Genomic DNA, 72,089 nt, shown 5'->3' on the forward strand with positions numbered 1-72,089 from the left:
AATCCAAATTGATTCCGTAGTTAAGTTCACCGTCTCGAGGGCTTCGAGAAGCACCCCTTATTTGTGCCAACAGGACTTCGAAATCAAAAGGGCCATTTTATGGTAAGGATGTAAATTATGTTGGTGTTATTTATATGGATATGTATATATATATGCATGTGAGCATAAGAAGTATGCTATTTGATTATTGTTGAAAGATGATTGGAAATGATGTTGGATTATTCTTGTGTATAGTTGGATTATGTTGAATTGTGAAGGGATTTGGTGTGATGATGTGGTATTGAAATGATTGGTATATATATATATACACACATAAACCGATTGTTCAAGTTGGTTTTTGGAATGCTTTGCAAATATTGGTTGTATGGAATTATGGAAGAGAATTGTGGTGTTGGGTTGCTAATACTAGATGCCAAACATTTCATTGTAGATAAGTGATTTGTAAAGGCGGGAAGTTGTGTTGAATTGGTATCCGAATCTACAACGAGGTATGTAAAGCATACTCTAACGATGTTCTTTGGCATGAAAACACCAATGTTCCATCAAGTAAGATTCCGAGGTTGTCCAAAAACATGTATTGTTCTACATTACCAACGAAGTTGTTTCCATTCTATAAAGTATCAAAATGTTTCATTGATATACCGAAAGGCTCCTATTTCATTGTTGTGATATTGATGATTCTGAAACACATTGTTGATGTACCAATGAGTCTTTATTACATCGTTATTGTATAGAAAGTCTATTACTTGGTTCCTATTGATGTATCATTATTCCAAAGGTACTATATTGGCATGAACAATAATGTAATAATCTCAAAAGCTTTTGAACTAAGTTATTGGAAAGATCTCTTATGTGTGTTACTTGATATACATGTGGGTGGTAGCTCAGGGGCTTAAGCCTAGCATGGGTCGATCCCGATATTTGATATGATTACAGTTGATATGTACTGGGGGCAGCCTAATGGTCACAGTACGGTACAGTATTGATTATTGTTAGGTGGTTGGAGGTTCGGGAGGAGGAGGTAATGGCGAATGATAATTATAAAGAATGAAATGAACGAATGTATATCGTTCCACAAATGTGTTTGAATTCAAGAACCCAATTCAGATTAATGATAAGATAATGTACATAATCCTAAAAGTGTTTATGAAGTGTGGTTCACTTCTATTATGATTTATTCACTTGTGTCTGATTTTCTTGATCCCCCATACCACATATGATTATTTACAGCTTTACATACTCAGTACATATTTCGTACTGACGTCCCTCACGGGGGACCTGCATTTCATGCTGCAGGCGCAGGTGCTTCAGCTCATTCACAGCATAAATAGGAGCCATGTCATACAGCTATTGTTGGTGAGCCCCAGTTTGCTTCGGAGCTTTCCGAGTCGGTCCCTTATGTTTTGTTATTGTACAGGAGTCATGTGTGGGCGGGAGTTTGTCCCGACCCTAGTTATGTCATGTATATCCTAGAGGCTTTGTAGACATAAGGAAGGGTAAAGTCATGGAAGTTTATATGGTGATGTTATATTTGTATATGTGGTGGCCCCGACGGCCAAGTATTATATATATTTATATTTGTGCGTGTTGTGCTGATACAGGTAATTAGACCCTTCTATATGCAACGAAGTGCTGTCCAAATTTTTGGTGACATGTAAGTGAAAGTACAGGTATTTGAACGGGTTCTCCCGGGCCTTCTCGGCTTCGGGTGCCAATTCGGCCCTATGGGATTTTGGGGCGTGACATTTCCTCTCTCTATCTGATTCTTTATCTCTCAATTGCTACTCTCTGTCATTCTCCCTTTCTGTTTGTTATATGTGACGCGCGTTATCCAGAAAAGAAAAGTGGAGTGGCTATGTTCCTTTATTTCAGTGAGGTTTATGCATGTGTAGAGGATTCCTATACAGCTTCTGTTAGACTCCTGACTTAAGTTTCATCACCCTATTCTTCTGGCAGGCTCCTGACTTGCAATTTCATCACTTGTTACCTAGTTTTCAATTGCTTCACCTTGTTGCTTGACTTTTCATTTATTCACCCTGTTCTCCAGGAGGGCTCCTAAAATCACATCAAAACTAAAAAGAAAATTATCCCAAACAAAGATTATTATAAAGAGGTTTCATTTACCAGAAAAGTGAAGTTCCAAACACAAGAATTAATTTTTTCCCAGTTTATCATTAAAGGACTTTTGTGAAAGTCACATCATTATAGGAATCAAAGGGAATGACTCGACTAAAAGGTACGTCTTATAGGAATCAAAAGGAATGAATCTACTAAAAGGTACGTCTTATAGGAATCACAAGGAATGACTTGACTAAAAGGTACGTCTTCTAGGGGTCAAGGGGAATGACGACTAAAAGGTACGTCTTCAAGGGGTCAAGTGGAATGACTCGACTAAAAGGTATGTCTTATAGGAATCAAGGGAATGACTCGACTAAAAGGTACGTCTTACTAGGAATCAAGGGATATGACTCGACTAAAAGGTACGTCTTATAGGAATCAAAGGGAATGACTCGACTAAAAGGTATGTCTTCTAGGAATTACAGGGAATGACTCAACTAAAAGGTGCGTATTCTAGGAATCACAGGGAATAACTTGACTAAAAGGTACGTCTTCTAAGGGTCAAGGGGAATGACTCGACTAAAAGGTACGTCTTATAGGAATCCAAGGGAATGACTCAACTAGAAGGTACGTCTCCTACAAGTGAAGGTTTAATTTAAGAAGTGTAACGCCTAGCAAATGAAAACTGGAATCCCTGGACAAGAAAGTGTGTCTCCGAGGGATATAAGATGATGATTTTTTACCATGATTTGATTATCAAACCTATACAACAACATTGCTTCCTGTATTTGTAAAAGAGAGGCATTGCAGCCCTTGATATTTATGCTCTGAAGTCCCTGCTTTGAAGGTAATATGTTTCCTGTTTCATCAAAGAAAACTTGTGAGTATAAAACGCGATGGATGGTTTGCGGCTTTAGCTTTTGCGATGATCTCGCTTGCGCTGGTCACATTTGATCTTGATTCCAACCCTTAGCATATGCCATTGACTTGTTGCTTTATTGACTCAAACTCAGATGATTAAGAGTGACTCTGAAACAAACACAATATCTCTGTTTTGCTATGTTTCTCAGACAATCCCTTTAAACCTTGGTATTTCCCCAAATTTCCCTAAATTTTCTGTTGACAACAACCTTCTGTACCCCTTGTTCTAACTTACAATCTTGTTTCTTTCATGTGTTGGCCATTTGTCTTGCTTTGTACAATTAAATAAGCTGGTAGCCAGTTTTGAAATCTTATCTCACCTTTTTTGACATGGACTAAACTCAAAGACAAGAGAAAAATAATCACAATGATTTTTATTTGGATAACTGACTCAATAAAATAAAAATAAAAAGAAATAAAAGACAATGAATGTCCCCATTTGAAACAAAGAAGTAAAAATTTATCTAAAAATGACAGTCAACTCTAATGATTACGCCATACATTTTGGATTAAGTTGCCTGATCTTTTCATCCAAACTTTCTACCAATTGTTCTTGAGTTAACTGGGCTTGAAACTGAGTTGTTTCCTTAGGTCAATTGCCTTTAAGACCTCATTCGGCTAGTGACACCTTGAAGGGTTTTTGCCAACAAGCCTCTCTCATTTTTTTCAGCTCACCATTGTCTTACGGTGTTCGTGAGGGTTTTTGACTAATGAAACTCTCTTATTTTCATTTCTCTCAACTCGCAGTCGTCTTACAGTGCTTGTGAGGGTTTTTACTGATAAGACTTTCTCATTCTTATCTCTCTCAACTTACCATCATCTTATGGTACCCGTGAGGGTTTTCACTAATAAGACTCTCATTTTTATTTCTCTCTTGATTCCTTATGCTGAGGAGGATAAGTAGTTCCCAAATGCATCATTATATCCCTTGCATGGTTAGCCTTAACATCCTCAAATATTGATCTGAAGGTCTTTCTTTGATTGTAACTTGGCCTTTGGAAAGGATTAGAAAGAAAGGTCGACATGAGGCCCAAACGATACTTGAAGTGGGGTGGGATTTACAACTTTTGGAATCAAATAAAACAATGAGGATCAACTCATGCCCCAGTTTCTTTTGACTGGGCAATACTAAATTTTATTTGGTTAGACAAAGCCCTGATTAAGGCAGCCTACGTATCTCACCCGCAAAAGAGGATAATCAAGTCACGTGTAGTTCTGGCCACTTGTTCCTTTTTTGCTTGATTCTGACTTGTTCTTTTTATCTTTTGACTTTTTTTTCTTTGTAATTTTTCTGACTGTAATTTCCTTGACACTCTTTTCTTCCTTCTTGGACACTTTTTTTTGAAGCTTTCTGACTCTATTCTCTTGCTCGATACTTTTCTTTTGAGCTTTGTTGGCTTTATCTTGATTCCAAAAGAGGGGTATGAAAGAAAATAACACTAAGGCTCAAATGGGGTCAAGGAAGAATGACACAATGTTTGGATAGCAGAATAAAATACCTTCGTCATATCAATCCTTGAAAATACTAGTACCTAGCATGTAATGTGAAAGTGCACAATCAACATCACTTATGACATATTTTGCAACACTAACTTGCCCCGAGCATGTGTGTCACCTCTTTTCTATACTTATCAAACATACAACTCTATATTTGTTGTACATCCTTCCCATTTAATGACTCATGCTTTCGTGTAGTTGATTTTCTTTTTGTTCATGCAGTCACTATTGACCTAATTGAGACATGTCTTTCATTTGATGACCAAGTTATTCTTGTGATTCTCAAAGTAATTACCTTAATTTTTGAAGAAGGCTTCAACTTGTCACCAAATGTCTCAGCACTCCACCTATTCTCAGATGTTTTTCCTAACTTTAGCCCTCTGATTCAATGTTTCATGGTTAAGTTGGATTTTAAGATCTGGCTGAAAATTCTGCTAGCATGTCATATCACTAGAATCAACATAAAATGCACTGTATAAAGAAAATAAAAAAAAGACACATATTTAAACACAAATGGAAAGAGACAATTCATTTGGTTGAAATAAAAGATAGAAGGGTTTGAACATAAACGACAAAGGGACAAAAGAAAATAGATCCCGAACTACATTCCTGAAATAGTTCAGAAAACAGAAAAGAAGATAAAACAAACTACCAGACCTCTTCCTAATATGGAGAGGGGTGACTTCTCAATTGCTCAGCCTAAAGACTTAGCCATTTGTTTGCATATCAGCATGACTAGAACTTCCCTCACTGTCAATGTTCTACACCATAATTGATCCATCTTGAATCATCTTTTCAATTTCTCTTTTCAAATCTCAACAATCTTCAATACTATGACCCTGAGCATTAGAATGATACGCACATCATATATTAGGATCAAAGTTTCTTGAACGCCGATTAAGAGTGCACCTAAGGAGAGGAGTGATCATGCCCCATTGTACCAATCTCTGAAATAAACTGGCATATGACTCTCCAATTGGTGTGAAGCTATCTCTCGACTTCTGCCTCATTTCATCATTTAGATTGGATCGAAAATCAGGATTAGAAGGGTTTTGGTATGTTTGTCGAGTTAGAGGATGGCTCTGAGGAGTTGGTGTGTTCCACTGTGGGTAATATGAGGGTTGAACATATAGCTGTGTGTTATATACTGGATATGGAGGTGGAAGAGCAGAGTATAATGGATTTTGGAAGTGATTATGGGGAGTTTGGGTATGAACTTGGGTTTGTACCTGAGAGTGACGACGACGGGGTCTTCTTGACTGTTCCCGTTGTCCAACTATAATAGCAGATGCATCTTCCTCATTCTTTTTCTCCCCAAAACTTCCCGAACCCTTTTGAATTGCTTGAGTAGTCGCTTTTAATGTTGCAAAAGTCACAATGCGACCAGTCTTAATTCCCTCTTCTATCATATCCCCCATTTTAAGGACCTCAATGAATGGCTTGCCTAATGCAGGTAACAAGTGTTGATAATATATTTCGTCCTACACTTAAATAAATACCTCCACTATCTTACTTTCTTTCATTGGTGGTTTTACCCTAGCAGCTTGTTTATGCCATCTGATCTCATACTCTATGAAACTCTCAATATTCTTCTTTTTTATACTAGTTAGGGATTTTTCATCAGGGATCAACTCCACATTGTACTGAAATTGTTGCACAAATTCATTAGCTAGGTCATCCCAACTAATCTACTTATCAATGTCTTGGTCAACAAACCATTTTGAAGCTAGGTCTGAAAGACTCTCCCCGAAATAAGCCATGAGTATTTCTTTCTTCCCTCCAGCGCCTCTTAATTGGTTACAATATCATCTCAAATATGCCACTAGGTCCCCATGTCCGTCATATTTCTCAAACTTTGGCATTTTAAAGCCGGGAGGAAGGTTGACACCTTGAAACATGCATAAGTCCTTATATGAGACACTTTTGTAACCCCCAAGTCCTTATAAGTTCTTCATATCCAGTTCCAAACTTCTCAATTTTCTGGTCATTTCCCTCTTGTTCTTATGTCATAACAGGTTTCTCAGTATTAGGAGGAAATTCAGGCGGGTGAGTGTCACCATAAAGACCAGTCAACTTAAATGTAGGCTCGAAAGTGTAACGCTGATCACCAGTAATATTCAATACAGGCTCTCTTGTAGAGTAGGGAGGCACAACTTGTGGATGAACATCAAAAGTAGGAGCTTCAGGTGGGAATGGTGCCGCAAAAGCATGAACAACAGGTGGAGCCGAGTATGTGGTAGTCTTGGATTGGGGAGTGAGAAAATGAACATTGGAAGTGGTTGGGTATGTTGCCCCGGAGTCGATCCTGATGCATGTTGTGGCATATCAACAAAAGTGGAAAATTGTGCATGTGACACAAGAGGCAAGATAGAAAGATATTCCAGATTATCAGTAGAAACTGGAGGAGGCGGCAACCCATTAGCCCAAGCTCGATGCATTTATATCATTTGCTACCTTAATTTCGGAATCTCTTCATTATCTCCTAAATTCTCATTTTCTGAACTCCCTATCTGATTAGTGACCACAAACTCGATATCCTTGTTGGCCATAACTTGGTGCAATATGGAGGACCAGCCAAAATGCCACAAACCAACCACCTTAAACTAACTGAACAAGAGATAGTAAATGCGTTAGAATTCAACACTTTTTTTCAAAACCTTTTTTTTCTTTTTAAAAAGGTCACCGAACCCAAGAGGGGCGCCTACGTATCTCACTCCTGAGAGAGGAGAATCAGGTGTGCGTAGTTCGTGAAGTCTTGCCAAAATGGTCAATTAATTTTTTTTCTTTGTTTTTTCTTTTTCTTGAAACTTTAAAAAGAAAAGGAAATAACAAATTGTCAAAAGAATTGATGAATTTTTTATTTTTATTTTTCAAGTTTAAACTCCCTATACAAAATGAAACCTATGATTACCAAAGAAAAATCTTTTTGGGTTTTCGATTTTGAATTTCATATGAAAAATGAAACTTGAACCTATTAAAGGAAAAATCTTTTTCGTAGTTTTCTTTTAAAGATGTATATGAAACACCTACTCTAATAAAGAGTGAAGAAAATCTCTTCTTTTTGGGAATTTTTCAAATAAGATCCTCGAACTAACAATAGGTTGTCGACGTATCTCACTTCCGAGAGAGGAGAATTAGGGATGAGTAGTTCGTCCAGATTGAACAATTAAGGATTAAATGACAAACTAAACCCTGAATTGAGAGACACGACTGTAGACAGACGATGAAAATAAATTTTTTTGGGGGGTTTTAATTAGAAACTAACACCAACAACTATGAAAGAAAACACATTTTTAATATTTTCGTTATATAAAAATGTACAAAGCTCCTATTGAAAGGAAAAAATATTTTTGGAGTTTTCAAATTGTGAATACTTAATAAATAAAAGGAAATTTTTTTTTAATGTTTTTGATTTTTTGGGAAATGAGTGCAGAAAGTAAAAAAAAAATATTTTTATTTTGAATTTTTGAATTGTGGAAAGCAAACGCCATAAAGAGCCCTAAAAACTATCAAATCTTTTTTTTTTTCTCTTTTTTATTTTTTTCAACAATTTCTTGCCTACACACTTTGCTTCTAACTCATGCTTTTGCCCAAATCAGTCTGTCAAATGACCTCGTTACCCTTAAATATGCAACATTTAGAACATAGGGATGATTTAGAGGTGAGTTTCCTACAAAGGACCAAGTGGGTCTCGCTAGGTCTTCAATATGATGCACATAAGCATGACCTAAAGGCTGACCTACGTTGGGGTTCACTAACAAGGCTGTTTGGGGGAATGTATGGTCGATAGTAGCTGTTTTTCTTTCCACCTACTCCATAACAACAATGTCTCTCCCCTAAAATAAGGGTGACTCAACTAAAGGTCGTGTACAACACGTGTACTAAGGACTTGTTGCAGAAAAAATAACTCGGGTTATGCACATAATGTCAGATATAAAGCGGTAATACATAAGATAAAAACTGTAAACAAAGAGCATGTAGACACTCAACAGTGATAATACAATAACACAAAACAACACAAACAAAATGTCTATACACCTATAGTGCCAAACTAAATCGATACAACTCAAAAAATGAGCTCGAATTCTGAAAATTCCCCAGCAGAGTAGTCAGAGCTGTCACACCCCCTTTTTACACCAAAAAAAAAAGATTAATTTTAAGGTTTTGAAAGGTTTTTTATTATTAAAGTGACAAAAGATGAAAATTTGTTTCGAAAAGGACTTTTTATATTCAAAACTCAGAGTCGCCACTTGGCATAGTCCAGTGCGCCAAGTCACCTGTGGAAATCCTTTTCAAAACGGTTTTGACTCTATAACTGATCCGCAAACAGAGATTTCGACTAAGGAATTCTGTTGACCGAGGGAAAGGTGTTAGGCACCCCTCGATCCCGTAGTTTGACCACGTCTCTTGGTGGAGTATATCGGTTAACTTAACACTACAAATGTACAAACCACACAAAAGCACATAAAACAAACAAACAAATCAAAACAAAATTCAAAACCAAAACAATGTCCAATTCGGATTATACAGTCCAAACTAAAATAAAATAAATACAAAGTATAAATCCTATTCTAAACTAGTCCTATACTAAGCTCCACCCGGTGCCTCGGACCTTGACTATGCACCATCTTCGAGTACAATTTTATCGGGGCATTCCCCGAATAAAAATAATACAAATGCTTTGGGGTATTCCCCGGCTAAATGAATACATCTTTTCAATGCGAGAAAATCAAACCATTAACAAAATTTCAAACATTCAACAAAACAATGAGTCTACTTTGCCTACCCGAAACCCATGATTTGCCTACCAATCCTAGGCCTAAAATATGATATTATCGAGGGCAACATAATTGACGTTCAGTTCGATTTAAACAATCAACATTGAATCGACATGATCCAACATTCACCTTTTTAATTTTTAATCTTCGCCCCAATTTCATTTACCACAAATAAATTCAAGTCATTATCAATCAATTAGCCTATTCAAATGACCGATTAATCGACATCCATGACCCGAACAACACCAAATCAAACAAAGCAAGTTCCACACATTATCAATTTGCGAAACAAAGTATTCAAAACTTAAAATTAATTGATAATAAGATAAGAAATGGACCTTAATATCGATTTTGATTAAAATTGCTTCTTCCGACTAAAATCGTAACTAGAGTCTTGAATGAACCTTAGCAGCCAACAATACCAACTCGATATAGGAAACCCAAAAAAAAACAACCACTAATCTCAGAACGAATTCGGATTGAACTCGAACCCGACAAATCAGATTCAGTGTTTAATGTCCTCGCTTCTCTTATTTTTTGATGGATATCATCGGAACGGAGTTCTTTGGGTCGGCCTTGACTATTTTTCGGTGGGTTTTGCCAGAAAAATTCAACTGAGGGTTACGACTATTTGAATTTTGGTTGAGTTTTCTAGTTCCACGGTGGATTCTGAGCTATTGGCACCTTTTCGGCGGACTTGAGCCATTTTTTAGCAACAAAGAAAGTTATCGGAATAGTAGCATGACAGGGCTGTTTGTTTCTTTCCTCTCTCCGGTTCTCTATCTCTCGATCGCTATCTCTCTGTCATTCTCCCTTTCTTTTTGTTATATGTGACCCGCGTTATCCAGAAAAGAAAAATAGAGTGGCTATGTTCCTTTATTTCAGTGAGGTTTATGTGTGTGTAGAGGATTTTCGTGAATTGTGAGGGAATGGGGTGTTGTTATTGTTGAATTGTGAGGTCTGTTGGGAGCTTTAAAAGGATAAAAAAATAGCGATGATGGTGAGAGTCTGTGTGCCTATTTGGGTGCAAATTCTCTTCTTGGAGAAGAATGAAGAACCATGGTATTATCAGTATCTCCCTCCCTTCTCGTGTTCTGTGTATGTATATAAATAGCCAAAAAGAAATCTCCCCTTTCTCTTAGTGGTGGGCCCCTTTTATATTTTTGTTGTTTTGTGAGTTGGTTAAAAAAATAAAATAAAAGGTGATGTGGGGTAAGGTAGTGAGGTAGGGTAGGTAGGGTATGAGGTGGGGTGGTGATATGTCAAAAGTTATTAGAAGTTTGTTATTTTTGTATTTTTGTAGGGAATAATTAAATAGATGAGGGTACACGGTAAGATAAAGTAAAAATGGATAAAAACGATATCGGGGAGGGACAAAATTAGGTGTCTACAGTGATACCTGCTTTTGATGAGTTGTATGTTAACTCTGGAAGATCACGACATAAACCTGCTGACTATACTATCTTTCATCATTATCATGTTAAAGTCTTTTGCAAATAAATTGATTGTCAATTGCAAGAACTTGATGATCGTTTTGATGAGGTGACAACTGAGTTGCTTGTTTGAATCCGGTAGACTCATTTTCAAATTTTGACATCTAGAAGAAAATAAGAATGACTGAATTATATTCTGATGATTTTGATGAATTTAATATGTGTGCACTTAAGAATCAACTTGCAAATTACATTATTGATGTTCATGACATCGATAATAGGTTCTCCAATTTAAATGGGCTTTATGATCTTTCAAAAAGATTGGTTCGGACAAAAAAACCTTCCTATTATCCTCTTATATTTCGTTTGGTGAAATTTGCTTTGCTTCTGCCAGTTGCCACTGCATCTGTTGAAAGAGCCTTTTCAACAATGAAATTTATTAAGAATAAGTTGCAGAGTAGAATGAACGATGACTTTTTGAGCGGTTGCATGGTTCCTTTTATGAAAAAAGATGTGTTTAATAACATTTCAGCTGATGATATTATTTTGTCTTTTCAAGAAATGAAACCTCGTCGAGTGGTATTGTGAATGTGCTTGAGAAGTATTGACAGTGATTTCTTTTTGGTGTTTTAACTTTGCACTCTCGTTCTAGTTGATACATTTTATAGGATATTTTTTATTTACGTAGCACCCTAGTTCTGGTTGACACATTGTAAAGGGTTAACACTTTTTTGCTTTACTTATTAGTTACTTCTATTTAAGTTTAAGTATTTTATATCTATAGACTATATACTATTACATCCCTTGAAATTGTATTTTGTTGGCTATTCACACATTTATATTTTCATTTTTCAAATCTCCTAAGAAAATTCCTGGATCCACCACTGGGGCTAACACATAATATTTCTCAGTTTGTCTCATTTACGTGACATCTTTTCATTTTAATGTCTCAATAAGAATATTGTATTTCCTTATTTGATAACTATTTAATAGCACCATATCCATTTTATCATTGAGTCCCACTTTACACTTTATTATGAAAAACAGCCAACTAAATATAAACACCAAAACTTTAACAAGGGCAATTTGGTAAACAAGACAAAATTTTCCATTATTTCTTAAACTAAATTCCAATCAAATGGTGCCACATAAATTGAGATGGGGGAGAATTTGTTTGCTTTGAATATAACTTTGAACAATTTGTTATCACTGCGTCAGTTGATTTTGTTTTCCAAAACATTAAAATCTATAATCTTGGTTAACATTAAGAACATATCAAGAAAGATTGCAGGATTTCAGTAGATTTTCAGTTCATTGAGCAAATTTTCCAATTTGAAGAAGCCAAGAATGCAGTTAGTCCACTACTGCTTTAATGCTTGTAAATGTACATATTTTGGTCATTGATAGAATATACTGTTAACCAAAAAGCTAATATACTGTTAACCAAAAAGCTAAGATTGTAGTCCTATTCCAAATCCCAAGCATATGCCCAAGTAGTCATTGTCTTGTATCTTTGAAGAATGAATCAGGTTTTTTCAAAGGAGACGACAATGTTGAAACACATACGAACTGTTACACGAAAATCATAACGTTCACGTCAGACTACTGAACTATGAAAGTGTTTACAACAAAATCACCAATGATCAAACACGGATTGATACCTTACACTGCTCGTATTTGTCCCTCACAGCTCCCAAATAGTTTCCTCTTCTACTTAATTGCAAGTCATGTATGACAAGAACACATTCCTTTAAATCTGCTGCTTTATATCCTGAACAACGTTGAAGAGCCAGACCCTGTAACAGAGTTAAGTCAGTGCTCCAACATATCAAGGAACTAAACATAAGTGAACTTCGAATCAAAGTAAGATCCGCACCCAAGGATGTGACTTTGGCTGTAATGTGAACCTTGACAAGAATATCACAGCAGCAGCTACCAAAGAAGGCAAGAATTTAACACAATTGTAATCCAATAAACTTAACTCCGCTAGGTAGTAGCCCAGAAACTCTAACTGCAAAGCAACCACTTAACAGAAACATATTTGAATTGAAAATCATAATGTTCATGTTATATTTGTGTGAACTTACTTTGCAATCTTCTTGAGCAATTTTGGTAAACCGTCTGCAAACCAAAGAAAAAAGAACGGTGGTATCAGTCGAGGAACCTTAACCGTTCTTTAACAAGTGCACGACTAGTAATTAGTGAAACAGTTACATACATAAGAAATGTTTTGGTGGTGGGATTTCCCATTTCAAATTGGAGGCATTTTAGCACATCAGCCTCCATTTTGATCACTTCTTTTGTTGTATATGTATTATCCGTAATGTCACAAAAGTCATCGAAATGCGCAGGGTTAATTTCCTCATACTTCCAAATCATGATCAACAGATTATATTAGATTCACAAGCAAAATTAAACAAAAAGCACATTACCAGGAGGACTAAAACCAGTTCTAGGCTTCGATACTTACGCAGCAATGAACATTGACGAAACACCCAAAAGCTGTAGTTTTTGCCTAGGAATACATTCACTGATAAGAATCTGTCAATGTAGGAAATGGCAAGGTACAATGTTTCCGAAAGGAGCTTGTATTCCTCTGTAACTTCCACCAGCCAGTCTACCAAAATCCCTCTCATATTTGCATTCACATCCTTCTGAACTTTCTCAAGGTAATCAGGCTATGGTCTCCTCTTTTTCTCTATCTGATTCAGAGAAACCAGAGTTAATCAAAACCTTGAATGCCCAGATATCAGTAAAGGGCGGCCTAGTGCACTAAAACTACCATTATTCACAGGTTCCCGAAAGGGTCAAACCACAAGAGTCTATTATAACTTGTTAAAATACTTCACACAAACAGAAACAAAGCTTTAAGATTCTATCTGGAAACCAAAGCACCCAACTAACTTCTTAATTTTTCAGATGCTTTTTATAATGCTATACCAATTTTTATACATTTCTTAATTTTTTATACATAGACGACTTTGCTATAGGTTTTAATCATTCATAACTATTCAGACTTATGTAATAGTTGTAACACTAAAAAAAACAAATGCGCTTAATCACTGAATTTAAAATTATGATTAAGATTTCATCTAGTGCAATCAAACAAGGCCTAAGGTAACACACAAAATACACCGAAAAGAGTAAAAGGACAAACCTCCATTTGACTTAGATAATCATAAATTTCAGAAGCATAAGCACTACACATCTGTGGGTCATCATCATCCAATTTATATCTTTACACTTTCCTCTTAGGAGTAATCTGTTTATATTTGGGATTCATTTGATTGACATCCACATTGGATAAATCTTGAATTTCAGCCAATACAACTCTCTTCTTGTTGGGTTGTTGTAAGTGTTGTACCATTGTTTCTGCTGCTCTTTTCTTGGCCAATCTTGTTACTCTTGCACGATTTTCTTGATTTGCCATTGCTTCTTACTCTCTTGGGGGGGGGGGGGGGGGGGGGGGGGGGGGGGAAGAGTGGGGAGTGAGTTGAGGAAGGGACGGAGAGAAGGGTGTATGTATGAATGTATATATATGGCGCCATTTTCAGAAGAGTATTTTTGAGGAAAATTTGAGTTTGGGCACCTCTATAGGGTGGCGATATGGTTTTTGAGATTTTTAAGATTTGGAAATTTGTTGTTAATGAGGATGGGTTGGTAACTCTTTTGGTTAATTGTCACGACCCGAACCAGGACCTGGCCGTAACGGACATTCCTAACAATAATGGTCCGAGCCCCTTTTTCTTTCTGGCAATAATGCACATCATTCAAACAATGTAAAGAGATGCGTAAGTTTCAACATATGGACACATGGTCAATGTTATAATTGAACTGAATAATCCAAAAATAAAATTACATAAACCTCCAACAGTATCTACCATCAATCTGCGAAATCTCTAATACATCAAAGTCAACATCTTACTTAAAACAAGCCCCCAGTCACACCTATACTACAGTGAAGTAACAATGCTATAAGTATGGCCTTCCGAAGTAAGGGAGGCTCACCAACTACACACTTCTGTCCGACAAATCTACAGCTTAGCAGGGCTCCTGGACTGAGCCTCAGACCTTGAAATATAGGGGGTCAATCCAGATGTACTGGTGCGCAGAGAAATCCAAAAACAAAAGTACATTTTTATTATACAACATAGATAAGAGCCTTTGTAAAACATAGTATCGCAAAAGTCATTCGAAAATACATGGGAAAGGTATTTGAGTTTCAATAACATTTTTATCCTATGTGGTTTAATTTCCCTCAACACGGTTGAGCTAGGTGGTACACCCTACAATTTCACAGTTTTCACCGACTACCATATCTCGGTTGCCGCCAAGATTGGAGTAGTAGTGAGGGGAGGGCACGCAAGATCACAAAGCAGGGTACCGAAGCCCCAATCAAACTAACATGTCGTGGTTGGGTGCAAGATCACAGAGCAGGGCTCCAAACCATAGTCCCGAATTGGGATAACACATGTCATGGTTGGGCGCAAGATCATAAAGTAGGGTTCCAAACCATAGTCCCGAATTGGGATGACATAATATTAGGCACACAAAATCACATAGCATGGTACCAATGTCCCGTGTCGGAAAATCACGGTTTTCAACATAGAGTCTTCTGACTCGTGCTTTTTTCGGATAACCACCTAACTCGCATTAACCCAGTTTCAAAATCTATTATAGAAAAACATACATCTCACTCATAACATTCTTTTCTTGTTCTCTTAATGGTAATTCACAAAGGAGTATCGTCATACCCCTACTTGCAAGTCGTTTACGTCACATCATTCCACAACCCTTCTCATTCAATTTATTTATATGATACCAAAGAACTCAATTCGTTCAACAAATGCATGTTGATTCCCAATACGTAAATTGTCAAGAAATTTCACCATTTATAAAGTAGCACAACATTAACTAAACACAATTTTCATGATAAGAAGGCTTTTAAAACTCATGCTCTCAATAGTTTAACATTAGTATCATACGAGGTATATAAACATCATCACGGGGATTAAAAGATTCACAATACATGTTCATAACACCTTTCAAAATTCAAATACATGTCCACAAATTCAACAATCAAGATTTATAAGAAACAACCCCATGTTCTTTCAATATTCTTGTCCAAACTATATCACAATGCATGCTTTTTGTGTTAAAAATGAAACCCCATTTATAACCACATACATACTTAAGTAATTATTAAAAACATTTTTAAATTCATATCAAAATCATGCCCATGAGATTAGGACAACCCTACATACCTTAATTGCGAAGAATCACGAAGAAATTTTGAAAAGATTTGACCTTTAAACTTGAGTGCTCAACCCTAGTTGTTTTTCTCCTATAGTGTTCTTGAGATATGAACTAGGGATTTTTGAGAGTTAAGACGCTATTAATGGACATAACATCGTTTAAGAATGTTTAGGGATGGAATTTAGGTGAGGGAAAGTGACCAAAATGCCCCTAGACCCATTAGAAACTGATTTAACGTGTGAAACATTTCCATAACACGCTGGCCGACACATCGCACGCTATTGCATCGACTTACTGCCTCACACGAAAAATACCATAACTTTTTGCTCGGTTATCTTATTTAGGCGAAATTGGTATTGTTGTAAAGCTAATTCAATTATCTACAATTTGGTGGATCTTGAACTAAAAAGTTCTACATATATAAAAAGTTATACACGTTCAAAGTAGACCCTTGTAGAATCGAATATCAAACTTTGGATAAATGAAAGATTCTTAGCTCAACTTTGCTCTAAGTGATTTCTATAAACACTTTTCACCTCATAATCACTTCATACACTAGGAGAAAGATCATGACACATGAATTTAAATATAAATCATGGAATTAGAGCTTACACATATAGGAACGACTGTTTGATTTCTAGCTCAAAAATGCAGGGTGTTACATTATCTTCCCCTTGGGATCATTCATCCCCAAATGATGGGTAGGGACTTGTTAAAGTTAATAAAGTGTAGAATAAAGAATGAAACCTCGCATTGAACATTTTTTCCTAACAAAATATGTAAAGGCATCAAACGAGCTTCATGATAACCCCTAGTGAAATGTGAAAGCACGAAACATGGGATAATGAGACTTTACATAGGAATGATCTTGCACATGAGTTCTATGCACCATTATCATCACAACATAAGGCATGGATTTATTTGATGATCACAAGCCTGATTTATATTGGTACTAGTCATGAAATAAGATTTCGCGGAAGATATAGATTGAAGCATTCTCCACCTCTCATGATACAACGAATAGACTTAACTTAAAGGCACTACTCATCTATGCCCTAAAATTAAATAATGTACTTCGTCCTTTCCATCTTAATATTCTCCCATCACATATCTAACCATAAGAATTTGAGTTTTACTGCAATGTGCTTTTATATTGAATCCTAACTAGGAGTAACAAGATGATAACTTAAGCTATAGGACCTTGTACTTTATATCCCATTAAGAATATTACCTCACCTTATCATTATCGTTAAACACCCTCGGGTTTTAATTTAAGGAATACTAACCACATAGTACATGGGTTGTGTTTCCATCAATCACAACATTCAAGCCTATCATTACTAAACCCACTTCATGGACTTCCTCTACTAAGACCAGCAAATTCAATCACATTCCTAAGATTTTCGCCATATATCTCATTCCTAACTATTTCACACAACAAAAGTTTCTCTCCTTATTTCCCCTTTCACCTATAACCTTAGCTCGAGAATTCACACCAAATTTTTTGCCTTCAAGAACATCTACTCCCCTACCTAACACATCACCTCTCTTCCACAACCACCATCATACTGTTATACAGAGAGTCATTAAGGGACCTGAGCATAAATGTCATGAATGGAAAATAGCACTATTAGACCATAATTTATACTTACTTTACTACTCAAGGAGGGACATGAAATAAAGATACAATAAAATAGACACAAAGTGCTCTATATGTCAAGTGCCTGGATCATAAGTAGAGAGTCGTTCGAAAGAGACACAATACAACATGAATTCCTAGGATAGAGCATAGTGAGAAAATATTGGTGCACATATCAAAATAAAACAAGGGAAAGAGACTAAATTACCCTCCTGGACCCAAAAATTAGTAAGCCGAACTGGGAACCAGACGCATTAAACGATGTGCCGTATCGGTCCCTACCAACGCAATTCCTGGTGCACGCATCGACATCGTGTTGGCCCACTATTTTGATAATCAAAACATGCCTCAAACATCATCTGAAAAATCTAAAACTTTTCTGGGACACCCCCTTTACACCTCTGATCATGAATCAACTCCAAAATCTACGTTTTGGGGTCGGGAAGATCAATTTGAAAATTATGGAAGTTAAGAGATCATAAATATGACTAAGTCTTGTAAAAATTATAAAAATTTTCAGGTTGTAAGCTCTCCATACATGCAACTAAGAGTGGTATTGAGTCGAGAATGGTATGGGGTGTTACATTACAACTAAGACAAAGATTGCCGCTTGAAGTGGTTTCTCTTTATTTAAGGAACTGAGATTTTCCATGAGTTTGCATAAACTTTATCACTTTGGCTAAACCCGACATAGGATGAATCGGTGACATATAGAAACATATTTTCTTAGGACCAAGCATGCTGAGAGACATAGATTTTGATAGATCATGAACAACATAACATATGGCTTGAATACATGAAAGACTGGATTACTGAGAGACATAATTGCTTCTAGTTTGAAGGTCAGATCATGACATAACTTACATAGAGAACTCAAACCTTATACATCGGCAAGACTTGAATACACAAGACATTGGTAGATGTCTATTCAAACCGAAGTAGGAGGACCTTGCTTGAACAGGAATTGATTGATCATGATTCTTGCTTGAAACTTGACACCACAAGAAAATTCGAAAACTACTTTAATGTATCATCTCCCCTTTAGAGCAAAGTCACCCTCTTAGACCTGGGGACACAACCCCATATCAAAATCTATAGCCACAACTCTCAACATAAAAGAGACATCACCACATACTTAACTCTAAACTCTCCCTGAAGAACTATACTTTGAAGGCCTTGATTTTCTGTAAATGCTACTTTTACATTTCGCTAGCCTCTATAGCCATCATCCCACAACTCACACTCACTTGGGTATGCATATCCACACTCCTTATCACATAACCACTTGTTCTCTACCACTTAAGATACTCACATTAAACCTCTATTCGCAAAACTTATAACTTAACGAAATTTGCACAACTATACCAAAGGCACATATTGCCTACCTATATTTCCTTAAGTCTAACTTTAATGAAAACTATACAATAACTCACTAGACTTCTCCGTACTACAAAATTCAAAAACACAAGCTGGGTACACATTCCACTTATACCATACAACCTTATCTAACAACATGCTATCTGGGGTTCAACTTATTCTTATATACTCATGCTATTATACACTTAATGACTTACCCAAAATTCATCATTTTAACAATAGTGCTTATGTACATAAATATCACAATTATCCATTTTTTTCACAAGTTTCGAACCTAAGCTATTTCACACCTCACATCAAGCCTACTGATTCATTCCCACAAAACATACATCACTAATTTTAAGCTACTATCCACCACTACCCACATTTCAAGTTCAAGCCTATAGTCTAAATCAATCATGTACCACCAATAAAGCATGCCACATACTTTACTGGTTTATCAAGTTGGGGGAAATTTCACTTAACTACTACCTACAATCACATCCTTTCCATAACCTCACTATTACAACTCAGAATCCATTACATACCTTCTCACATTAAGTCTACTTACCCATGCATACATTGTCACTATCACCAAATCCCATAAACATCAATGAGTCTCTACCCACAACTTGTTGACTAATCTACCCTTCTCCATTCAAACCTATAAATGATTTATACTACCACTATAACTATCTATTCTGAGATCCTTCCCTAATTCAAATAAATAAAAATCATGTCTAATCACGTCCTTCACAGACTACCATACAATCTACAAATATTAATAAAACATTAGTATATCACTATACAATGGTAACCCACTCCTCAATCCATGATTATACAACTAAAACTATTTATTTATGCAAATATCACCCTCACTCTGAGTGCTAAACTTATGACTTTATGTCACCAACTTCTGGACCATTTCACTACCAATAGGTCATGACACTTTGACATATACTTGTACCCGGGTGGAAATATAGTTCCAACACTCTGCTATACATCATTACCTTTATGCAAGATATCTGCAATAAGAATTACAAAAGGGGGCTGAATAAACTTTGTACCTCAAGCTGAAAAGCATGATTTTATAAGAATAAAGGCATGCACTCAAATCAATACACCTTGAAGCACTAATGGACTCCTCTCAAGTCCTTGTACTATCCCATAACTTTATAGATAACTCAATCAAATAGAACCACATAGTTGGGGGAAGCTAAACTCATAGACTTGAGTCGCCTTTTAAATAACTTTCTTATGGATGACTCTATAGCACGAACTAAAGTATGAAAGAACAAGAAACTACTCCTAAATGTCCGGTAGCCTCCTGATTATAAGTGGGGTGCACAACACACACATAAGAAAGACTCTACTAGACACGATTTCGCAGACACCCTAGGACCATGAACCGTGCTCTGATACCAAGTTTCTCACGACCCAAACCAGGCCCTGGCAATGATGAACATCCCAAACCATAATGGTTCGAGCCCCTTTTTCTTTCTGGCAATCTGCACATCATTCAAACAGTGTAAAAAGATGCAAAATTTTTAACATACGGACACATGGTTAATGTTATAATTCAACTAAATAATCCAAAAATAAAATTACATAAACCTCCAATAGTATCTACAATTATTTGGCGAAACCTCTAACACATCAAAGTCAACATCTTACTTAAAACTGGGATAAGGGCCCTAGTCGGACTATACTACAATGAAGTAACAATGCTATAAGAATGGCCTTTTGAAGGAAGGGAGGCTCACCAACTATACACTTCTGTCTGAAAAATCTATGGCTTAGCGGGCCCCTTGGACTGAGCCTCAGGCCTTGAAATATAGGGGGTCAATATAGATGTACTGGTACACAGAGCAATCCAAAAACAAAAGTATATTTTTATTATACAACATAGATGAGAGCCTTTGTAAAACATAGTATCGCAAAAGTCATTCGAAAATACATGGGCAAGGTATTTGAGTTTCAACAACATTTTCACCCTATTTGGTTCAATTTCCCTCAACACGGTTGATCTAGGTGGTACACCCTTTAATTTTACAGTTTTCACCAACTACCATATCTCGGTTGCTACTTAGATTAGAGTACTAGTGAGAGGATGGCACGCAAGATCACAAAGCAGGGTGCCAAAGCCCCAATCAAAATAACATGTCGTGGTTAGCTGCAAGATCACAAAGTTGGGCTCCAAACCATAGTCCCGAATTAGGATAACACATGTCGTGGTTGTGCGTAAGATCACAAAGCAGGGCTCCAAACCATAGTCCTGAATTGGGATGACATAACATTAGGTACACAAAATCACATAGTAGGGTACCAATATCCCATGTTGGCAAATCATGGTTTCCAGAATAGAGTTTTTGACTCATGCTTTCTTCTGGTAACTACATAACTCGCATTAAACCAGTTTCAAAATCTATTATAGAAAAACATGCATTTCACTCGTAACGTTCTTTTCTTGTTCTCCTAAGGGAAATTCATAAAGGAGTATCATCATACCCCAATTTACAAGTCATTTACGTTACATCATTCCACAACTCTTCTTATTCAATTTATTTATATGATACCAAAGAACTTAATTCATTCAACACGTGCATATTGATTCCCAGCACATAAATAGTCAAGAAATTTCACCATTTATAAAGTAGCACAACATTAACTAAACCTAATTTTCATGATAAGAAGGGCTTTTAAAACTCATGCTCTCAATAGTTTAACAGTAGTATCATATGGGGTACATAAACATCATCACAAGGATTAAAAGATTCACAACTCATGTTCATAACACCTTTCAAAATTCAAATCACATGTCCACAAATTCAACAATCAGGATTTATAAGAAACAACCCCATGTTCTTTCAATATTCTTCCCAATACCTGTCACGGAAACATAGTTAATTCTGAATTCAACATAAGTATGGAAACTGTAAATCAATTACATCTAAATATCTTCTGACTCAGTCTGAGAAATATCTACTACATGAAAATTTGATAACTATCTGAAATTGGGACAAGACCCTCAGTAGACCAAAACAATACTAAGTGATGCAATCTGAAAAGATGGGCCGTCTGGAATAGAGAAGGCTCACCAACTGAATACTGCAACTCTGTCTGATAAATCTACTTCCTTTCTGGACCCCTAGACTGAGCCTTAGAATCTGGAGGGAGGACAGGGGGTCAATACAAATGTACTGATACACAAAGCAACCCAAAATAAAGCTGGTATGTAAACAAAATATCGAGAGAGAAATTTGTCAAAATATCATGTATGAAATAGTTCCAAAACACATGGGCACATTTTTTGAAAAATCATAAATCATTTTGGGCAATACAGTTCTGATCTTCGTATTAATCTTGAGTTAGGTGGCACTCCCCTACAATTCTGATATTTCACGGGCGATATGGAATCCGCCATTGACTCGGCGGGGAAGCCCCCAACCCGAGTGTGCCACAAGAGTTGGAGTTTCTAATTCTGATACGTCACACAAAACTAGGACAGCATAATATAATATACCTGGATCGACAAATCACAGTTTTGGGCAATGGATTATTTGAACCCATGCCTTCTTCGGAGAACCATTTTTATCCTGTTCTGAATCATGCATTTTTCTACTTTCAACATCTGAAAAGTATGATTTCGAACATGCATTCTATTCTGTTCTAAATTATCATGGCATAATCTAAATTAGTGTCGTCACGCTAAGACTTGCAAGTCCTATTTCTGAGCCTTAATGCATTATACATAATTCTTTCATTAAAACATAGTTCAGACCACCCAAACATGCAAATAATATAAGAGATTTCATGTTCTGAAAGCATAAGTCAAAACTATGTAAGAACTCTTCAAACATAAGGTGGTCATGTGCTTTTGGAAAAATCGATGCACTCTTTCATTATATGTATTTTTAACATTTTTCAATACAAACAACCCTCTCTTTTGAATTCAAGATTCATAACCAAATCATTCAAAAATCAAGACACTTCGTAACATGCTTTTCAAGATGCATTTAAAAAACAATCCATATCATGTGAAACATGGGAACAATCACATCAAGAGAGGGATTTCATGTGAGTCATACTCTCAATTCGAATACTAACTTAAATCACACGCACACACACACACACACATATATATATACAATTTCAAATCAATGTGGGGAAGGTCAAAAGACCAAAATAATACCGTCAAGATTTCTAAAACATGAATGTATTCATAAATCTGAAAACCCCTTTCTTAAAATCATGATTTCTAGGCCCATGAGATTTTAGGAAAACCTCGCGTACCTTAATTCCAGAAGATAATAGGTAATTTTTGAATCTTACGAATTGGGGATTCCAAATCTTCAATCGCTTTTGAAAATCCACGGTTAAATCTTGATCTATGAGGGTTTTTAGTTTGAAACCCTAATGGAGTTACTTGAGAGATTTTTATGAAAATAATCTTACTTTGGTGTTCTTGGGATTAAATCCCGTGTTAGAGATGACAAGGCATTGGAAAAGTATCATTTTACCCTTAATGAGATGGAGTAAAAATATAACTGGTGCCTGATTTTATGGGCCACCGCGATGTGCCACAATCGCGGGGCTCACTGGAAATTGACAATTAGGAAATTTCTCACTCCTTCATGCGCCACAATTGCGGAGTCTTACTGAAAATTGACAAATGTGAAATGGGATCCTCCGCGATGCGCCACTATCGCGAGATCCTACTGAAATTTGACAATTACTAATTAAATCCTCTCCATGATACGCTAAACACCTGAACGATGATGTTTTGCGACTAGCACATAAAATAGCCATAACTCCCTCACCGGGTGTCCATTTTGGACGAATCTTATATCGACAGAAAGCTTATTGAGTCACCTACGTAATGAAGAGTTAAAATTTAAAGAATCACACAGGGAGTTGAGTATAATTCACTCTATAAGCCCATGCTTAATACATTTAGGGATAAATTTTAGCTTGGAACTTTCGGGGCGTTACAAAATCATATCACAATGCATACTTTTTTTTTGTTAAAAACAAAACCCCATTTATAATCACATACATACTTAAGTATTAAAAACTTATTTAAATTCGTATCAAAATCATGCCCATGAGATTAGGACAACCCTACTTACCTTAGTTGCGAAGAATCATGAAGAAATTTCGAAAAGATTTGACCTTTAAGCTTCAGTGCTCAAACCCTAGTTGTTTTTCTCCAGTTGTGTTCTTGAGAGATGAACTAGGGATATTTGAGAGTTAAAATGCTATTAATGGACATAATATCATTTAAGGATGTTTAGGGACGAAATTTGGGTAAGAAGAAGTGACCAAAATGCCCCTAGATCCATTAGAAACTGATTTTGCGTGTGAAACAGTTCCGTAATGCGCTGGCCAACACGTTGCGTCGCTTTCACATCGGCTTACTGCCTCACATGGAAAATGCGATAACTTTTTGCTCGATTATCAGATTTAGGCGAAATTGGTATCGCTGAAAAGATAATTCAATCATCTATAATTTGGCGATTCTTGAGCTGAAAAATTTTACGTATATAAAAGTTATACAAGTTCAAAGTAGACCCTTGTAGAATCAAATATTAAACTTTGGATGAATGAAGGATTCTTAGCTCAACTTTGCTCTAAGTGATTTCTATGAACACTTTTCACCTCATAATCACTTCTTGCACTAGGAGAAAGATCATGACACATGAATTTAAATATAAATCATGAAATTAGAGCTTACACATGTAGGAACGGTGGTTTGATTTCTAGCTCGAAAATGCGGGGTGTTACATTAATTGGTTTTTTCAGATTGAATTTTGGGTTTCCTACCATTACATTGGGAAATGATCCAGAAATTACATGGAATGAGCCATAGTGTGGATGAATTTGTATTTTTGTCAGCAGAAGAAATTTTTTTGAAGGCTTGCTTTTCTTTCTCTATCATTTTAATTGTTTCTTATTTTAATTTATTTGTTTCAATTTTTTTTCCTCAAACATGATCTATTTTTTTTAATTCATTTGTCTCAACCTTTTTTTTAATCATTTCTCTTTTTTTCTTTGTTACTTTGCTCAAATTTTATTTTTATTTTTTTCTTCTCATTTTTGTTTTTCTCAATCTTTATTTTTTTTCTTTTCACTTTTGTTTTCTATTCTTCTCTTTTTTTTTCTCAATCTTTTTTTCATTTCTCTATTTTTTTTTTCTTTTTTTCTCAACTTTTATTTTATTTTGCTGATAAATAAAAAGTTGGATAATTGACAAAGAGATCTTCTTTCGTTGACATCAAAACAAATTTAAGGGTGCGACTTGTTGTTTGAAAGTCCTTTGGGATAGGTCTCGCCTCTAAAGCAAAAGTTATAGAACACCTCATAAATCAAGACACAATGTGATAGTGTCAAGTCTTACTCGTGGGGCATAACTTATTGTTTGAAAAATCCTTGAGTGAAGTCTTGTCTCTACGGCAGGAGTTATAGAACATCTCATAAATCAAAACACAATCTGGTGGTATCAACACTTGTCCATTGAGCGTAACTTTTTTTTGGTGGTTCTTGGGATTTTCTTAGAGGCAGACTAATAGAACATCTCATAAATCAAGATATAATATGGTAGTGTTAAATTTTGCCATGACGCGTAACTTGTGGGCTAAGCCTTGCCTCTTAGGCAAGAGTTATAAAGTATCTTATAAATCAAAATACGATATGGTGGTGTCAAATCTTTCTCATAGGGCGTGACTTGCTGTTTGAAAGTGTAAGACCCCGTAAAACTTTGATCAATCTATTTTGGACCCTTTTGCATATGTTATGATAATTTTTGACTTGACTCATGATAAAGAAGGTTAATGGAGTGTATTGTATAAGTTTTAAAATTTTTGAAAAGCATTTGGGGTCATTTCAAGACCCCAAACCAATGAGCCTCCACGATAAAGCCATGACAAGCTGCCTAACCTTTGCGATAGAGCCGTGGCGCACTGGCTAGGCTCCGCGATAACGGGGTGCCACGCTGCTGGGCAAAACTTGTTTAGTTTTATTTTTGTCAATTGAAGGCAGGGACTTTTTGGTTCCTTGCCCCATTAAACGACATAAAGCACCCTTTCATTCCCCATAAACATTAGTCATCATATTTTAAACATTGCCCTTCCCCTCTCAAATTTCCTAAGTCAAGAAATTCAAGGTTATCTTAAGAATTCACTACTCGGGCCTCTAAAATCTATATTCTCTCCATATTCTTTCAATTTTCAGGCATGTTGTATACTCTCTATTTTAATTATTATGTTATTACATCAAATTACATAATTTTTACGTGTTCTTGAATGTTGATTCAAACTAGGATTGAGAATTTTTGATTGTTGAACACTTGAATTGTTTTTTCCTTGTATTAATGGTTCATTCATGGTTTAAATAATGGATTGTGAACTGAAATTGGGTCTCATAGTAATGGGGAAATTGACAAATTATTTTTTCATAATGATTATGAAATTCATATGATGTTAACGACATGACCCTCAACCCACATTGTTAATTTCTTCTAAACAAGGATTCTTCATAAATTAACTTATCTTTTGGAATATGGAATGCTATGAATAATAGAAATTATAGCTTTCAAGTCCTTTGAATAGGCTTTGCATGAAGATGATGAACAAAGATTATACCCCATCTCTTTTGAAATATGGAAGACATAATATATAAATATAACCCTAAACTTGACACCAAATTATAACATTGACCTTAAACTTTAATAGTGCACAAATAGGGCCTTTAACTATTCAAAACCTGAACAAATATGACCTCTGATCCTATGTGGCAAAACGCGTATTGTACACGCAAAACTGGGTGCATCAGGCTAAAAATTTGAGCATCCCAACAGTAAAAAATGGGTAAAATGACTATTATGCCCTTATTGATTCCTTTTTATATATTTAAATGACTTTTCACTATTATTTTTTCATTATTTTACACTCAAAGATGACACTATACTAATAATAGATAAAAAAATTATAGTATTAATAAAATGTTATTAAATTAACGTTATTAAAATTTTATTAATAAAATATTATTAAATTAATATTATTAAATTAACGTTATTAAACTAACTTTATTAAATTAATGTTATTAAACTAATGTTATTAAATTAACGTTATTAAAATAGCGTGATTAAATTAAAGTTATTAAATTAACGTTATTAAAAAATTATTAATAAAATGTTATTAAGGACAGTAGTAGTTGTATATTAAATTAACATTATTAAAACGTTATTAATAAAACGTTATTAAGGGCAGTAGTAATAGTATATTAAATTAACATTATTAAAATATTATTAAATTAATGTTATTAATAAAACGTCATTAAGATGAAAATTTTATTACAATATTGTTGTTATTATTATTATTGTTGTTGTTGTTGTTGTTGTTGTTGTTGTTGTTGTTGTTATTATTATTATTGTTGTTGTTGTTGTTGTTGTTGTTATTATTATTATTATTATTATTATTATTATTATTATTAGTCGTAGTAGTTGTATATTGATGGAAGCAATAGTAGTACGTAATATGTAGAAGTATAATAATAATAATAATAATAATAATAATAATAATAATAATAATAATAATAATAATAATAATAATCATAATAATAATAATAATAATAATAATAAGCAAAACGACGCCGTTTTAACTTATAGAAGCAAAACGACGTCATTTTAATTGAAAGACAAAAGTCCCTCCATGTTAGCCCTTTTAATGACGTGGCATCATATGATTGCATTACATATCCACGTAGGCGCAAGTGAGTTACATGCATGGAGGTTGCAAAATCAGATGTCATATTTGTTCAGGTTTTGAATAGTTAAAGGTCCTATTTGTGCACTAGCAAAGTTTAAGGTCAATGTTATAATTTGGTGTCAAGTTTAGGGTCATATTTATATGTTATGCCAATATTGAAAGTACTGAACTTTATGACTGCTTGAGATTTTTATGCAATTTAATGATAATGATGAGCGTGATTTTGAATGATGGGGTTAAGGAGTCAGTAATGCTTTAGGATAATATTTTTTGGCATGATATGAACGGCTTGCAAGTCTTGATATGACGATATCAACATGAATATACCTAACGAACGACTCCATGATGAATATTATGTACAAATTGTTTTAATTAGACTCTAAAGGAAATTATATAGCTCATTGTGAAGGCATAAGTCTTCGTAACAACGTTCAAAACCTATTGTCGGCATAGAGATGTCGTACCTTAATTGGACGATCAGAATGTGTCCTTAACATAAGGATAATACGTATGGTGGCTTTAGTCTTCTTGTGACTCTAGACTAACCTCGATTTGTACAGACGGCCTTGTCGGTTGGGGAGCACGGAACCCATATAGCTCATGGGTAACTAGATGACTCTTATTACCAATGGGTTAGCCGATAACGGTGAAAGCTATAAAGTTCAGGCTTAAATTTTAAATGCTCATATAACTCGTCCCTTACCCTTACCCTGATATCCTATCATATATATATACTTGATATGCATGTGGTTTATAACTGGTTTGGGTAAATGCATATATGTTTTATCCCTTATATTAGGTTGCATACTAGTACTCGTTGTACTAACCATCCCCGGACGCTATATTATTTCATGATATAGGTTCTGAGGGCTTTGCTTGTACCCCTGTGCAACATTAGGATGTTTAATATCCTGGTCGGTCATATGTCAAGTGGTAAACCCTTGACATGACCTAAAATCGAGCCTTGTCATATGGGCATCTCAACCCTAACTAGGACCAGAGATCGCCCCGTTAACTCCACCTAACACACACATTAATCCACAAGAGTCAGATAAACTCCGAACACAAAATAAGATAGAGGAAACAAAAATAAAATTCATAACTTAAGAAAGTCTATCCATTTATTAATATCAACATTCAACATCAAATCTACCCAAGTCCACAATTATCCCCAAGACTTTATAAATACGGAGTCAATAAAATGTCGGGACAAGCCCCCAAAAATGGCCAAAACTGAACCCAAAATAATTCTATGACATAAGCTAAGACGACCATGAAATGTGTGCTTTCCTAAAGATGGAAGCTCACCACTTTGATGTCAACACTTGAATCGCCCGAAAACCTGATCATTGCGCATGAAAAGAAAAAAATGCTTTGATCCTCGTATTACGTGGGGACACAACATCTGGAGATGGTTAGTAGTTGGAGAACTATCATGTAACTCAAGTGTAAGGATAAAATAGTGTTATTATTCAATACCAAGTCAAACCATCATAAGCCACCACATTTATACACATAGATATGTAAATGCATATGGATACATCAAGTGTTAAAAGATAACAAGGCCTTAGCATGCATTTCAAAGCATCCAAACATGAAACATAAAGTGGAGGACTCTAAACTTCCACAGCTTAGGTTATATCGAGAAAGAGGACTTTAACCTCAAGCCATCTTATTAAGAAAGTAGACTCTAACCTTAAGCCTTTTCCTTAGTTAAGTGGACTTTAACCACAAACCATTTCATTACGTATGTGTACTCTAACCACAATCTATTCATCATACAAGTTGACTTTAACCACAAGCCATCACGCCCATTACTAGTCGACATTGGGACTCTAACCCTTTGTCCATGCATTCACATCACACCATTCACATTTGGGGACTTTAACCCATTTAACCATTCTAATCCATCAAGGCCACAATTCAACATCATACATGACCATAAGATCTTCATGAATCTCATATCAAACAATCACATTAATAAGCCAATACATTAGCTTCAAACATCATTCAAGTCAAATTGTGGTCATCAAGACCCTTACAAACCATTTATTTTTCATTAGCATTCTTATACCACTTGTTAGTTCAAACACAATTCAAGTTCATGTTTTGGGACTTTAACTCTTTTGGCGATCAAACCATCAATGTCATAAATTAAATAATTACATGGCTAAAAAGGTATTTACAATACCATTTACCGACCACTCATACTTATTGGGCCATTTCCCTAGTTCGACACATCATTAACATGTGACTAGATGTTTTCCTTAGACATTTTTCACAAACACCTTGTGGTCATGCCTTTACCAAATCCAAAATCAAAGTAGTAATCATCAATCTTAGGTGTACTTATGACCCACTTGTTAAACCACAAACAACAAGTACCCACATGTGCAAATCATCACCAAAATCAAGTATAAACACAAGTCTAAGCAAGAGCAAACATTACTTAACACTAGGCATCAAAACCCTTAACTTTTAATTTAAAAGACATCCTTTACAAGTCATAATTCATGTTTAAAACACATGATATTTGAATTGAAAATAAGGGAAAGGGTAACATGCCTTAATGTAGGACGATTCACAAAAGAACTTAAGCCCTTCTTGCTACTAGATGATCATTCTTCGTAACCCTAGCTTCAATCTTGGTAGTGATGTTTTAGAGAGTGTTTTGGAATGTTTGATCCACCGAATAAGTGTTTTAGGAGGCCACAATACATTATATAGTGAGGGGGATTAAGGGTTTTGGGGTAGGAAATGTCCATAAAGCCCTTGGATTAAAAGCTGAAAAGTGGCTCCCAGGAGGGTACGACTCACTTGACTAAATTGTACCCTAGGGTAAGAGTGGTACCCTCACTTGTACCCTAGGCCTCAATATAGACCCCTAAACTATCCAAGGTATGACTACCCAAGCATGACTCGTATCCAAGGGTACGATTGGTACCAAGCAACCCGTACCTCAGTTAGTGTCTACTAGATCATGACCAACACTTTATACGACTAGGTAGTATACGACCCATACCCTAATATACAACTAGGGAGGGGCTAAACCATATCTTGGAAAGTGTGCTACCAACCTAGACTAGTCTCTATACGAGAAGGAAGGGTACTACTAGTACCGTAGCATATGATTGGGATGCTCAATCTGTACCCAACCCAGAACCTTAAATCTTGGGGTAATTTACTAAGGGTCCAAAGCCTAGGTATTTCAATTCTTCCCACTTGGATCATTTGTCGTTGAATGACGTGTAAGGAAAGCACAAGGCTTTGAAACATACTTGTTAACCAAGCTTTGAAACTATCTGTTAACCAAGTTAGAACATACTTGTCATTTAACACACTATTCTTCCCACTCAAGATTTGAAACTATCTGTTAACCAAGTTAGAACATAAAGAAACACAACAAGGATTAAAAACACGCCACGATCATTTATCAATCGTCCATTCATTCAATTGACTTTGGGACTCCAACCCATTGTCTATCAAAAAACATGCTCAATTAATAATTTAGGGAATTGAACCCATGGTCTATCAATGACCTAAATCAAGTTAATAAGATTAACACATATCTCGAGCATGAGTTTCCGAAATGGAAAACAAATGTGGATACTTGGACTTCATGTCCTTTCCGCCTCCCATGTAGCTTCCTTGGACTTTTGATTCCTCCATAGAACTTTTATCTAAGCCATCTATTTCGTTCACAATAGGTGAATTTGTTGATCCAAGATCCTCACCGGGACCTCCTCATAGGACAAAGAGTCCAAAACACCAACATCCTCCAAGGGAACAACCAATGAAGGGTCACTTATATATTTCCACAACATGGACATGTGGAATACCAGATGAATGGAGCTCAAACTAGAGGGCAACTCCAATTCATAGGCAACATTACCAACCTTCTCCAAAATCAAATAGGGACCAATAAATTAAGAACTCAACTTCCCCTTCTTACCGAAATACATTACTCTTTTCATGGGAGATACCTTCAAGAATACCTTCAAGAAACAAGGCTTGGTGAATCAAATCTGGGCCAAACAACTTACCCTCACCAACCTCATACCACCCTATAGGATATCGATATCTCCTACCATGCAACACCTCAAAAGGAGCTATACCAATGCTTGAGTGGTAACTATTGTTATAAGCAAACTCAATCAAAGGAAAATGGTCATACCAACTACCACCATAATTAATCACACAAGCACGCAACATTTCTTCTAATATTTGGTTGGTCCTCTTTGCTTGTCCATCTGTTTATGGGGGGAAAGTGGTACTAAGGCACACCTTAGTTCCCAAACCTTTCTAAAATGTAACAAACCGTATTTCCCTAGCATAATTTAAGTCCCAATACATGAGTATTCATATATGAAATTTTTGAAATGCTTATTATTTTTCAGTTAAGAGCCTGCCATTACTTAGGAAATTCAATTAGCTTTCCAACAATATAAAATTTGCCCAAATTCGATAATCGGGTAAGATGTTATGGAGATTTTAAGTTTCAATTGTTAAACACCGTCATTTTAACCTTTAGTGTATCGTGGAGCAGGCCAATCTCCCATTTGGAAAATTCTAGTGAGGGTCCATGATCCTGACGCGTCGCGCCACAGGCCAACTTGACATTTGTCAGTGTCAAAGCGAGATACCACCGTGTCACAGTGAACTTCCAGGTCCCAATCAGTGAAGGACCGTGATTTCCCCGCGTCGCGCCACAGACCAGTTTCCCAGTTGTCTGATTCCAGTGACACGGCGCGATAGTGTTGCGCTAGCCTAGAAAATTGAGATTTTCAGTCAGTTGTTCAATTCCAAGGGCTTTTAAGAACTTTTCCCTTGTCCCAGTCATCCCCAAACACGTAATTAAGTCCCTAATAACCTAATTGGGAATTATTCTAATCAATTTTTCCCAAAAGCAAGAACATTCTCTCAAGTAACAAAACCCTAACCTTCAAGAATCAAGGTCAAACCTCAAGAACTCTTCATCAATCCTTCCAAATTCATCATCTTAGGTATGTTAGATGTTCATCCATGGAGTCCTTTCATCCATAAAGTTCGAGCAACCCTTTTTAAACTATAAAATTATGATCTTTTCAAGTTATTTGGTTTTAAAGTATATTTTCATCCATGAATCTCCATGTACTAGTGATTCTATACCATGTTACCATGAAATTATTGTTATTATTCAATTCTCCATGTTTTAATATTATTATTTATTGAACAAAGCTATGATTTAGCTCTATTATGGCGAATTCATGCTATTTCTATATGTTTTTGGACATTCCTATGATTGCTTTGAACCATGAACTATAAATGTTTGATAAAATGCCTACAAGAGTACAACAACAACAACAACAAACCCAGATATTCCCACATAGTGGGGTCTGAGGAGGGTAGAGTGTATGCAATCCATACCACTACCTCTAAAAAAGTAGAAAGATTATTTCCGATAGACCCCCGGCTCAAGATAAAAGGCAATATACAAAAGCTCAAAAGCATAGAACTCGATAAAATAACATAGGTACGACATCCACAAAAATTTTTTACATTTCCAAACAAAGGATACCAAAGTCCACCTTAATACTGCCTACGACTCATCCACACCCTTATCCTTCTATCCTAATGCTTTTCCTCTATATCTTTCTATCCAGGATTATGTCCTCAGTTAGTTGTAACTGCTCCATGTCACATTTAATCACTTCTCTCCAGTATTTCTTTGGCCTACCCCCTACCCCATTTGAAACCTCCCAAGCCCAACCTCTCACACATATGAACTGGGGCATCTGTGCCTCTCCTCATCACATGAACAAACCATCTCAACCTCACTTCTTGCATTTTATCCTCCACTGACACCACTCCCATCTTCTCCCGAATAATTTCATTCCTAACCCTGTCAGCCCTTTTGAATCCACACATCCAACGCAACATCCTCATTTCCGCAACCTTCAACTTTTGAATGGGAAATCTTAACTGGCCAACACTCCAATCCATACAACATAGCAGGCCGGACTGCAACTATATAGAATTTGCCTTTCAGTTTGGGGGCACCTTCCTATTGTATAAAATTTCTGAAGAGATCCTCCATTTCATCCTACCTTCCCTAATATGGTGAGAGAAATCCTCATTTATTTCTCCATTTCCCTAAATCATAGACCCAAGATACTTAAAACTATCCCTCTTGCAAACTGCCTGAGAATCCAACTTTACTACCACCTCCTCCTCTTGCCTCGAGTCACTAAACTTGCACTCCAAGTACTCCGTATTGGTCCTACTCAACCTAAAGCCTTTAGACTCTAGGGTTTGTCTCCAAACCTCCAGCTTATCATTAACCCCTTGTCGTGACTCATCAATTAAAACTATATCATCCGTGAAAAGCATACACCAAGGCACCTCGCCTTGTATATTTCACGTCAACATATCCATCACCAAAGCAAATAAAAATGAACAATTGATTTAATAAAAACCTTTATGCTTTGTCCCTTCAGCTTTAGTATCTTTTCAGTATTATTGTTTTGAGTCCTGGGGGTATTGAATACACAAAAATCCATAGTTGTTTATTTGGTCTAGTCTCAGTACATTACAGAATAGTCCCCAGATTATACTATAAGCATTATCGAATAATCAGATATCAGTCATTAAACTCAGAATAGTCTAGTATCTTAGTGTCTTTAAGTTGAGAGTAGGATTTAGCACTGAACGAGTGTAGGGATGGTGGCTTCCTAGGAAGAGTCATTAGTAGCAGTCCCTATACTCCAGAATTATGTAGCCAACATAGGATATGAGTAGTCACCCATCAGATTAGGCTTGACTATCTCGCAGGAGTCACCCGTTAGTGCAGGCTTGATACCCTTAGTCCTTTGGACATTATATCATTTTAGTGGATCCACACAGCCAGTGTTAGTACCCGTGGCACGGTATTAATACCCTTCTAACTGGGGTTATAGGTTGGACCCTGATTATCTTAGATTGGGGCATGTCGGTTAGATGATACCTCCCACAGTCTCAGATCCAGTTTTAGTTATAGCTCCAGTCAGTCATTCAGTTTTAGTGTTGTTTGACCAAAGCATACAGATACCAGTTATTTCAGTACTTCAGTTTACAGATCTTACTCAGTCCATGTTATATGCTTAGTCATGCATCCTTAGTGCCTATAGGTTTTCATGTATTTTCAGTATTTACAGACTCTAATGCATATACAGTATATTTACGTCCTATACTCAGTACTCCATGCTTTACGTGTATATTCAGATAGTTTATTACTCCTATTCATGAAACCTTGCATGTCAGACTACCTCATTTAGCATACTAGTACACTCAAAGTACTAATCGCATACTTTTCTTTTGTGCTATGATGTCTCATATCATAGGTGTTGATGCTTAGTTCTTGGATCGCACCTATATTCTCAGATTATCAGTAGTACAGTAGTAGTGGTGAGTCCTCATCATCCGAGAATTGATTATATTACTTCATGTCTTTATCTCAGTAATTAGTAGAGTTAGTTGGGGGCCTGTCCTATCAACTCACAATATTCAGTTTAGAGGCTTTTCAGACACTACAGTTAGCTATTCAGACTATTTAGATTTTAGTATTTTTATCAGATTCATAATTCAGTATTTAAGTCATTATTAAAACCTTATGGCATTTTAGTTATTCTTCCACATTCATGATTACATTTTTCAGTGTTCACAATAGGTACTAGCTCATGAGTTAGCTTATGGTCCCTCGAGACCGTAAGTATCGTGTAGCGACTAGGGGGTAGTCTCAGGTCATTTCATGAAATGACTTCCAAAAAAAATATAAAAATGGAGTACCAAGATCCGAGATGATAGAAATCGGAGCACCATACAACTTCACAATCTCAACAAGATACAATTTAGCATAATCCTCCGCCGAATAACTAGTCCTTACCGGTAAGAAATTAGTGGATTTGGTCATTCTATCCACAATAACCCAAATAGAATTGCATTGATTCCAAGATCGGGGAAGAGCGGTGACAAAATCCATATTAATCACTTCCCACCTCCATTAGGGCAACTCTATCTCTTGATACAAACCACTGGGCCTCAAGTGCTCAACTTTCACTCGTTGGCACACCATACACTTAGCCACATGGCTAGCCATATCTTGCTTCATATTATTCCACCAATAAAACTCCCCAAGATCATGATACATCTTCATCGAATCGGGATGAATAGCATACCGAGACCTATGAGCCTCGGCCATAATCCTTTCCCTCAATCTATCGATATCGGGAACACATAGCCTACCTTAGCACCTTAAGATACCATCACCACCAATCACAGTCAATAACCTTGTGTTGACCCATATTACTCTTAATCTTCACCAAGTCGGGATCCAACATTTGCTTTTTCTTTATCTTAACCACAAGAGACAACTATGATACAGGATGCACGAATGCATCACTGTCCTCCGAGTCTGAGAGATGAAATCTAAGACTAGATTATCGATGAATATCCTTCACCAATTCTCGCTTATCCTCATCAACATAAGCCAAGCTCCCTATGGATAACCTACTAAGAGCATTAGCAACAACGTTATCTTTACCTAGATGGTAATAGAGACTCATGTCGTAGTCTTTTAATAACTCAAGCCAACTTTTTATCGGAGATTCAACTCCTTCTGAGTAAACACATACTGAAGGTTGTTATGATCAGAAAATATGTCCACACGAACCCCATAAAGGTAGTGATGCCAAATCTTTAATGCAAATACCATCGCTAACAATTCCAAGTCATGAGTAGGGTAGTTTATCTAATGAACCTTTAATTTTTTACAAGCATAGGCCACCATCCTATCGTGTTGCATCAACACACAACCAAGCCCAATACGAGAAGCATCATAATACACTACAAAACCATTATTATCCACGGACAAGGTCAGAACAAGATCCGAAGTCAATTTATACTTCAACCTTTCAAAACTACCCTCACACGTATCCGACCATAAGAACTTGACCTTCTTTCGAGTCAACTTAGTCAATAGGGCAGCTATCATCGAATAACTCTTCATAAATCTCTTATAGTAACCGGCTAAACCTAAGAAGCTCCGAATATCGATTGGAGTAGCACGTCTAGGCCACTTCTTAACCACCACAATCTTTTATGGACCCATAATTATTCCTTTACTAGAGAAAAAATGACCAAGGAAAGTCACGGCCTTCAACCAAAACTCACACTTAGAGAACTTGGCATACAAATGTTGATCCTTTAAGGTTTGCAACACAGTACGAAGGTGATCGACATGATCCGACTCATTCTTAAAATAGACCAAGATGTCGTCAATAAAGAAAATAACAAACAAATCCAAAAACAGGCAGAAGACCCTATTCATCAAATCAATGAATGCCGTCGGGGCATTGGTCAACCCAAAAAACATTACTAGGAAATCATAATGAGCATACCGGGTTTTAAAGGTTGTCTTAGGGATATCTACTTCCCTAATATTAAGCTGATGATAACCCAACCTAAGATCAATCTTGGAGAAAAACCTTGCACCTTGAAGCTGATCAAATAAATTGTCGATCCTAGGAAGAGAATTCTTATTCTTTATGGTCACTTTGTTCAACTGACAATAATCAATACACATACAAAGGGAACCGTCCTTCTTATGCATAAACAACATGAGAGAACCCCAAGAAAACACACTAGGATGGATAAAATCTTTAACTAAAAAATCCTTCAATTGCTCTTAAAGTTCCTTTAACTCCACCGGAGCCATTCTATATGGAGGAATAGAATTTAGACGAGTGTCTGAAATAAGATCAATCCCAAAATAAATCTCCCTATTGGGAGAAATACCAGGAAAGTCATCAGGAAAGACTGTGGGAAATTCATTAACTATGGGACAGATTCTAGAGAAGGACATTTCGAGTCATAATCTTTAACTCGGACCAAATGATACAAACGCCCATTAGAGATCAACTTTTGAGCTCTAAGATATAAGAACTTCCCCGTAGGCACTAAAGAACCCCTTTCCTATTCAATGATAGGCTCATTAGGGAATTTAAACATGACCCTACGGGTCTGAAAATCTAAGGAAGCATAACATGAATGCAACTAATCCATCCCCAAAATAACATCAAAATCGACCATGTCTGACTCTAGCAAGTCAACCAGAGTTTCTTTACTACCAACAACTACCACTCACCCTCTATAAACCCTTTCAATAACAACATAGTCTCCCTCCGGGGTAGAAATAAAAAAAGAAACTAACAAACACTCAGGACCAAACCAAAATGCATAACCACAAATGGGGTCACATAAGAAAGAGTGGCCCCTGGATCAATCAAACAACTCACGTCACATGAGAAAAGTTTTAATATACCTGTAATAATGTCTGGAGATACTTTAAAATCCTAGTAGGTAGCAAGTGCATACAAATAATTTTGGCCAGTGTCGGTACCAAAAACAGAAGCAGAAGCAAAGGTAGCACCCTTCGATGCAGTAGCGGATAGAGTTGCAATAGGGGACCTGTTGGCCCAAGAAGCCACTATAAAGAGGCACTTTCATTGCATGTACCTAATCTGACCACATCTAAAGCATCTGTTCCACCTCTTCTCGTATTGACCATGATGATGCTAACCATAAAACCTGTAAAGAGGGTGGGTTAGAGTCAACTGAGCCCCACTAGCCTTGAATTAGGCACTCTGTGCTTGTAACCCACCATCAAACTAAGACCGATGATCAGTCGATGGGCTTAAGGTAAGGAGAACTATTTAAGGAGAAAGAACCCAAACTCCCCCACTTCTTCCTTGGCCACTTGCCACCATCTCTACCACTTTGCTCAGAAGGCCTAAATTTTTTCATTTTTCTTTCACTGAACTCATCCAGTTTCTTTTTCTCTTCCTCCACTTATTACATATACACGACCAACCAAGAGATGTCCATGCCTTTGATCAACAAAGTCGCCTTGCTCTCAAGCACCAACTCACGGGACAATCCCGAAGCAAACTTATGCATTCTAGCCCTTATGCTAGAAACCATTTCAGGAGCATACCTAGACAACTAATGGAATTTCAAGACATAATCCTTGACATACATCCTCCCTTGCTCCTAGTTCACAAACTCTTCTGCTTTTGCTTCCCCAAACTATTGAGAAAAGAAGCAGTCCAAAAAGGCCTTAGAGAAATCCTCCCAAATAGCAAAAATAGCATCCAGACCTCTTGATAGTTCCCACCCTTCATACCATTGGTACGCTATATCTTTCAATTGGTAGGAAGCAAATTTGACAGCCTTAACCTCTGAAGTATGCATGATTTAAAAGATATTCTCTATTTTATTAATAAAACTTTAGAATCTTCCTCCACCTTCGCACCCATAAATATAAAAGGGTGAAACCTCATAAATTGGCCAACCATTGTGGCCTTTGAATACACGGTAGTTAGAGCACCACACCCCAATTAAGAAGTTACCAATTGAGTAAAAGAGATTAATAGAGCGACGAAACTCAGGATTAGTAGCATCTCCTTGAGGTAATTGAGTAGGAGTGTCACTCTCATAAGCAAGGTTAATGGGGACCAGTGGAACCCCATGAGTATAGTCAGATACTGCCACACTAGCCCAGGTCTAGAGACCAGAAGTTGGATGAGCTCTGTCCATAGGGAACCCGGGAAGAAAGGTTTGCCTGAGTATCAGATCTCTTTGGAGGCATGATCTGAAAGATAAAAAAATAGAAATTAGAAGGATCCAAGACCTTAAACTTTATATCTCAAAATAAGACAACAAGAAAGTAAAATATTTCTAAATGCCTTGTAGCCTCTTTTATAAGTGTGGCACATAACACACCCATAAAAGAGACTCTACCCGACATGACTTTGTGGACACCCAACTGAACATAAACCTAGGATATGATATCAACTTGACATGACCCAAAACTGGGGCTTGTCGTATTGGCATATTAAGCCCTAAAAGGACCAGAGATCGCCCTATTAACTCCACCTAATCAACACATCAATCCATAATTATCAGATAAACTACAAACACATAATAAGATAGCAGAAAGAAAACTAACATTCATAACTTAATAGAGTCTATCCATTTATTAATATCAACATTCAACATCTAATCTACCTAAGTCCATAATCATCTACAAGCCTCTATAAATTTGGAGTCAATAATATATTGGGATAAGCTATAACAACCTGAGACTACCCTCTAGTCATCACACGATGCTTGTGACCCCAAAGGACCACAAGCTAACCCATGAGTGATATCTACTGTTAGCACTAAACAATAATACTAAAATAATTACAGAATAATAGGCTAAAATGCCATAAGGTTCAAAATGTCTAAATTACTAATAATGAATAATAACATCTAAATCTAAAATACTGTCTAAAAATCTAGTCTGAAAGCCTCTAACTGAATCTGTCTGAAAGTGGAGTTGATGGGATAATTCCCCAACTAACTCCAACTACTAAAATACTGCTAAGCTGAAGTACTGAAATAAAAGTATATCCTCAATAGATTAGTACTCACTGCTAAATCTGCTACTGCTGGCTGAATCTAGCTAAGCACGGTCAGGAACCTGAGCGTCTGAACCTAAGATATGAAATATCATAGCACAATAAATGGGTATGCGATCAATACATGAGAATGTAATGGTATGCTAAATAAGGTAAGCCTGAATGCATGGGTTCATATGTATGAACAATAACTAAATGAATGATATGCAAGAGCTGGATTAGCATACATGGAGGATCTGTAACTACTGAACATACTGTGCGTACTGTAACTGAGTACATTGGAACTGAATTTGATAACTGATAATTAAATATATTAATAATCTAATATCACTGATAACTGAGTGACTGTATCTGACAGTCCTAATTCTATAGAACTAAACTTTAGTTCTATTCTGAAGACTAAGACTAAAACTGAAACTGTGAGAGGTAATCATCTAACCAACATGCCCCAATCTGAACTAATAGGAGTCTAATTTGTAACCCCAATTGGAAGGTATCAGTACTGTGCCATGGGTAAGGACAAGCTGAAGAGTAACCCTTTACTAGCAGGTTCCCTAAATGAGAACGGTGGTACCCTCTACTGGCAGGTAGAGCACCTCATCAACCCTCAACTGGCAGTTTTGATGTCTCAACCTATGCTGGCTATGTAGTTCTGGAATGCAAGGATTGCTTCTAAAGATCACACCCTCTGCTGGCAGATGATCCTCCATCCTTGGGTTCACTCGATGCTGAATCAGACTCCCAACTGAAAGACACTGAACTGAGTATACTGAACTAGACTGGACTGATGCTGAGTTTTCCTAAGTTTTATAACTAACTGAATTCAACTAAGTTCTATAACGTACTGAGAGTACTACTGATTGTGACATAACAAATACTATTCTGCAACTGACACTGGCTTTAAGTAACATCTAGATTGTCAGGTATTAAATACCCCAGGACTCGATAGCATGAAAAGTAAAGAAAAGCATAATCTTGAATAACATAACAATGTTCACTTGGTCATAATCCATTCATAGAGACATTTCATCAAACACTTGTGATGCATTAACTTATACATGGATGGGGAATACATGTTATCATGATATAATAGCATTATCTCATTCTGATAGATAATTTATCAAACACATAAAAAGCATACTTGATTCATTAAATCATAAACACTTAGGGTTAACATGATTACAACAATTAACTTTCAAATTGAAGGGTTTATCATAAATATCATGTAATTCAACACATACTAGAATCAATTCTTGGAACTTGTAATCTAAATCATGGATTAAAACTCAAACAACATCATGAATCTTGAAGTCAATCTAATTCAAACATAAAAATCATAATTCATAAATCTTGTATCATGAAAAAAGGATTCTTGGGCTCTGTGGAAGGTAAGGATCCATGGATGAACATCTAACATACCTTAATTCGTGAGATTCTTGGAGTTCTTGGAGAGATTCTTAGGATTGACCTTGATTATTGAGAGCTAGAGTTTGTTTTCTTGAGAGAGAAATACCTTTTAATTTTGGGGGAAAGTGAATAATGAAGGGTTTTACACAGTTTAGGGCTTAAATCCCACATCTGGATAGAATAAAATCATGGAAAAAGACTAATTTAACCCTGGGCATAACTTTAATCTTTTGTGAAATTTTCCCAATCTGGACCCCTGGCGCGACGCGCCACTATCGCGCTAGGCCACTGGAAAATGATGACTGGAAAATTATATGGTGGCGCGATGCGGTGGTATCGCGTTGCCACTTTGTTTGTAAATTGGAAGTGCATCGTGATGCAGTGGAATTACGTTGGTACACTGGAAATTGACAATTGTTATTTTAACACACTCTGTGATGTGCCACTGGCCTGAATGACGATGTTTAATGACTGAAACTTAAAATCTCCATAACTTCTTACCCGGTTGTTGGATTTAGGTGAATTTTATATCGTTGGAAAGATAATTAAATTCTCTACGTAATGGAAGACTCTAATCTAAAAATTACTGAGTATTCCAAAATTTTTATTTAGGATAACCCATGTACTGAGGGTTAATCTAGGCTAGGGAAATATAGGGTATTACATAAGCCTTTGACAATAGCCAAAATCAAATCCAAAATAAGTCTATGACATAAGCTAAGACGACCATGAAATATGTGCCTTCTGGCAGATGGAAGCCCACCACTTTGATGTCAATACTCTAACCGCCCGAACACCTAATCACTGTGCAGGAAGAGAAAAAGATGCTTCGGCCCCTGTGTCGCGTGCGGACACAATGTCCAGAGATGGTTAGAGGTTGGATCGCTAGCATATAACTCAAGGGTAAGGATAAAATAGTGTTATTGTTAAATATCAAGTCAAACTATCATAATCCACCATATTTATACACATAGACATGTAAATTCATATGGATACGTCAAGTGTCAAAAGATAACAACGCCTTAGCATGAATTTCAAAGCACCCACACATGAACCATGAAGTGAAGGACTTTAACTTTCCACCGCTTAGGTTATATTGAGAAAACAACTCTAACCTCAAGCCATCTTATTAAGCAAGTGGACTCTAACCACAAGTCTTTTCCTTAGTCAAGTGGACTCTAACCATAAGCCTTTTTACTACGCAAGTGGACTCTAACCACAAGCTATTTTATCACACAAGTGGATTTTAACCACAATCCATCACACCCATTACTAGTCGAAATTGGGACTCTAACCCTTTGCCCATGAATTTATATCACACCATTCATATTTGGGGACTTTAACTCATTTAACCATTCTAAGCCATCAACGCCATAATTCAATATTATACATGTCGATAAGGTCTTCATCAATCACATATCAAACAATCACTTTAATAAGCCAATACATTAGCTTCAAATATCATTCAAGTCAAATTGTGGTCATCAAGGCCCTTACAAACCATTCATTTTTCTTAGCATTCTAATACTACTCTTTAGTACAAACACAATTCAAGTTCATGTTTAGGAACTTTAACCATTTTGGCCATCAAACCATCAAGGTCATAAATTAAAAAATTACATGGCTAACAAGGTATTTACTATACCATTTACCGACCATTGCCCTAGCTCAGCACATCATCAATACGTGACTAGATATTTCTCTTAGATATTTTTACAAACACCTTGTGGTCATGACTTTACCAAGGCCAAAACCAAAGTAGGAATCATAAATATTTGGTTTACTCATGACCCACTTGTTAAACCATAAAAAACAAGTACCCACATGCGCAAATCATCACCAAAATCAAGTATAAACACAAGTCTAAGCAAGAGCAAACATTACTCAACACTAGGCATCAAAACCCTCAACTTTTAATTTAAAAGTCATCCTTTACAAGTCATAATTCATGTTTAAAACACATGACATTTGATTTGAAAATAAGGGAAAGATTAACATGCCTTAATACTGGATGATTCACGAAAAAACATGACCCCTTCTTGCTACTAAATGATCACCCTTTGAAACCCTAGCTTCAATCTTGGTAATGAAGTTTTGGAGAGTGTTTTGGAATGTTTAATCCACCAAATAAGTATTTTAGGAGGCCATAATACATTATATAGTGAGGAGGCTTAAGGGTTATGGTGTGGGAAATATCCATAAAGCCCTTGGCTTAAAAGCTGAAAAATGGCTCCTTGGAGGGTACAACTCACTTGACTAAACCGTACCCTAGAGTACGAGTGGTACCATAACTCATACCCTAGGCCTCTCCATGTACCTTTAAACTATCCAAGGTATGACTACCTAAGCATGACTCTTATCCAAGGGTATGATTGGTACCAAGCAATCCCTACCCAAGTTAGTATCCACTAAATCATGACCAACACTTCATAAAACTAGGTAGTATATGACCCGTACCCTAACATACAACTAGGGAGGGGATAAACCATATCTTGGATAGTGTGCTACCAACTTAGACTGGTTTCTATACAAGAAGGTAGGGTACTAGTCGTACCCTAGTATACGATTGGTATGCTAAATCTTTACCCAACACAGAACCTCAAATCTTGGGGAAATTTTCCAAGGGTTAAAAGCCTATGTGTTTTAACCCTTCATCTTTCGGAAGGACTAGGATCTCTTTTAGTTTTCATTTATTATTCTTGTATTTTTGAGATTTATTTTATTATAGTCGGGGGCATGTCCTGACTTAGTTGGTATACTTTGAACTAGAGAATTTTGTGGACGGTGTTGGATAAGACTTGTTGATTTTTCTTTTGACTCTCAAACTTTATTTGAGTTACATATATTTCTTTCTTATTATCTTGGTTGAGTTCTGCTATTTATCATTATTATTATCCTCATGAGATAAGGTTAGGGGTCATCTTAGGCCTTGGTTGGATTGGGGCGCCCGTTACAACCAGGCCACGATTTGGGTCGTGACAGAAAGTCCTTAGATTAAGTTGTGCTTCTAAGGCAAGAGTTGTAGTACATCTCATAAATCAAAACATAATATGGTAGTATCAACTCTTGCTCATGGTGCATAACTTGTTGTTTAAAATTCCTTGATTTATAAAATATTTTATAAATCAAGGCACAATGTGGCAGTTTCAACTCTTGCGCATAGAGCGTAGCTCGTTGTTTAAAAGTTCTTAGGCTAAGTCTTGCCTTTAAGGCAAGAGTTACATAGTATATCATAAATCTAAATATAATATGGTAGTGTCAACTCTTACCCATGAGACGTAACTTGTTGTTTCAAAGTCATTGGTTTAAGTCTTGCTTCTAAGACAAGAGTTATAGAACATCTCATAAATCAGAACACAATGTGGTTGTGTTAACTCTTGTCCATGGACATAACTTGTTGCTTAATGGTCCTTGGGCTAAGTTTTTCCTCTAAAATGAGCAGTTTTACTAATTTACTCTTTATTCATTCATTTGAAAATAAAAAGAAAGTTTTAGGAACTTATAACCTTCTATAAGCTTTTTCGGACTTTCAAAAGGTATTAACCATAGAGATATAATGAGAAAATGTTAATTAATTTTATCTTAATTTGATAAATAGAAAAGTATTCTCTCCATTTTATTTTTCTTGTTCACTTTGACTTAGCCATTTTATAAAGAAAATATTTATTACAGATTTATTTTACTAAACTAATCTTATTAATTATGTTATAAAAATTTAAATTTGACTACCAATATTTTAATATTAATATTAGAGGAAAATGATAAACTTTTATTGATTCACAAATTAGACACTACTTATCACTTATTTTTTAAATGTATTTTTATTTTTACTAGTCACTTTTGACATATAAAAAAGTATTAATTTTTTCATGTTTTACCTATAGCATTCTGCAAATCATTTTTCAATACCTATTACTCCATCCATCTCAAAATAGTTGACATGGTTGCTAAAAAATTATCTCAAAAATAATTGACATGTTTAAAACATCAAGACATAATAACTACTTTTTTTCTGCTCTTCCCTTAGTAATTAATTCCCATATTAATAGAACAAGATTCACGTAATTAAGATTAAAAAGATAATAAGGTCATAGTAGTCAATTTACACTTTTTATTAATTTGTTTTTAAGAGTTGTGCAAAATCTATAATCATCCATTCATAAATAGTTGTCAGCATCTATGTTTGCACTCCCCTTAAGAAATATAGTATTAACTACATGCTAAATTGGCTATATCAATTTTATGTACTACTCTTCTCTATTTAATACTTATATATATTTTTTTTATTCTATTTATATCTCTTCATATTTATGACTAAGCGTAAAGATTGAAAAAAATAAATAACTATGCTTTGATTTTGTGAAATGACAAATATTAAGGAATATCTATTTTTAGTAATGATGAGAACTAACTAGCAACGGAAGGAGTACATTTCAATTATTTAAGATGGAGGGAGTACTACTAAACATCCATTGATGGGGGTGGTAGGGTAAAAGAACTATGACAATCATTATTTTTTTAATAGGTGTGATAAGACAAAACATGACAAGTAATTTTAAACAGAGAAAATAATAAGAGTAAAGATATCATTTCCCCCCGAACTTGTCCGCTCAACTTACTTTATTACTTAAAACTAAGCTTCCATTTATTTACCTCCCTTAATATCTTTAAAGTGTACTAATTTCACTCCTCAAGACTGAACACCGCTCTCACACGGAGAGTGCATCACACGTGCCGACACATCAGTGACACATCACTGTCACGTCGGAGCCACATAAATAAAATATTTTTTAAATATTTATTTTATATATAAATTTTATATATATATATATATATATATATATATATATATATTTTTAAATATATATAAAATAACTTTTTTAAACAATAATACCCCCACCCCCATTTTCCATCTTCTTCATAACAACCTCTCTTTCTCCCCCCCTCCCTGACCCTTTCTTTTTATCGCCACCTCTCGTCCACCCCCACATGGCCATACCTATAGATATCCCCATCCACCCCCGCCCATGCAAACACCCTTACCCTTGCAAATACCCCCGTCCACCCCCACCCAAACACACCCTCGTCCACCCTTACCCTGTAAACACTCCTTTATTTCATTCTTTGTCCATCCCCACCCTTGCGAACATCCCTCGCCCACCCCCACACCTGCAAACACCCCCTTTCTCCCCCCTTCCCCCTATACCCCTACCCCGCAAACACTCTTTTATTTCATTCTTTGGCCACCCCCACCCCTGCAAACCCCCCCGTCCACCCCCACACCTGCAAATACCCCCTTTCTCCCCCTCCCCCCTTCCCTTCATTCCTCGCGCCAGACAAAGCCATCTATCCCCCACCCTACCCCTGTAGCTACAAACAACTAAAAAGATAAAATTAAAATAATATTCTTCTAGGAATTAAAAATTAGTCAAACTCGATTATGTTAAAAATTACAACATTTGATTAAAGCACTTCCTTAAAAATCTTGAAGGGATCTCCAAAAAGGCTTCTTTGATAGTAAGTCGATAATATTGTGTTTCAAAATTAACAATTCTTGTTCGACACCTCTATAAATTCTTAATTTTAAGCTTTAACAACTATTGAATTACTATTTCTAAGTTAATACTAAAAATGTATAACTAATTAATGGAGAAAAAGAGGATTGGGCAGAAATGGTGGTGAGAACAGCGGGGTGGGGGTGAGGGGTATTGAAGAAGAAAAAGTGTCTTTTCTTAGATATATATATATAATAATAATAATAATAATAATAATAATAAAAGTTGAACCATGTCTATTTTTTAATAAAATATGTATGTGTTTTTTTGTCTAAATGCGACGTTAGTTTTAGGGGTGAAATTAATACACTTTAAAGATGAAGTTTAGTTTAAGTGCTAAAGTAAGTTGAGCGGACAAGTACGAAGAAAATGATGTCTTCACTCAAATAATTAAAATAATTAATTTTGGTTATTGGACCAAATAAATAAACCAGCTTAATTTGGACAACTATTCATGAATAGGTGGAAAACTAACATAATATCGAGAGAGTATTAAGTAGGTTATTTATGGAGTTTGACAGATTTAGGGTTTAGATATTTGCGTGCTTCAATTCACCCACTTCCCCCCCCTTCTATTCTCTCCGTTTTTTTTTTTTTCCAGTTGTCACGTTTTACTTTTTGGACGTCAATTTGATTAACTTTTAAAATTAAATTAAATTAGATTAATTCAATATTTTAAAAGTAATTTTAGATATTCATAAACTTTTAAAAAAGTACTATAAATTATAATTTTTCTCATATCAACATAATAAAAAGTTGTATTTTAAAATATTAGTAGAAGAATATATGTTTGACTCTTAGAAAGGAAGCTATGATAATTAAAAAGGAAGGAAGGGAATACTTTACTCTCTTCGTTCTTTTTTATTTGTCATAATTTTCTTTTTTTCGACCGTCAAAATCTACAAACTTTGACCATAATTTTAAGATGTATTTTATGTTACATAATTTGGCTTTAAAAGGTCAATCATACTAACTCTTGAAAATCAAAACATGACAACTAAAAAGGAAAGTAGCGAGTAATATAAAAGTTTTCCAATGCAAATAGGATAACTTGAGAAACATCTGTGTTGTATTCAACAATCATTTGACAAAAAGTTCAAAGAAACAACTTGAATTATTAGTAAGAGAATCACTAAACAAGTTGATGATAAACAAGATTGGTCTGAAAGAGAAGCCATCTCAGGTACAATGTGATTTCTAAAGTGGTCATGATTTATTCGATATCTATACTTGTGGGAGCTGGCAAACGCTCATGGTATTAGTCGAGGTGCTCAAGTGTTGAGGTGCTCTGAAGCTGACCTGGAAACGAGCAATTGCTATAAAAAAGAAGGCATAATACATAAACAAATATGCTTCCACCTTCGGATGTGCACAGGCAGACACTTAAACATCATAAAGTTGAACAAGTAGACACACACATCCTACTCAGTAAATCACGCGATATGAACGCTGCCTACATGTCAAATCAAGTGAGATTTGCCAAGTAAGATGCGTATGTCTATACTTGTTCAACTTTATAATAGTTTGGAGGCATAAATACCAGTTGAGGCCAAGTTAAGAGTAAGTTTGTATATTATTCCAAAATGAACAATTGATGTGAGTTACCATTCATTGAGTCATTTTCTCAAGGGGAGGAAGAAGTCAAAGATGACATGGAGAAAATTCAAAAGATGGAGGGATACATTTGCGGAGGTTTAAATATTGATCTAAAAAAGCATGTAAGTCAACTTTCTTTTTCCTTGTGTTTGTTGATGGGATATTTCTATAAATAACGCATGTTGCAGAGTGGAAAAATGTATATAACTACGAATATGTAATGCTAAGAAGACTTCACAACAGACATCGACTTAAAATGTGAAAACATCTTGGATATTATTAACAATAGTAAATTATAGTATGTTCACCATCGACAAGCTTAAAGTATATAATGCCTTTAAACAAAATTATTTAACTCTCAAAAATGTAATTTATTTTTTTGATAACAAGGTGTCCAGCCAGCTTGCGCGAACCTCGACTAATACCTGTAACCTCCGAGAGCAACAGCCACCAAGTAACAGATAAATCTTACTTGTGGGATTTTACTGGGTATGTTGTTGTTGGCTAAACTGTTTTGGAAGTTGTGTACAAAAAAAGGTAAACCCTGGGTCAAATATATATATGTATGTATGTATGTATATGTATATGTATATGTATGTATATATATATGTATATGTATATATATATGTATATGTATATGTATATGTATGTATGTATGTATGTATGTATATGTATATGTATATATATGTATATGTATATGTATATGTATGTACATATCTACATCTACATCTATATCTATAATCTATAATCTATAATACATTAAAAGTCTAAAGACCCTTAGAAAAGTGAATTGAACTTTTTGCCTCATTAAAAGCTTTCGCAATAATGGTTACAGAAAAATATATGAAAAACTAATATTGGTAAGTTTTCTTTTTCCTTGTGTACATCAAAAAGAGTCTTAGAAAATATGATTAGAAAAAGAGATAATACATCGAAACACCCCTAAACTTGTAGCCAAAACTTACTTTAGACCCTAAACTAATCGAACAATTATATACCCCCTTAACAACTTTAAAATGAATTTTTTACCCCCCTAAAAAAATTATACCACTCTCACTGCGAAGAGTGAAGTACACACGCCCCAATTTGAGCCACATTAGTGCCATGTCATTGTCACGTAAGAAATTATAATTTTCTTTTTAAAAAAATAATCCCACACATATACAATTTTTATATACATATACTATTTTTATATATTTATTGAAAAAAAATTAATAATTTCCTTCTTCTTCAAACCCCCCACCCCCAACCATTTTCCTTCTTCATCGAACCCCTCCCCCCCCCCCCCCCCCCCTTTCTTCTCCCCCCCACCCCTCTCCCCCCCCCCCCCCCCCTCTCTTTCTATCCTTCTAACCCTAACGCCTTCTCCTCTAATTTTTTTATTTTTTTCATTAACACCATTAGATAACAATCATGAACAACAATTCAATTCATAATAGACACACACATAAGAGAATTAGCACCACTCTTTCCATCGTCACTCTCACGATACTATATCATACACCATAAGTACACACATCACCATCCCTTCACAATACACACACACACTGAGATATACATATGGAGATTCTTTATTCACAGAGGAGGGCCTCTAATTTTCTTTACTCACTCACAGCAAACAAACATCCACACAGACTCCCAATTCCACACAGCATACACACGTAAAGACGATGGATTGAGGGGTACGGTAATTGGCAATAATCAGAGTAGAGAAAGGACAGAAATCAGGGTAGAGAGAAATTCAAAAAAATTCATTTAAAACAATAAAGTTGTCAACTTTGAGACAATTTTGACATAAATTGCCTATCAAGTATCATAAATTTCACAAATTTTTAACTCAAAAACATAAAAGCTTCAATTCACAAACTTCTCAAAACATTCAATTTCACCTTTTACGGAATATTTCATGTCTTTGCCTCAATGAAGAAATGGGGTGGGTGAGGGGTTATGAAAGAGATAAAGAAACGATGTGTTGGAGAGTGGGGGGGTGGGGGGAACGGGAGGGGGGCAACGAAGAAGATGAAGAACGGGAGGGGGAGCAACGAAGAAGATGAAGAAGAAATGGATTCTTACTCTTATATATATATATATATATATAAATTTTTAAAGAATTTGCCACGTCAGCAATTCGGGGTGTAAAAAATTCACTTTAAAGTTTTTAAGGGGGGTATATAATTGCCCGATTAGTTTAGGATCTAAAGTAAGTTTTGGCTACAAGTTTAGGGATGTTTCGACGTATTATCTCTTAGAAAAAAATTATCATAATTTCCGTCAAAACTAAAAAAAATAGTAACAATATTTAATAACAACTTTATTTATTAACAATTAATATAAGGAAAAGAAATATGACTCATGCATCATTTTTCTGTTTCCAAATTTTCCACCAAAATTTGATTGTTGTAATATAAAAGGAAAAGAAAAAAGAAATATGACTCATGCATCGGTTTTTTATTTTCAATTTTCCACCAAAATTAGATTGCTATAATATTAAAGAAAAAGGAAAGGCTATTAGTAAGTTCACGTTATATGAAAAGTCCTAAAAGTTTGGGCTTTTTTGGGGTAATTTGATTTAGTTAAAAAATTATAATATTTAAAACTTCTAAACTAATTAAAATTTATCATATATAAAAATATAAAAAAGAATTTCTACAATACTATTTAAGTATCATACCTACTTCTACTATTCTACATCTACTTTTTCTTCTTATTTTGATTTTGATTGCGTGTGGAGAAAATTGAAGGAAAGGTGTCATTTAATTCTTCTGCTTCAGGTATTACTATGACCGTGTTAACTATTCTTGATCTTGAGCCGGGGGTCTATCGAAAACAACCTCTCTACTTTTTCAAAAGTAGAAGTATGGATTGCGTACATTTTACCCTCCCCAGACCCCACTTGGTGAGAATTCATAGGGTTTGTTGTTGTTGTGTAATTTAATTCTTGAATGAAGGATTGATGACATTGACCAACTTAAAGGGTCAAACATAATTAGAAAACTTGATTAAGTTAATTGTGGACTTGATTAATATTTTTAAAACTTTCTAATATTTTAAAAAATAAAAATCAACCCACACCCCTCTTCAATCCAAATCAACCATCTCTCCCCTCTCTCTGTCTCGACTGTTTCTCCCAACCAACAGTTCTGCAAATTTCTCCTTTCAATCTCCGACGACACAACCTCTGGCAACAAATAGTTAGGCTTCGAGTTCATTTTCGACTTCAACCATCAATCGACGTGACAACCTTACTCTTCGTCCACAACAACTTCGAATTCTTCATCGTCCCTTTTCTTCTTTCACAAGTAAAAAATTATGGCCTTTTTAGTTTTAAAAAAATGAGGAAATTGAGCCAACTTATCTTCTAGTATTGGTTAACAATTTCAATAATTGTTGCTTCAATTTGAAATATGATCTGAATAAAATCCTAATTTCTGGTATTTCTTCTTTTCTCTTTTTTGAGTGAATTATGATTTTTTGTTATTTGCTGCGCTTTTTTGAAGTTTGATTTTTATTGTTTGTGTTTATACAAACAAAACAATGATTTTGGTGTTTTTTGTATTACGCTCGTTGCTGGTTTGATTTGTTCTTGTTCTTTGTAAAATGGTGATATTGATTTTGTTCTAATAAAAAAAATCATGGTACTGTTTTTTCTAAAACAGATTAACCATCTAATGTAATAAATTAACCATCTGATGAAACAGATTAACCATTTGATGTAACAAATTTAGCATAAGATGCAATAGATTAACTATCTAATGCAATAGAGGAACATCATATTAAAAATCTGATGCAATAAATTAACCATATGATACAACAGATTAACCATCTGATGCAACAGAGGATCGATTAGATTAAAAATCTGATGTAATAGATTAACCATATGATGCAACAATTTAATCACCAGATGCAACAGATTAACCATATGTTGCAATAGATTAACCATCTGATGCAACACATTTACTATCATTGCAACAGAGGAACTATCAGATTAACCATCTGATGCAATGAAGGAACCATCAGATTAAAGATTTGATATAACAGATGAACCTCCTATTGGATAAAATCCTATCAACTATTCCAATAAGACATATCCAAGACTTGATTTTTCCAACTAATCATTCATCTGTCGCAATAGGCGACCCTTTTGTTGGAAGAAATCTAAACAATATTGACCATTGATAACTGTTCCAACAGATCACTGATATGTTGCAATAGATGTGTGATCTATTGTATAGACCAGCCATCTATTTCAACAGATGACTGATTTATTTTTATAATTGTAACAGATTACTCATCCGTTGTAATATTTTTGTTATATGTTATAACATATTACTTATATATTGCAACAGATGTATGATCTATTTTATATTGTTGCAATAAATTACTCATCTGTTGCAATAGTTTAGTTAACTGTTTCAATAGATTACTCATATGTTACAACAAATATATAATCTGTTGCACAAACCATTCATTTATCTCAAAAGATGAGTGATATATTTTGAATTGTTACAACAGATTACTCATCTATTGCAACAAGTTAGTTAATTGTTCCAATAGATTACTCATATGTTACAACAGATATATGATCTATTGCACAAACCATTCATTTATCTCAGTAGATGAGTGATATGTTTTGTATTATTGCAATAGATTACTCATCCGTTGCAATATATTGTTAACTATTCTAATAGATCACTCATATATTACAACAGATATATTATCTGTTGCATAGACCATTCATTTATCTCAACATATGAGTGATATATTTTATATTATTTCAATAGATTACTCATCCATTACAACAGGTTAGTTAACTGTTCCAACAGATCACTCATATATTGTAATAGATATGTGATCTTTTGCACACACCATTCATTTGTCTTAACAGATGAATGATATATTTGTATTATTGCAATGGAAATAGATTACTCATCCGTTATAATAGGTTAGTTAACTATTCCAACAGAATACTCATATTTTACAACAAATATGCGATCTACTACACATACCATTCATTTGTCTCAACAGATAAGTGATATATTTTGTATTGTTGCAACAGATTACTCATTCGTTGCAACAGGTTAGTTATTTGGTGCAACAGATAACCTACCTGGTGCAACAGATGTGTGACTTATTGGAACTGTTATTTTACTATTTTGCATATTAGATTTACTATTATCCTTTTAAATGATGCATTAATCAACTATAATATATTTTTTTTTATGTTCTGTTAATTTTAGATAATATGTATCACAAAAGAATAGAAACCAAATCAAGTCCAAGTAAAGGAACAAGTTAAGCAGCTAGGCTACATCCACCACTCTATAAGCTTGCTTTACAAGCGTTATCTCAATCAGGAGCAGAATATGATGAATACGGGGAAGAGGTATGTTTCAAAAGAGATAATCCAAATGCTAATAGTCATTCCACTGAAAAGTTGGGCAAAGCCTTCAACATTGATTATTATCTTGTGAGAATACAGTGCGATGGTGCCATTGATCTAATGGATAATTTCGTGGTTAAGTCAGCCATGGAAAAATCTTTTGACGCCTTCAAAAAAATACTTCGAGAACAAAAATTAGATGCTTATTTCAGGGATAGCTGCTTTGGGAAATATCTTGATTTGTCGGAGGACAAAAGTGCTTATTTCCAAATAAAAATGGTATATGAACTTCTCAAGCGTAGGTTTATGTATGAAAATAAAGATAAGATGGATGAGGTGTGGATAAATTACTGTGAAATGCTTGTTTGTTTTGCTTAGAAGGAGCTTGCCATAGTTACTGGACTAAAATGTTATCCTCCTTCTCAAGTTATTGCTTGTTTGTTTTGCTTAGAAGGAGCTTGCCATAGTTACTGGACTAAAATGTTATCCTCCTTCTCAAGTTATACCTATTCTAACCCCCAAAAAGTACCCCGCACACCCAATAAAGGGAAAGGCATGTCAAGTGATCGTGATGACCTGGTGTCCATTGTTGGTCCAAGCCTCAAAAATAAAAATTTGATTGAAGTTTTGAAAGGTAAAAGAATTTCAAAGAAACATAAGCAATCATTCTGTTTGGTTTAATTTGTACATAATATTCTTTGCGCGAGAGATGTTAACAACAACATAAGCGTTGGTTTAATAAAGCTCTCCGAGGATCTTAAGGCATTTAACAGCTATCCTTGGGGTTATGAAAGCTTCAAAATGATTGTCAAATATTTGTTGACTCTGTTAGCGCCAAAGATAGTCAACTTATATGGATTTTCATGGGCTTTCATAGTAAATATTTATTTTATCATGACATAATTTATTTTTTTTATTCAATAATGCTTTTGATTTATTGGCGTTATTTTAAAGGCTTAGGCATTTGAAGCCATTTTTTATTTGAGACAACAAGTGAACTACCAGGAAGAAGTTTTCTGTCCAATAATCTTGAGATGGTTGTCGGCCAAAATGGATAAAAATGTAAAATTTCTCGATCTCTTCAACCCTCCGAAGGATGCAGTAAGTATAATTATAATTAAGTTTTTATTTTAAGTAATGATTTTTTTGAATGATCTAATCATCATTCTAATATATGGAATAATTTATGTTAGATTATGCATCCGTCGCTTGTTTCGACCAATCAAGAGTTGAAGATGCCATTTTTTCTTACTTTACGGTCTGTGCAAACTTTATCGGACCCTAAGGTCATTGGCAGAATAAAAATAGAATTGTTTGGAGCAACAACCATCATAAGAAAAATAATTTTGGAGAGTGGGCTTGTTGTTGTTGATGGTCTTAGAGGTCATGGAGCTATTGGTGGTGGTAGTGGTGCTATTGTTAGTTCTAATTATCAAATGTTCTACATGCAAATGTCAAGACTGCAAGGCAAAATATGATGTAATGATTAATGCTATTAATGCATTAACTGCTTCTGTAAAGGAATTGACATCTAAGAGGGATGTCATTCCGTCAAAGGGGATTTTATATCCATCCACTCCATTAGAGATTAAGGCTAAGATGATAAGGAAGGTAATTTCTAAAGCATTATCAAGCATCCAAAAAGCAAAATTGCAACTCTTTTATCTGTGTGTTGCACTATTGAGCAATGTACAATGGCCGAAGGAGAGAAGCACAAGCTGAAGAAGGTGAGTATATATAGTCTATTCCAACTAACAAAAAGACACATATTTGTTTCAATAGAGGACACATCTACTAAAAATTATCAAACAGATATATACATTTGTTGCAACAATTGACTAACTTGTTGCATCAGATAAAGTATGGGTTGCAACATATGTCTCATTTGTTTTAGCAAATCAAACAGCTCTATAGATTGCTTTTATTTGTACCAATAAATGACCTACCTACTGCAATGGATGAGTCATCTATTGGGACAAATTAAACCAAGACTTCCTACCATTTCAGTTTTTCCAAACAGATGAATCATATATTACAATAGATGGTTCATCCGTTGGAAATTATCATACAGGTTTTCCTCATGTTATAATTTATCCCAATAGTTGACCCATTTTTTTGTATCTCCGTAATTAACATTGATCAATTCTGACTTTTTAGGTGGATGTCACTGTAGAAGCTACTGCTGAATAGCACTAACAATATGCTACTCTTTTTATGAAAATATAGAGAACAAAAAGTGCAGAAATCATATGCAAGCGACATTAATGATCACGATGACCAAAGCCGAATTTCATAACACCGGATGAAGAACAACTTATCCACATTGAGTAGATCTTTATAGCTCACGTCTATCAAAGTAATAACCTCACCCCTCCTTAGGAATTCTTGGCATCAATACTTAAACTGTTAATGTATTTGTTGAGATCTATACCCATAACAATTTTTTTTACATTTCATTTATTTGTTGATTTATTTTTTGTAATTTCTGAAGGCTTCAATTTATTTTATTTTGTCTATGAATTTTATTTTTTCCTTAAATTTGAAATTATTAATTGAAATGGAATACTATATTCAAATATTGCAATAGATATTGTATTTTTTGTAACAAACGAAACATCTGTTGGAAAATATCAAACAGAATTAGACATATATTGTAATAGGTAGGTAATTTGTTGGAAACTGTCAAACAGGGCTTTCCACTATTGCAACAGATAAACTTTGATAGACACATCGACATAATGCAATAGATGATCAACCTATTATAATAGATAAACTCTAATAGAAATATCAACATAATGCAACAGATGACCAACCTATTAAAACAATAAACTATCTGTCAGAACAGGTAGAATATCTATTACAACAGATGGAAAATCTATTGCATTATAAAAATTTAAATTTCATTAGACATAAAAAATTGCCACTGCATGTAAAGTGAAGTGACTTGAAATAAAACAGGCGAAATCCATCGGCAGTGCTCATTTTAAACACCTAAAATAAAACAGGCATCAAGTAGATGGTGTTCATTTTAAACACCTAAAATAAAATAGGCATCAAATGTGTCAGTTTGGAACTTTTTGCCCTGTTAGCTGATCGCGTGTAATTCACGCAGCCAAGGCTTATTGAACCCCCATTTTTGCTAACTTGGCATCTGCTTTGGCCGCCAACGATTATTTTTTCCCATTTTCTTATATATTCATCTTCTATCTAAAATTTAACCCTAAATTCCCAAATCTTCTTTTTCTTATTCATCTTTTTTTCTCTATCCAAATTATTCAAATTATTTCTATTTGGTTTTTCTACATATTTTTTTTTTCATTTTTTCCAACTGAGCTTGACAATGTTGAGCTCATCTTTCACTATTTTTTGTGATAAAAATTTTTGATATTGTAAGTGTGGTCATTAAGCTCTATTGAAGAGTTCTTGGACTCAACAAAATCTAGATCGTAGATTTTTTTCTTGTGAGATTTCAAAGGTAATAGTTTTTTAATTTAATTAGTTGATTAATTATTGACTTGTAATTTTTTTGTAATTGTGTTCTTATTTTTGTAGAAGTTAGGTGGATGTGATTACTTTGATTGGAATGAAGAACGACACCCTTCACAAGCAGATTGTGTAATTTGGGATTTATTGAAAAAAGTCATGGCTTTTGAAGAGAAACAAAATCGAGCAAGAAGATACTACATTGTTGGTGTTATTGCTACTAATTTGGTGTTGTTGGGCATATGGATATTTAAACCTAATTGCTAAAATTTTCATGGTGGTGTATTTGTATTTTCTACTAGTTTGGTGTTGTTGAGCACATGGATATTCAAGCGTAATTATTGGAAAATATCAAACAGATTTAGACATATGTTGCAACATGTAGGTCATCTGTGGGAAATTATCAAATAGTTCTTCCCATTATTGCAACAGATAAGACTTATATAGAAATATCAGCATAATGCAGCAGATGACCAACCAATTGCAATAGATAAACTGTCTATGAGAACAGATAGAATATATTTTACAATAGATGGACAATCTGTTGCATTATAAAAAAATTCAACTTTCATCAGACAAAAAAAATTTCCACTACATTATGTAATGTAAAGTATGTAATGACTTGAAATAAAAAAAATTATTATTTCGCAGGCTCTTTTTTATACACAGGCTCCAAGCGTCCAGTTAGTACCCCATAATCCCAGACCTCTTGCATGTTTCCCACAATATTGTCGCAATAGAAAGATTGTTGGGTCGACTATTGCTGTGCCGGTGGCAAATATTCAGTGTGTGCAAGAGTATGCGACCTGCACACGATAATGGTTTCATTTTTTGGAAGGCCTTTGTTTTTTTTCAACCCTCGAAATCGCATGTCTTCTTCATTAACACTTTCGTTGGAAAATGATCCATCAGTTTACTCTGCCTCAACAAGATGGGGAACAACTCTAACAGTGGCTGAATGTAGGTAAAAAAATCAACCTCTTCCAAGGCAGGTAAGTTGTAGTCATAAGCATTGATATTTCCCTCCTCGAGAAGTATCTCAACAGCCCGATAATGTATGCCGTCCACGTTCATGGCTCTAAGAATCCTCTTTGCCTCAGTGCAGCTCTTGCCGTGTGGATTTGGCCTCTCCCCTCTAACATATTTTATCATTTCTTCACCCACTGAAACCTAAAAAGTAATGAATAAAATACCTCACCACCGAGAGTTGACGCTAGCTTACTAAGATAATCATACCTATTCTTAAATTTCTTGTAGAAGTCAAGGTCCATTATCCTATCAGCATCATCATAAGCTTTCGAGTACGCTAATTTCCTGCCCCTCATGAGGCAGAGAATTTCTTCAACATACTAAGATATAAGAAGTCAATTTTTAAATAGGTTAGTAATTGTAAAGAAGGAAAACATAGTGAAAGATGCAATATATGATCCATCTATTGTAGAGGGTTCTCTGAATCTTTTTACAAATTACCCATCTAACACAACTTATGCAAGAGATGGGTAATATATTATAATAGAACCACCACAAATTGCACCAGAATACACATATGTTGCAACATATGACAAGTAGATTAAAAGGCTAGGTTAGGAAATTTAAACTTACCATGTCCACGTACTACATACGCATATCTATCATACTTTTAAAGTCTTGGCCGAAAAAGCTATGGATGGGGTAATCTTGTGCGCATTTCTTGGCCCAACGCAGATCCCTCTTCTCTTTGGCACCAAGTTCCGCACATATGTCCACCTTCTTAAATGGCCCCTGAACTTCAATAACTTTTCCAGAGGGAGGAGTTGCAATTTTTTTAAATTTCCGATTGGAAAGTACTTGGCTAATTACTCTTTTCTTCTTCCCAACCGCCACTGTAGGTATGTATGGCTCTCTCATCTCTTGGATGGTATGACACCCTTCTTGGATTTCAATTCCTCAATAACTTTAGTGATAGCCTCTACTTTTTCAAAGTGTCTATCCTAGTTGTCCTTGAACTCTTCGCATTTGCAACGAGAACATGAGGGTGAAGAGAGGTAAGAGGGACCGATGTAAGGGTAAGAGGGACTTTTGTAACGGTGAAAGGGACCTGTGAAAGGTATGTTTTCAAACATATTTATTTTTTCTTGAGAATAAACATGCTCAAAATCATGACTAACAGTAGCATCAGCATGCCTGCCACCAACATCAACTCCACCAGCAACACCTCCAGAAGAATCACCCGGATCTGTTGTAGTAGTTTGGTCATGAAGAGCCTCAACACTAGGCTAATCTTTCCTAACTGCAATTCTTTTGGCCATTGCTTTAGCCAATTCTTTTTTTATTAACTCCACCATTAGGTATGCTATTGTATCAACAAGACCTAGAGTAATGAAAGAAGTCATCCCCAACTCCTGCTCAGTAGGCACGATCCACGAATACACAACCTATAAAAATAGATATATTTAAATCATATAATAATTTGCAGTCAGTTGGGTTACATGTTAACATAGACAACTTATGCAACATATAATCTATCTATCGTAATAGCTAATCTATATGTCGTAATAGATTAATAATATTTTGCATCAGATTACCCACCTTTTGCATAATTTGCAGTAGATGGGTAATATGTTGAGCTGGGTTTAGAGAAACAGAGAAATAGAGAAACATATAGTTAATCTGTTGCAAAATATGGATCATTTGTCATAATGGATTACTCATTTGTTGCACTAGTTGCAGTAGATGGATAATCTGTTGCAACATAAGACCCATATATCACAACAGATGGCATATCTGTTTCAATATCTTTCTTTGAGTCAAATTATTTTACTTTAAAGAAGACGTTCTACATCATCTGGAGGATTAAAGAGACCAGCCTCCTTAAGTTTTATGTTGCTCTTTGAAGCCAACCACCTAAGGATCCTTGGATGAGAAACCTCATCCGGGTAAACCTTGAACTGATTTCGAAGGTAAGGAATTACTTTAAATTCCTAAGCCTAAAAAATTTAAACAGGAGGCAAGCAAAAAAAAAAAGTCATAGTAATTATTCAATATAAATTAATGGATGAGTAAACAAATAGTGATTAAATTTATCATGAAAGCCCAAGGAAAGTCGTATAATATGATCGTCTTTGGGGATAGCTTTGTCCATAAATATTTGAAAGTCAAGTAGTATCTGTCATAGCCCCAGGGATAATTGTTGAATCTCTCAAAATCATCAGTAAGCTTCAACAAATAATCTTCCATGACTTTGTTGACGTCTCTTGCTAAAATAACGAAATAGGCAAACCAAATTAAGCATAAATACTCCCTGTACTGCTTTGGTATGGTTTTATCCTTGAAATGTTCTATTAACTCATTGGCTTTGCACCCACGTTCAGCAATGTCCAACAACCTATCTATTTTTTCTTGCGTTTGTTCGTTTTGGTAGGTAATCGCTGGGATAATGCCTTACCACTATTTGATAGTCGTGGTTTGTCTTTCCTGCTTGCCTTGGACCTTTTGCGTGGTATTTCTTTGGTAAGAGGTTCTTCTGGATGATCTCATATCAAGCCCGTCACTATGGCAAACTTTTTCAAGACAAAACAAATCTGCATGCCACAGTAGTTGATCTAGATTTCATCCATCTTTTTTTCGCCCTCCTTTGAATCGTTATCATCCCTCACGTACTTGATCCTGTGATTGAGAAGACCATATACCATGCTCATTTGGAAACGGACAGTGTGGTCCTCAGGAAGCTCAAGAAAGTGTCCAAAGCAGCTTTTCTTAAAAAGTCCGTCTATGTTTTCATTCTTTATAATATTTCTAAATTCGTCAAAAGGCTTCCCCAACTGACATTTAAGAACAAGATCACGAGTTAGTTTTCCAAGGTCATCTATCAGTATCGTAATTTGAAACCTATCAATAAAAATAGTTTTGATAACCTCATGCTGGGATTTCAATATTAATCCATGCCTCATTGGTGTGCATTATCATCCTCTTTCTAATTTTTCTCTCTCTCATCTTCTTGTTTATCTTCTTCTTCCTCCTCCTCACTTTTATTTTTCTCATCACAATCTACAGACCCCTGTCTACCTCCCTCAACATGATTTTCATAACTTTTCTTAGCTTCACTTTTCCGTGAATGAGATTGTTCAGAAAGATCCTCCGAATCCCTCTATACTATGGCCTTTTTGTTAGGTGGTCAGAAGTTGATCAACTTTCACTTTATTTTCTTTTTAGAGACATTTTTTACCTACAAACAACAGAAAAATAAAAATTACATTAGAATTGATGTATGCATAAATTTTAAAAAATACATTACAAACACCACCAATACTGACACCACCACCAACCACCACAAACACCACCAAACAATGCCACTAACAGCCACCACAAACACTATCCAATAATACAATGATAGTCAACGAAACACTGGGACAAAAACTAGGGTTTTCTCGAGTTTTTCCTATGATTTACTATCGAAACTCAAAATTATAAATCCATTCTCGAAGATAATACAACTAAAAGTCTTATTTTTAATCATTAACTAAAAACCCTAATTTTTAGAAAAAATATCAAATTTAGAACTCTTCTCGAGCTCTGTTACTTATGAAGACAGATAAAATGACTGACACAAGCAAGAATGAAGTCAAAATAACACCTATTTGGTCGAAAATAAGAATAAAATTGATCCATTGTGACGGGTTGAGCAATTTATTGAGTTGTTGTTGTATGTATTGTTGAGAGAGAGAAAAGAGCGAGAACTCAAGATTTGAAATGATGAAATATTTTTCTCGCAAATGGATGATTTGTAAGAGTTGATTTGTATTTTTGAAAAGAATGACAAGTTTTGAAAATATTAAATTGGTCCGAATTGATCTTTATTATTTTTAAAATTTTTAAAGATAAACATAATTTTTAGCCGTCTCATCATGCAATTGCCAAAAGACTCAATGAAGTTGTAGTTGACCCTATGAACTCACCCCTAGTCCTAGATATTAATCAATTGAAGTTGTAGTTGAACATATGAACTCAATTAAAATTGTATAAACAAAAATATTCAGCCTGTTGCAACAGATGACTTATCTATTGGAATTTATCAATCAGATTAAGTCATCTGTTGCAACAGATTACCCATATATTGTAAATTATCAAATAGGCGCTGCAATCTGTTGCGACAGATGACCGAGTCATTGGAAATTTTCAAACAAAAATTGTCATCCATTGGAAAGTATGAATTATATGTTTTAAAATATTTTTTATTATCATTTTAAAGCAATTTTGGTATTAGCTTAACAATGAGGTAATAAGAATCGCTTCAACTAAGAGTGATCGATTGGTGACTCTGGTCGGGAGGAACACAATACCACCATCATGCAACTGCCAAAAGACTCAATTAAAGTTGTTGTTCACCCTATGGACTCACCCCTAGTCCTAGATTAATCATTTTAGGTATTATCTTAACAATGAGGTTATAAGAATCGCTTCAACTCAGAGTGATCGATTGACGACTCTGGTCGGGAGGAACACAATACCAACATTATGCAATTGCCAAAAAACTCAATTGAAGTTGTAGTTGACCCTATGAACTCACCCCTAGTCCTAAATTAATCAATTTAGGTATTAGATTGGCAATGAGGTAATAAGAATCACTTCAACTTAGAGTGATAGATCGATGACTTTGGTTGGGAGAAACGCACCCAACATCATACAATCGCCAAAAGACTTAATAAAAGTTGTAGTTGACCCTATGAACTCATCCATAGTCCTAGATTAATCAATTTAGGTATTAGATTGACAATGAGGTAATAAGAATAGCTTTAACTCGGAATGATCGATCGATGACTTTGGTTGGGAGAAACGTAATACCAATATCATGCAATTGCCAAAAGACTTAATTGGAGTTGTAGTTGACCCTATGAACTCACCCCTAGTCCTAGATTAATCAATTGACATTGTAGTTGAACATATGAACTCAATTGAAATTGTATAAAAATAAATGTTCAACCTATTGTAAATTATGACTTATCCGTTGGAATTTATCAAACTGCTTAAGTCATTTATTGCAACAGATTACCCATCTATTATAAATTATCAAATAGGTGCTGCCATCTGTTGTGACAGATGATCTAGCCATTTGAAATTTTCAAACAGAAATTGCCATCCACTGGAAAGTATGACTTATATGTTTTAAGATCTTTTTTTTATTATTTTAAAGAAATTTAGGTATTAGCTTGACAATAAGGTAATAAGAATCGCTTCAACTCAGAGTGATAGATCGACAACTCTGGTAAGGAGAAACGCAATACCAACATCATATAATTGCCAAAAGACTCAATTAAAGTTGTTGACCCTATAAAATCACCCCTAGTCCTAGATTAATCAATTTAGGTATTAGCTTGACAATGAGGTAATAAGAATTGCTTCAACTCAGAGTGATAGATCGATAACTCTGGTTATGAGGAACGCAATACCAACATCATGCAATTGCCAAAAGACTCAATTGAAGTTATAGTTGACCCTATGAACTCATCCCTAGTCCTAGATTAATCAATTTAGGTATTAGCTTGACAATAAGGCAATAAGAATTGCTTCAACTCAGAGTGATCGATCTATGACTCTGGTCGAGAGAAACACAATACCAATATCATACAATTGCCAAAAGACTCAATTGAAGTTTTAGTTGACCCTATGAACTCACCCTATTCCCAGATTAATCAATTAACGTTGTAGTTGAACATATGAACTCAATTGAAATTGTATAAAAATAAATTTTCAACCTATTTCAGCAAATGACTTATCTGTTGGAATTTATAAAACAGATTAAGTCATCTGTTACAACAGATTACCCATCTTTTGTAAATTATCAAATAAGCACTTCCATCTATTGCGACAGATGATCGAGCCATGGGAAATTTTCAAACAGAAATTGTCATCTGTTGTAAAGTATGACTTGTATGTTTTAAGATTTTTTCTAAAGCAATTTAGGTATTTCATGTCCTATATAAAAAAGATAAAATACTAAGGCGGTAAAAAATATTACTTGGATAACTCAAAAATCTCCTCATGGAGTATTCTTATCTTGTCTATTCAATGTCACCATCTCCTCATGCCCCTTAAAATTTATTAATGAATATTTAAGACCCATATCTATAATACTCTCTCTTTCATCCATAAATTAACTCAACTCATCTCTCTTCTTTACTCACAATTCTCTTTCTCTCCTTTTTCCTCTCTTTTCTCTCCTCTTTTGGGTGAGAATTCTTTCGAATCTTAACTAATCTATATCTTTTCTCGACTGAACTGGATATTCTGATCCCTTTGCTTTTTTGACATTTCAGGTATGGTTCACTATTGGTCTTTTCTTCTTGTATTTTTTTTTGTATGTTATTGAAATCAGATATTTACATTTGTTGTTATTAATGATTTACCCATCATCTGTTTTTTATTTATTGAGAAAATTAAAGGAAAGGTAACTTTTAAGTCTTGAATAAACAAACCATTGTTTTTATTAAAATATGCAAAAAAAGTCATCTGTTGGGAGAACTTAAAAAGCCTTATTGTCAATATCATTTTTTATGTCTTTTGTTTGTTACTTTGACGTTATTATTGTTGGGGGTGGTGGTGGTGTTGGAACATGTGGTGTTTGTGTTGTTGATGGTGTTAAAATATATGGTGTTGTTTCTTTGTTGTTGATGCTTTTATTGATGTTGTTGGTGGTGTTGCATCAGTTTCCTCAACTGTTGCAACTAATGAATCAACTGTTGGAATAGACAGAGCAACTGTTGAAAGAAATCAAACTAGTAGCAAGGTTTATTTGATTTATTCCAATAGATGACCCATCAGTTGCAACATGTTATCCATCTGTTGCCACAGATGCGTCGCCTATTGCAACAAATGACTCATCAGTTAAACATATGGGGAATCTATTACATCAGATAGGTCATCAATTAATTCATTCAATTTTGTGTTACCCTTTTATAATGTTCTTTTTGTTCTTCCCTTATTTGATATCAAATGTTTTTCTCTTATTTGCAGATAAAAACAAGTGAAACTGGATCAACCTTTGCCCGACCAGCATTAAAGGCTAGAGAAAAAATGGATTCCGTGGAATAAGCTGCTTGCAGATGGAACCACTTCATATGTGGAAGGTATGTATTACTGATCAATCTATCATAGAAACACACATCCAGTCTACTAATTTTGTGAGTATTTGTTCTTAAACTATTAGGTGTTAATCTTTCAAACAAGATATGGCATTTTACAGTTAAGGTTGTTAGGTTCAGATAGGTAAGGCTGAGGGAACAAGTAGGTGGTGTCGATATCTTGTTATGGTTTAATGAAGATATTGCTAATGTTTATGTGTTAAGTTTGGAGAAGGGTTAAAGTTTTCAGTGGTAGTATAAATATTTAAATAGTGATTTCACTGACTTTAACGGTTCAATGGACCTTTAAAAGGCCTCTGAAGCCTCGAACTACTGCATACAAGAATGGAAATGAATATAGATATTGCTCTGGTACAAATTCATATGAATGGGTTTCTTGAGGAGACTATTATACAGAAGAAGGTTATTATCAGAATACCTGTGTGGGAAGGTGGAGGTGGAGAAGACCATATATCAACTCAGACTTTATTAAAGAAGAAACACAAGGTAGGAAGGAAAGTGTAGCGAAACTGGCTGTTGAAATTGACATGAAAAATGAAAAAATTAAATGAGCCACAAATGTGAAAGTGTATCCAAAAATAAAAATCCATCAGTCATTCTTGAAAAAGAAAAATGCTCAAGAGGACTAGAGTTGTGTACATTGTTAGGGGACTGCAACTAGCTAACGTGGCCTAAATGAAAACCCACAAAATTTAGGACCAAAACTCTAAAGTTTTAGCTTTACGAGCACAGAAGGTGGTAATATTATCGGTCAGGATTGAAACCTAAACTAACAACTCCAGAAGTAAAAATAAGGGATCAAGCCAAGGCAGCAATTTCTCAAGTTCAACTTGCATCCGATGCCTTTTATTTATGGTTGCGGTCTGGTTAAAGGCAGTGAAAAATACAAGGCATGGTATTTTTGCCCAACTTTAGACCTTTTTATTTCTACTGCCATTGACCTGATCATAACCACAAACAGAAGGCATGGGATGCAAGTTAGACTTCAGAAATTGATGTCTTGCCTTCTCTTATTTTTACTTCTAGAGTTATTGGTTCAGGTTTCATTCTTGACTGAAAATCCTACCAATCTCCTGTACTCACGAAGCTTCTTCCTTAGAATTATGTTCTTGCACTTTGTGAGTCTTCATTCAAGCCACACTTGATAGTTGCAGTTTTTAGCAAAGTGACCAGCTCCCGTCCTCTTGAGCATTTTTCATTTTCAAAAATGACTGATGGATTTTAATATTTGGATACACTTCCATATTTGAAGCTCATTCAGTTTTTTCATCTCTCAAGTTAATTTCATTGGTCAGATTTGCTAGAAGTTCCTTACTTGCTTCCCTGTGTTTCCTTTTAAACAAGGTCTGAGATGATATATGGTCTTCTCCACCTCCCCCTTCCCGCACAGGTATTCTCCCAAGAACTTTTGTTGTATAATAGCCTCTTCGAGCAACCCATTCATATAAATTTGGACCAGGGAAATTTCTATTAGTTTTCTATTATTGTTTGCTGCAGTGCGAGGCTTCGGATGCCTTTCAAAAGTTCATTACGCCATTAAAATCGGTCTAATCACTATTAGATATTTATGTTGCCGCCAAAAACTTAAACCCTTCTCCAAACTTGTCATAAAAACATGGGCATAAACCATCATTAAATTGAAACATATTATTGACACCACTGTCTTGGAACCCTTTGGCCTTATTAGTTCGCACCTATCAAACTAAACTGTCTAATGTCTAATCGGTAAGAAAATTACATTCACAAAATCATTGTACTTTATGTGTGTCTGTCATGGTAGCCTGATCAATAATACATAACTCCCATGCATGAAAGTGGATCCATTCATCTGTACACACCTTATTCTTCCTACCCTATCAATGCCAGATAGTGTTTATTAATCTGCACGTATGTGATGACTATTAAAAAGAGATGAACAGTCGTGACTTTTATCTAACACATTCAAAAAGCTGATGAATTAAATTCTCCATATGTTGCGATTGATGAATCAGCTGTTAGAATAAATCAAAATATCTCCTCCAATAGATGGTCCATCTATCGCAACAGATAATCCATATATTGTAAAAAATATCTCATCTGTTGCACATACAGACCATCTATTGTAATAGATGGTAAATTTATTGTGACAGTGGGTTATCTATTATGAAAGATAGACGATCTATTGTAACAGCTTAATAATAACAACTGTTATTAAGTCTCAAACTATTTTGAAAAGTTTAGAAGCTTAAATATAAAAGAAAAAGTTGTGACTTTTCACAGAAAACAAAAAACCAGCAGTATGAATATAATTAATACAATGGAGCTAAACAGTAGTGTCTTTTTGCCTAACACATTCAGATTCAATCCTCTATAAATAGGTCTCTCCTCAGTCTTTATTCTACTCCACTTTTATTTAGTTCTTCTTGTATTACATCTTCAACCACTTCTATTCAAAGAGAATATTTCTTTCTCGTTGAGGTAAGTTTTTTTTCTATGTAAATCTATCAGTTGGTAACATACGTTGTATTACATTCAGACTCTTTTCTTTACTTTTGTGTTTAAATTTTTTGTCAATTCATATGTGTTCTAGATATGGCTTATCCTGTTTGGGACATTGCTATTTTGTGAGACACCATGTGGGAACTTCAGAGACAAGTTAATATCTACTTTGTAGAGGGAGTTGGTCACCGTGAGAGCAAGGATGTTTAGAGAGATGCAGAGATTAATAAAGGCCCTGCTGCTGTCGGTTGATTGGCCGACCGACAATAATAACGATGATGATGATGATAATAATAATTAGAATGTCTTTTTTCTTTTAGCGTATATATTTTAATTTTTCTATATCGGATCTATACCTAATGTATTTTATTTTTTGTTTAATGTAAAATTTATTTTTAGTCCCATTTGGCTTTTTAATTCTTATTCAATTTTGATTCTGTCTATTTCTTCTTCTAAACATACATGTTAACATGTCTATGATTTGAGGTAAGGAGCAATTTTGAATCCAATAGCAATAGAAATTTTGGCTTTTGAGTTCTTTCAACAGATGGACTATGTGTTGGAACAAATTGATCATCAATTGAGTTTTTGTCAACAGATTATCCATCTGTAGATTTGTCATCTATTGGAGGAAAACATTCCAGTTTAATGAAACGTATTGTGTTCTTCCAGCTAATGTCCATCTGTTGCAATAGATGGGTAATTTGTTGAAAATAATTGTGGTCTGTTGTATTTAGCTCATGTTTTACCTCTTTTTATTGATGCACAAGTTCTTAAAAAAGATATTTTATATATAATAAATGATAACATTACGTTCACAGCAATGATTTAAATATATAAAGTCCACAACAAACAACAACACCATTTTTTGCAATTACAATGATCATGGTGTATTACGATCCGGGTATGTAGTTCTTTTGTGGCCAGTGCGCTTACAAATGGAGCACTTGTTTCTTCTTGATGAAAATGATTCTCTGACTCCATGCCTCCTCTTATATGTCTTTATTCCCAGTTTGATAGTGCTTGGTTCAATATATGGAGAAGGTATTAATCTCCCCAAAAGCTCTGCAGGAACAATCCAAAATTCTTCGGGAGGCACCGAAGTAATATGCCTACTATATGGCATGTATATTCTTCCACCAAATAATATGGAGAGGAGTGATCATAAATTTTAAGTCCGTATTTTGCACCTTATTGAGCTTGAAGCGCCGCCATAGCATGTGGACAGGGTATTTTGTCCAAGTCAAAAACTTCTGCACGTACAAGATCTTGTTTGAAAATCGATCATGGCAACATCACCATGACCAATGATACTGAATTTGTAATCTGCTACTTGATGAGATAATAAACTATTCCCTAGACAGATGTTCGTTGATATTATTTTTTTCCATTTTTAGAACAAATGGAGTTCCCGCATCCTTGAACTGCACACGCCTTTCGTTAAAAAATTGGCCATACTTCTTGCTTATTATTTTAAACATAGTCTTGATGGGAAATTCTCTTTCATCGCTAAACAATGAATTCACTGATTCAGCTATGTTTGATGTCATAATATTGTACCTATACAAAAGAATCACTTTGTACAACATCATACTAAACTTGTAACTCAAACAAGACATTAAATTCATAAGAATATGTAACACCCCATATTTTTGCGCTAGAATTCTAACCGTCGTTCCTACTTGTGTAAGCTATATCCAAATGATTCCAATGTGAATATAAGTTACTGATTATTATCCTAGTTTATGAAGTTCTCTCAAGGTGAAAGATGTTCATAGAATTTACTTAGAACAAAGTTAAGCTAAGAGCCTTTGATTTTTTCAAAGTTTAGTATTTGATTCTACAAGGGTCTACTTTGAGCATGTATACCTTTATATATACATAGAATTTTGCATCTCAAGACCCACCAAATTGTATATAATCAAATTATCTTTCCAACTATACCAATTTCGCCTTAATTCGATAACCGAGTGAAAAGTTATAGCCATTTTCGTGAGAGAGGCAGTGAGGTCGCGCGATTAGCGTTCGACGCGCGCTCCATCGCACGCATCTATTTTTCAGTTTTTGTTTACGTGTTTTTAAGGAAAATAAGTCCTTTCCTAAACCCTAACTTGTCCATAACACATAATTAAGGCCCCAAGGAGCATTATTTGCCTCCTTTATTCATAATTCCTCTCTAAGAACAAAACCCTAATCTCCATCCAAGAACTTCAAGACTCCATTACAATCTCTTCCATAAAAACCAATAATTAAGTTCTCTAATCTAAGAATCTGAAGAAAATCTTTCAAGATGATCTCCAAGGATTTCAAAGTCAAGTTTTCTATATCAAATCAAGCCTATTAAGGTATGTGGGGTTATGAACAAGGATACATCTTTCATCCTTGTGCCCAAAACTTATTTTAAGTTAAAATTTCATGAATTTCATATTAGTGTTCATACCCAAATTATCTTGTTTTGAGTTATGAATTTATAAATGCTTTAAGTATTGAGGTGCATGTTTGTCTTACATATTTATGCTTTGAATTGAAGATTTATATCATGAATTGCACTTCCTTTTATGAATTGATATTGTTGAATGATTTCAAGAATGATGTTGAGGATGAAGTTTTGTTGTAAATTTGTCATGAGTTTAAAGCATGAATTTTTAAGCCCAATGATTAATTATTGGGATTTCAAGAAGACTTTGGTCTTAAGTTTCTTTGATAACGGTTTATCAAGATTTACAGAAAAAATTAATCTATTGACCTAAGTTAAGATAAGGAATCCACATTGTTCATATAGTTTAAGATTTAAATAAAGAGAACCATAATTGGTTTACAGTTTAAACCCTTGTTCTATTTTAAGGTGGATTTCCTAAAGTTTTAAGTGATAAGTATGGGAGTAGTATTTAGCACCGAGTTGGGTATGATTCCAAGGTCTCATGCCCTAGAACTATGAGCCACCGTAGGTTTAAGATTTCCCATAGTGGTCTAAGACAGTGATCACTTAAGATAAGGTTCTATTCCGATGGAAAGGTTAGAACAGCTCTCCCCAATGTGGGTAAGACATTGAAATCCATGACAGCTCACATGATTTATGTCAGTTAGAAGAAACTCCCAATAGAAAGAGTAAAAGTACAACTTTTAGAACTAAGTGTTATGACTCACAAAGATTATCTATGCTTTACATACTCATGCTTTATTATTTCGCAGTACATGTTTTATTCAAGCCAAGGTGAGTCATTTACACTTAGCATGCATTATTTTAAAGTTTATGAATATATTCAGTTATTGTTTCACTTATGCATTTACCCCCAAATGCTTAGTACATTCCAAAAGTACTAATTCACATTTATGTCTATATGCTACATTGTCTCATAATGTAGGACCAATTGTAGCACACACATCATAATCAGACAGCTTATAGCTTCCAGTCAGCAGATGATGGGTTCTTCTAATTCAAGGACTCGAGTCAACTTTAGTTTGAGTAGTATCTTATTTTCTTTATTCAGTCATATTGATTTGGGATAGTTGAGGGTAATGTCCCGACTACCTATTGTCAATACTAGTAGAGGCTTCATAGATAGTCAGTAGAGTTGATGTATTGGATTCCGGTCTTGTTTTATATAATAAGAGTTGTAATTGTTTCAATATAGTTTTGTATTATGTTCAGAAAAGATTTATCTTTCATATTATTCTTTAAAACTTATTTATTTTATTCAGTTGCTCATGAGTAATGCCAGTATAAGGGTTAGCTTGGGATCACTTATGGTCCTAAGCACTGTGTGACAACTAGGGGGTAGTCTCAGATCATTACAAAATGTTCCTATTTGCCGGACAGAATGCCTGACTCCATCTCTCAAAATCGACACGTACGAGATATTCTGCTGCCTTGGGATGTATATCTGCTATTTG

At 35.0% G+C, this 72,089-nt stretch overlaps 2 protein-coding genes and 1 pseudogene across 2 annotated transcripts; 1 reads left to right on the top strand and 2 right to left on the bottom strand.

Moving 5' to 3' along the window:
- Positions 1–10,867: 10,867 nt before the first annotated feature.
- Positions 10,868–11,275, top strand: LOC124889739. The gene has a single exon (XM_047401714.1). The coding sequence runs from the start codon at positions 10,868–10,870 to the stop codon at positions 11,273–11,275; it is 408 nt and encodes a 135-aa protein (XP_047257670.1).
- An 821-nt stretch (positions 11,276–12,096) lies between these two features.
- LOC124889741 lies at positions 12,097–14,454 on the bottom strand (annotated as a pseudogene).
- On the bottom strand, positions 12,185–13,066 carry LOC124889740 (G2/mitotic-specific cyclin C13-1-like). Its single transcript, XM_047401715.1, has 5 exons — positions 12,852–13,066; positions 12,775–12,808; positions 12,564–12,698; positions 12,349–12,483; positions 12,185–12,256 (listed from the first exon to the last, which is right to left on the bottom strand). The coding sequence occupies exons 1-5, from the start codon at positions 13,064–13,066 to the stop codon at positions 12,185–12,187; spliced, it is 591 nt and encodes a 196-aa protein (XP_047257671.1).
- Positions 14,455–72,089: the final 57,635 nt, after the last annotated feature.

This window comes from Capsicum annuum, chromosome 12 (genome assembly GCF_002878395.1).
Source record: "Capsicum annuum cultivar UCD-10X-F1 chromosome 12, UCD10Xv1.1, whole genome shotgun sequence".
Lineage (NCBI taxonomy): Eukaryota > Viridiplantae > Streptophyta > Magnoliopsida > Solanales > Solanaceae > Capsicum > Capsicum annuum.

Coding starts and splice junctions, on each gene's coding strand:
- LOC124889739 (XM_047401714.1), top strand. CDS start 10,868: ATGACTGAATTATATTCTGATGATTTTGATGAATTTAATATGTGTGCA.
- LOC124889740 (XM_047401715.1), bottom strand. CDS start 13,066: ATGATTTGGAAGTATGAGGAAATTAACCCTGCGCATTTCGATGACTTT. Junction 12,809..12,851: donor CTTGTTAAAGAACGGTTAAG/GTTCCTCGACTG, acceptor TTTGGTTTGCAG/ACGGTTTACCAAAATTGCTC. Junction 12,699..12,774: donor TTGCTCAAGAAGATTGCAAA/GTAAGTTCACAC, acceptor GTTGCTTTGCAG/TTAGAGTTTCTGGGCTACTA.